Genomic DNA, 68,709 nt, shown 5'->3' with positions numbered 1-68,709 from the left:
AGAGGGGCACGGTAAACTCCATTATATTATTACCTCGAACGGAGAGGCGCGTAGGATATCTCCTGGGGTATAGCTTAGGGTTCACTTCACGCCAAACCACCACGTGAAGGGGAACTCAGCCAACGCCAAGGAGCGGCTGTATTTTTTTCAAACAAAAATATATTTTAAGTGTATACGAAATTTTAACAGCCTTGGCGGACTCGGTTGGATGCCCTGCGCAAGGTATCACCGAGTATGAGTTTTGGCACGAGCCAAAGTTTTAAGAAATTCATAAGCCAAGTTGATTACTCGATTTTTATGAATTGATTTTATTTGGTTGAAATGAGTTGAATGGTAATGAAATTACAGTATGATGATTTATTTTAATTATCTCCATTTACTCGACTTTAGATAGTTTAGATGGTATCTGTTTACTCACTGGGATTTTATAATCTCACCACCCTCATTTCCTCACATTTCAGGCTCAGGGAATTTCGTAGTTAGCTGACTTGAACAAGGACCTTCATTTGGACTCGAATCGGTAAAAGCTGTAGGTTTCCAGCTTCCGATGCATTTTGGATAGATATAGGCCCACGTGTCACTGTAAAAGAAATTTTATGCTTTGGTTATTTGTTTTATAGTATATATGTATATAATTATCTTTTACGCTATAAGAATTATGTATCGATAGTTTTATGAAAATTATTTTACAAGAAAATAGTTTATTTTATTGAATATTTTTATTATATCCAAATGGTCAAATTTTCACTTCAAATGAACGTTTTAGATACTTAATTTTTTTTTAAATCATTAAATATATATTTTCGGCTTACCTACTACATTTTTAGCAAGTTTCGAGGTTTTCGACAAAAATGACAAAAATGCCCCTATGAGCAAAAAAAAAAAATGTTATGTTATGATTTGGAAATGATTTGTAATCCTTCGTATTTTGATTATTTGATAACTATTGCTCACCGGGGAAGTGCGAAAGCTGATACGAGAGCCTTGCGAGGTTTCGATCGACATTCGGGGTGAAGAATGTTTGTCGAGGCTTCGCGGCGGTTGTCACGGGCTCGATGGGGAGTTCCGGGTCGTGACAATTTAGATTGGTATCAGAGCATGGTTTAAAGATCAGATATTTTGATTTTAAAGCTTTGGATTTTAAAGTTTTTGATTTTAAGATTGTTTTAAGAAATCCACACTGACACTGCGTGGCCCCAAGTCCAATTAAGTTAAGATAAGTTAAGTTAGGTTAGATTGAATAGAATGCATGCATCTACATATATAAAACCTACCTACTTTTGGGATACATGAATGATTAAGTAATTACTATTTGATTGCATATAGATTTTGAGGTACACTGGTGACATACACACCATGTCTAGAAGAGGTGGTAGTCCCGATACCTCTCATAGTGATAACGAGGGATCTCTAGATTCTACGGCTAGAAGCAAATGGTACCCTGATACAGGTGATTCGGAAGGTGGTCCATCCCGAATTCCTAATAACATAATTCATCGAAACTTAGCAGAATGGGTTCATAATAAGGAACACTTTAAGAGTAGCCAGAATTTTGAAAGTGAGAGTAGCTCCAATATTCTAAAACTGAAATGGATTTCCTTTTGAAACAATCCAAAGAGTACCATAAAGAACATACGAAGAAGGTAATTGCAAGGGGAGATATTCGTCTTAGGAAGGGGGTGAACGTTGTACGATATTTTCCTCCCGGTTGTGGAAGAAATGCTGCACCGATAAGTGATGAGGAACGTAGGAGAATACAACAAGCCTAGATTGAATAACAAAGGAGAAAATCTCAAGAGGACAAGGATCCATTGATGTGCCCGGATCAGGACAATGAGGAACCTAAAGATGTTTAATACTTTAGTTAAAGTTGTATTGTCATAAATCTAGGCAAGTGTCGTTTAAGGGAAAATGTAGTAGTTACCTGTGTAAAGGAGTTAGGAGTGGCTTTTATTTTGTATGACTCGAACGGAATTTAAAATAGCAGTTTAAATAATTGGATATGTATAGGAATCTTTTAGTATAATAGAGATAAATTGGTAATATAATTATTGAGGAAGGTTATAGAAGGAAGCAATAAGGTTATAAATGACATTCGGAATGGATAATGTGATTACATTAATGATTGTAATTTAAGCATGAAGGGGATTATTCAGTGATGTTATGACACTATGAGGTAATAATTGGGTACAAATATAACCCAATGAAGTTAAATTATGGAATATGGGGAATATAAAATTTTGATTCAGTAAGGATTGTGAGAATAAAGTAAGGAGGAAGCTGAGCTATTTTTGTAGTTAATTATACCGAAAGTCAATAAAATTATTGGAGTATAAGACAAAGAAGATAATTGGATAGGGATGACAATAAATTTGAGAAAAGTTGTAGATAGTAAGCAACTTATGTGTGGAGTGGTATATGTATCATGAATTTATTACACTGTATGGAAAGGATGTTTTGAGGTGAAATTTTATGAATGTTGATAAAAGTCAAAAGATGACATGAGATGAAAGTATTAATCTGGCTTAGTGTGTATGACAAGAAAATAGAAGGTACCTATACTTATGGAACTCATGATACATATCTAATAGGGAAACCACTGGTTGAGAATGATTGATATGGTGACTTTGAATGCAGACAAATAGCTTTGATGAGAAAATTTCTAATAGCTACAGTACTTCAACATTGACTGTTCAACACTGTAATGCTCCGAATACCTCACGCCTATGATGCATGAGTAAAATGGGAGTGACATGATAATGAGCTTACAAATTGAATTTTGGTTATTGGTCATTGTATTTTGTTATCTGGGAGTGTTGAATATTTTGGAGAATGTTTACCCAAATGAATTGAAAAACTTCTTTATTGCCTTGTATATAGGCATATAATTAAAAGAAAAAAAATTGAAAGATTCTTGAAATGACTATACTGAGATGAGATACCAAATAATGAAAGTGTGAAGGAAGAATTACAAGACTGGTATAGGAAATCAGTTTATATAGAATATCATTACGAGAATTTGTAATATCTGTTTTGATACAGTAAAATGACAAGAGTTAGGAACAACATGAGGCTAATTGTGTGACACCCTAGAAACCTATCAAGATGAGTTAGGGATTGAATGAATGAGTACGTATTTATATATCTTTAAGAGTAGGTGTTTTAGGAATACATAAACATCTTTGAGAAGAGATTCTAATCATACATAGCAAGTATGAAACGTAAAATTTTTAAAACTTGCTGAGAAGCCTAACGGCTAATCACAAGTTAAGGAATCACATGCTGTGAGACATAAGGAGACATAACGGCTAAATTAAAAATAATTTAGAGATTTTTTGAACATTATATTTAAAAAAATAAATGTGATTTAGGAAAATTGGAGTAAGAAATGAGGAGACAAGATTTGGATTTTAAATATTGCAAACCTATGAGAAAACTTATTGAATTTGAACTGCCATACTTATAGACAAAGACACTTAAAATAGTTGAATGGAATACCGAAAAGCGAATAGATTTCTTGGTCAAATAACTATGACAAAGACACTTAAAACAGTTGAATGGAAGGCTGGAAAGCGAATAGTTTTCTTGGTCAAATTACTATGTATGGAAGGGAAACGATGGAAAGTACGAGTTGCAAAACAACTTCCCAAGAAAGGAAACTTCACTTGAAATTAAGGTGGCATTTAGCGATCGTCGTGAAGATAATTTTACAGTATTTAGTATTAGATAGAGAAGTGATGGTTGTTGAGAAAATTATATTATAGTGTTTAGTTTCAAAATACTTTATTAAGAATGTAATATAAATTTACAAAATTACCTTTATATATAAAAATATAAAATAGAATAAATTTACATTCTTTTTAATATAAAGTTTTAACTTTTCAATTTATTTCTTAAAATAATGAATAATAGCATGACAAAAATAACGTAAAATATTTAAAATTTATTTTTAATAAATTAATTAAGTTGTAAAGAATTGAATTAGTTAATTTAAATTATTTTATAAATAAATTGTTTAATTAATTAATTTATAAACTTTTAATTAATTTTTTTACTCAACAAACAAAATTAATTTTTTTACACAAAACTTCATTTTTTTTTTCTAAAAAGGAAGGGTATTCAAACAATCAAGGGTTAGTCTTCAACTTAAGGGAAAAACCCAAATCAGAAACTCTAGTTCACAAAAAATGCTTCATCACTGCACTTTTTTTTCTTTTTCCTTTTCTTTTTATTTTTTCTCACCTTCCTCCTTCCAGCCATCTTTTCCAGCAAACATTGGCTTAAAGAAAGCTCAAAGAAGAAGAAGCATAAGAAGAAAGAAAAAGAAGAAGAAGAAAGAAGCTGGGATAATTTAGGAAAAAAAATTTAACTTTCCCTTAACTGAAGGAAAATAACATTCCCTTCATGTGAGCTAAGGGAATGACATTAGCTCATTGTACTTCAATTTTGACAAATCAAACGCTGCAAAGTCATTATAGTTATTTAAATTGTAAAAAATATCTTTCACTTCCCTTAAACCAAATGCCTCCTAAAAGAAAACTAGAGGAAAAATGATGCTATATATTTATTGTTCGACAAAAACAATTGCCAAGTTCAAACCAGCTTAGAAGAACAATTAGCTTAAAAATAAGTATCAAACAATTGTCTAGTTTATAAGCAATTGGCTCGAAAATCCCATATTTGTCAAACCATGTTCTATAAAATAATTACGACGTCATTTACATGCTCAATAGAATGGTTGCATATTTACGAAGTTTAAAAAATCGTTAAAAGATGATATTGCCCCTAATGGTATCATTAAGTCGATTAAGCCTCGAACTAGTTCAAATAGCAATTTTAAGGTGAAATTAAGAGTTTCACAGTCTAGAGATGACTCAAAATGGTAATTTGGAGTTCGAAGATCAATTTGGAGTCAAATCAAAATTTTCACTATCTAAGGGCAAAATGGTCATTTGCCACTTGGGGACAAAATGAGAATTTTTAGAAAAGATTTTTTTGACCCATTTGACTTATTGGAGCATGATTTGAGTATTTGAGTATGATTTGAGTATTGGAGTATGATTTGAGGTTTAGAAGTGAAAACTTTTAATTTCGATATAATTTGGAGTATAGGGGCGAAATGATAATTTTACCACCCCGAGGGCAAATTGATAAATTTTCACCCTCAACACTTGTCAAGACCAAGGGATTTTATTCATCATGGAAATAGATAAACATGAGAAATGTGTGGTGGAGAATTAAAGAATTAAAAGTCAAATATTTAAAATTTAAACCAATAAGAAAATGCCATGTGTCATGCTTTTATTATTTTATTGTTTCTTTATAAAAAGGCATAAAAACCAGCCCATTTCTCCCATAGTTGTCGACCAAAGCAGAAGAGAAGAGAAACCAAGGAAGAACAAATCCTAGGTGGGGAAAATCAAAGAGAAAGTGTTGGAATTCAAGGATTTGATCAAGCAAAGGTAAAATTTCTTTAATTTTGCTAGTGATTTACCTTACCCATGCATTTCTCCATAATTTTCATGGTTGGATTGTATGTTTTGATGGAAAAATCATGGCTGGCCGAATGGGTTTGGTGAGAGAAATGATGTTGGAATTGTTTGATTTTGAGTTATGTTGGTGTTTAGAGTTAGTTAAGCATGTTTAGAAATAAAACAACAAGAAAAGAATCCATTTTCCCCATGAACCTTCAATGGCTGAACCCTATGTGAAGTGTAGAAGTAATGAATTGATTTTGTGATCAAGTGAATTGGTTGAAAAATTGATGAAATGATGATTTATGGTGAGAAAATGGAATGGGAAAATTTTTAGTGATAGTGCACCATAATGGTCGAAATTTTCAAGAAGAATTGTGAGGGTTGTTAGGCTGAATTTTAGATTATTGGAATTGTATTTAGTGAATTGAAATATTAGAAATAAAATGGAGCAATTTGGAGCCAAATCGGACATAATTATCATTTAATCAGGTAATAGGTCGAATTAGATCAGCATCGCATTTAAGCGGTAGTCGGATAAGTTGCATATCATATCATGCATATACACCGAGCCTGAATTAATTTTATAATGGTCAAGCATTGATGTGGTGAATTATGTATTGTACATTGTGGATAGGTGGTGAGTAAATTACACTGGTAAAAGTACAGAGATTGTGCTTGGAGACTGGGATTAGGAGTACATCGACTCCTAGAACTGTGAGTAAACTTATTGTCGTCTTAATTATCTAGAGTAGTTTTATACAATTGTGTGATTTTATGAAAAATGGGTTTAAATGGTAAATTACTATGTTTTAGGAGAAATTGTGATTTTATAAAATGAATTTATAAATTTTCTGAAAAATTGAATATTGGTTTTGAAAATAAAGAAATTGAAGACTGCTTGCCTGTGTTGTAAATTTATGGTTTTAAATTGAATTGCTTATGATAATATATGAGTATGAATGGCTAAACTTGTCACGACCCGGAACTCCCCATCAGGCCCGTGACAACCGCCGCGAGGCCTCGACAGACATTCTTCACCCCGAATGTCGATTGAAACCCCGCAAGGCTTAGCATCAACTTCCGCATCTCCCCGGTGAGCAATAGTTATTAAATCTCGCATTTCAAAAAAATCATAAGTCATTTTTAAATAAAAACAATAAATTATTATTTTCTGGCTCACAGGGGTATTTTCGTAATTTTTTTCGAAAACCTCGAAACTTGCTAAAAATGTAGTAGGTACGTCGAAAATATATATTTAATGATTTAAAAAATTTAAGTATCTAAAACGTTCATTTGAAGTGAAAATTTGACCATTTGAATATAATAAAAATATTCAACAAAATAAACTATTTTCTTGTAAAATAATTTTCATAAAACTATCGGTACATAATTCTTATAGCGTAAAAGATAATTATATTCATATATACTATAAAGCAAATAACCAAAGCATAAAATTTCTTTTATAGTGACATGTGGCCCCACATCTAACCAAAATGCATCGGAAGCTGGAAACCTACAACTTTTACCGATTCGAGTCCAAATGAAAGTCCTTGTCAAAGTCAACTAACTATGGAATTCCCTGAGCCTGAAATGTGAGAAAATAAGGGTGGTGAGATTATAAAATCCCAGTGAGTAAACAGATACCATCTAAACTATCTAAAGTCGAGTAAATTGAGACAATTAAAATAAATCATCATACTGTAATTTCATTACCTTTCAACTCATTTCAACCAAATAAAATCAATCCATAAAAATTGAGAAATCAACTTGGCTTATGAATTTCTTAAAACTTTGGCTCGTGCCAAAACTCATACTCGGTGATACCTTACGCAGGGCATCTAACCGAGTCCGCCAAGGCTGTTAGAATTTTGTACACACTTAAAATATATTTTAGTTTGAGAAAAATACAGTCGTTCCTTGGCGTTGGCTGAGTTCCCCTTCACGTGGTGGTTTGGCGTGAAGTGAACCCTAAGCTATACTCCAGGAGATACCCTACGCGCCTCTCCGTTCGAGGTAATAATATAATGGAGTTTACCGTGCCCCTCTAATAGGCTGGTCCACGGAACCCCCTCTGCAGTAAATAATTAATATATAATCCACCAATCAATAAAATTCATTCTAGCATGACATGGCAATTTATCGCAACCTAGCATCTCAAGGCTGAATACACAGTATAAATAATTCTAACACCAAAATCAGTTTAGCCATTCATGCTCATTTATTATCATAAGCCATTCAATTCAAAACCATAAATTTGCAACACAAACTAGCAGTCTCCAATTACTCTATTTTCAAAACTAATATTCGATTTTCCAGAAAATTTATAAAATCATTTTATAAAATCACAATTTCTCTTAAAACATAGCAATTTACCATTTAAACCCATTTTTCATAAAATCACACAGTTGTATAAAACTACTCTAGATAATTAAGACGATAATAAGTTCACTCACAGTTCTAGGAGTCGATGTACTCCTAATCTCAGTCTCCAAGCACAATCTCTGTACTTTTACCAGTGTACTTTGTTCACCACCTATCCACAATGTACAATACATAATTTACCACATCAATACTTGACCATTATAAAATCAATTCAGGCTCGGTATATATGCATGATATGATATACAACTTATCCGACAACCGCTTAAATGCGGTGTTGACCTAATTCGGCCTATTATCTCCAATTTCACTCCAAATCAATTCTTCTCACTTTTTACACTCCAATTATAACTAAATTACCTCCATGACTGTGAATGAGATTCAATTTATCAGTCTCGATAGCAAATTACGAAAATACCCCTAGTGGGTAAAAATCGTATTTTTGCTCCGAAAATTTCCATTATATTTCTAGGCTCATAATTCATCATTATTCATCATAATTCCTCAAATAAACATCAAGATCATCAGCCAATATTCTCCTAGAAAATTCGGCCAATAATGGTAATGGAGGAAAATAAATTCTTTTCTTCTTGTTTTGTTCCTAAATATGCTAAACTAACTTAAAACACTAACATAACTTAAAATCAAATTAATCTAACAACTTTCTCTCTCCTAACCCATTTTTTCAAAATTGAATTCATCATGAAAACATGTAATTTAATCATGGAAAATAAAGAGAAATGCTTGGGAATAAGAAAACTCAAGCTTAATAGAAAAATCTCACCTTTTTCACTTAATTTCCTTGAAAATTCACACTTTTTCTTTGATTTTCTCTCTCTAGGGTTTTGTTTTTGTTTTCGCTCTCTTCTTGCTGGTTTGGCCGGCCATGGGGTGGAAGATGGGCTGATTTTATGCCTTTTTATAAAGAAATAATAAAATAATAAAGGTATGACACATGGCATCATGTCATTAGCTCGTTTTTAAAATTTTAAAAATTTGAATCCTTTTTATCTCCACCACACAATTAGTCAATGGTCAAAATGAGGATAAAGGAAGACCATGTGCTGGAAAAATGTCCTGGTGGTGGAAAATTACAATTTTGCCCCTGGGGTGGCAAAATTACCATTTTACCCTTTTACTCTAAATTATACCGAAATTAAAATTTTTCACTTCTAAACCTCAAATCTTACTCCAATAAGTCAAATTATACTCCAATAAGTCAAATGGGGCCAAAAAAATCTTTTCTAAAATTCTCATTTTGTCCCCAAGTGGCAAATGACCATTTTGCCCCTAGATAGCAAAAATTCCGATTTGACTCCAAATTGATCCTCGAACTCCCAATCACCAGATTAAACCATTCTGGGACTTTAAAATTCTTAATTTCATCGTAAATTCTCTATTTAATCTAGTTCGAGGCTTAAATCAACTTTATGTACCCCTAGGTACAATACCGACTTTTGTAAATTTTTCGGGACTCTCCTAGCATGCAAACATGCTATCCATCACATGTATGTCATGATAAATATTTTTATAGAGTCGGGCTTGTCATCTTCTCCCCCACTTGGATCAACCATATGATCCTTCTTGATGACTGATTTCGACATCCAGCTAAATATTAATATTTTAATATTATTTTATTCTAAAAATTTTATTATGTCTCCTTGGTACCCAAAATACCTTATTATGTCTCACTTGACTTCCAAATCGCCTTTTATCTCACAAATTCTCCTCTGATAAAATTATTATTATTTTATTATTATTTTCTCACCTGCAGAATATTTTATCCTAAACTACTCCTTTCGTCTTTTATCACTTCTAAATATTTTAATTGACCTCAATTTGCATTCGATCAACTTTATTTATCACCATATCAAAGTATGGAGTATTTCAATCTCCCCCACTTAAATAAAATTCGTCCTCGAATTCTCGTCGATATTGCGTTATCAATCTCCTTCTATGATCCTACTCCTTGTTCCTTCTATAGGGACATTCAATTTATTTACCTCATTCACCTTCAGTTCAATTAAATGCTTTATTTATTGCAATTATCATCCTTTGGAACCGGATCAGTAATACTTTTCACAACCACGATCTCTTATATCTAGACACTAGGCATGCCTTTATTACCATCATTAAATTTGAACCATAACTTCACCTCAGTTATACTGATTTCGATCACATATCATACTTACTTATGTATACCTAATCATCATTTTATTAATTCGCTCCGTACCAAATTTCTCAACCTTGATTCATCCATCTTATACTAGTCCATACCCTTCCTTTAATAGAGTTCCATTAAGAACTTAAACAATTCAAGGTTTACCTTCAAAGTCATTCATAACTTTAATCATTCATTACATGTCCGTTAACACTTTAGCTCACTAACCTTTCTGGACACTATTTCAAAATCTCCCAATTACCGAGAACCATTCTTCACCTTAGTTAGTAAAATTATCAATTTCATATATACATATATATATATATATATATATGCATTTTCAAATGTCAACACCTCTCTTTATATATAGGAATCCATGTGTTCACATGCCTTGGACTACATTCCCCCTTTATTCATCCGTATCCTAATCTCAGTTTCAATATAATAATTCTTATAGTGCATGTCAACCTTTTTATTATACTTGTATATAACTTCATACCATTCATATCATTTCCAACCATATGTTTGAGTTTCCTTATACTATATATCATTTATCACAATGTCATCTCCATTGAATTATAATCTATTATGCGTGTATGCTTTATAATCCTATTGATGCCTCAAAGATTTATCTCAACTTGATTATTGCATCTCATGCAATACCACAATTCCTAAGAGTCATCCTTTTGTCCTTAATCATCTTTCATGCCTCTATATTACCTTGTATCTTTCTTGCATTACGATATTGATTTGTCACTTAAGACTCAAACCCATTTGAATCATGTATGCCTTAAGCATTTTCGAATTCCAATTTCCATAATATATTAGGAAAGTTTTATTATCTGACTTCATTTTCAAGGTCAACTTCTATTATCCTTTGTTCCACTCCTTCATATGAACATAACATCATTCTTCTTTAATCAATTTATAAATTGTACTTGAAATTGTAAAACTTAAAACTAGATTCTCCTCAAGTATTTTTCAATATTAATACTAATATCACTCTCAGCTTACAGCTTCCTTTTTATAATCACATAACTTAGTGCTTGCTTTAACGAGATCCAGAGTAAAACTTCTCTTGAGTATTTCCTTGGGAATATCTATCTTAAACTTATGTCTCACAGCATGTGATCCCTTAACTTGTGATTTAGCCGTTAGGCTTCTCAGCAAGTTTTAAAAATTTTACGTTTCATACTTGCTGTGTATGATTAGAATCTCTTCTCAAAGATGTTTATGTATTCCTAAAACACTTACTCTTAAAGATATATAAATACGTACTCATCCATTCAATCCCTAACTCATCTTCATAGGTTTCTAGGGTGTCACACAATTAGCCTCATGTTGTTACTAACCCTTGTCATTTTACTGAATCAAAACAGATATTACAAATTCTTGTAATGATATTCTATGTAAACTGATTTTCTATACCAGTCTCATAATTCTTCCTTCACACTTTCATTATTTGGTATCTCATCTCAATATAGTCATTTCAAGAATCTTTCAATTTTTTCTTTTAATTATATGCCTATATACAAGGCAATAAAGAAGTTTTTCAATTCATTTGGGTAAACATTCTCCAGAATATTTAAGACTCCCAGATAACAAAACACAATGACCAACAACCAAAATTCAATTTGTAAGCTTATTATCGTGTCACTCCCATCTTACTCATGCATCATAGGCGTGAGGTATTCGGAGCAGTATAATGTTGAACAGTCAATGATGAAGTACTGTAGCTATTAGAAATTTTCCCATCAAAGCTATTTGTTTGCATTCAAAGTCACCACATCAATCATTCTCAACCAGTGGTTTCCCTTCTAGATATATATCATGAGTTCCATAAGTATAGGTACCTTCTATTTTCTTGTCATACACACTAAGCCAGATTAATACTTTCATCTCATGTCATCTTTTGATGTTTATCAACATTCATAAAATTCCACCTCAAAACATCATTTCCATACAGTGTAATAAATTCATGATAAATATACCACTCCACACATAAGTTGCTTACTATCTACAACTTTCCTCAAATTTATCGTCATCCCTATCCAATTATCTTCTTTGTCTTATACTCCAATAATTTTATTGACTTTCGGTATAATTAACTACGAAAACAGCTCAGCTTCCTCCTTACTTTATTCTCACAATCCATACTGAATCAAAATTTTATATTCCTCATATTCCATAATTTAACTTCATTGGGTTATATTTGGCCTAACTATTGCCTCATAGTGTCATAACATCACTGAATAATCCCCTTCATGCTTAAATTACAATCATAAACTTAATCACGTTACCCATTTCGAATGTCATTTATAACCTTATTGCTTCCTTCTATAACTTTCCTCAATAATTATATTACCAATTTATCTCTGTTATACTAAAAGATTCCCATACATATCTAATTATTTAAACTGTTATTTTACATTCCGTTCGAGTCATACAAAATAAAAGCCACTCCTAACTCCTTTACACAGGTAACTACTACATTTTCCCTTAAACGACACTTGCCTAGATTTATGACAATACAACTTCAACTAAAGTATTAAACATCTTTAGGTTCCTCATTGTCTTGATCCAGGCACATTAATGGATCCTCTTCCTCCTGAGATTTTCTCTTTTGTTCTTCAATCCAGGTTTGTTATCTTCTCTTAATTTCCTCGGCACTCACCGGTGCAGCATTTCTTCCACAACCGGGAGGAAAATGTCATACAACGTTCACCCCCCTACGGGGTTTACTTACCATTGTTACTTTCTCCTTATTCTTTTCTGGTTGTTCCCTTACATTTCTCCCACAGCCTTGTGGAAAGTGTCGGACTACTGTCACGCTCTTCCTAGAACGAATACCTCCTTCGGCTATCCTTAATTTCCCCCTTTCTTTAACATGTTCCTTAGATTCTCTCAAAAAGACTCTTATGCTAACATTAATATTATCACTATCTGTACTTTTTGGACTACTCGATCCGGACTGCCATCGGCTCCTAGCAGTAGAATCTAGAGATCCCTCACTATCACTATGAGAGGTATTGAGACTACCACCTCCTCTAGACATGGTGTGTATGTCACCAGTGCACCTCAAAACCTATATGCAATCAAATAGTAATTGTTTAATTATTTATGCATCTCAAAAGTAGGTAGATTTCTATATGAAGATGCATACATTCTATTCAATCTAACCTAACTTAACATATCTTAACTTATCTTAACTTAACTGGACTTGGGGCCACGCAGTGTCAGTGTAGATTCCTTAAAACATTTTTAAAACCAAAAACTTTTAAATCCAAAGCTTTAAAATCAAAATATCTGATCTTTAAACCATGCTCTGATAACAATAAAATTGTCACAACCCGGAACTCCCCATCGGGCCCGTGACAACCGCCGCGAGGCCTCGACGGACATTCTTCACCCCGAATGTCGATTGAAACCCCGCAAGGCTTAACATCAACTTCCACATTTCCCCGGTGAGCAACAGTTATTAAATCTCGCATTTCAAAAAAATCATAAGTCATTTTTAAATAAGAATAATAAAATATTATTTTCTGGCTCACAGGGGTATTTTCGTAATTTTTGTCGAAAACCTCGAAACTTGCTAAAAATGTCGTAGGGACGTCGAAAATATATATTTAATGATTTAAAAAATTTAAGTATCTAAAACGTTCATTTGAAGTGAAAATTTGACCATTTGAATATAATAAAAATATTCAACAAAATAAACTATTTTCTTGTAAAATAATTTTCATAAAACTATCGGTACATAATTCTTATAGCGTAAAAGATAATTATATTCATATATACTATAAAGCAAATAACCAAAGCATAAAATTTCTTTTATAGTGACACGTGGGCCCACATCTAACCAAAATGCATCGGAAGCTGGAAACCTACAACTTTTACCGATTCGAGTCCAAATGAAAGTCCTTGTCAAAGTCAGCTAACTATGGAATTCCCTGAGCTTGAAATGTGAGGAAATGAGGGTGGTGAGATTATAAAATCCCAGTAAGTAAACAGATACCATCTAAACTATCTAAGGTCGAGTAAATTGAGACAATTAAAATAAATCATCATACTGTAATTTCATTACCTTTCAACTCATTTCAACCAAATAAAATCAATCCATAAAAATCGAGAAATCAACTTCGCTTATGAATTTCTTAAAACTTTGGCTCGTGCCAAAACTCATACTCGGTGATACCTTGCGCAGGGCATCTAACCGAGTCCGCCAAGGCTGTTAAAATTTTGTACACACTTAAAATATATTTTAGTTTGAGAAAAATACAGTCGTTCCTTGACGTTGGCTGAGTTCCCCTTCACGTGGTGGTTTGGCGTGAAGTGAACCCTAAGCTATACCCCAGGAGATACCCTACGCGCATTTCCGTTCGAGGTAATAATATAATGGAGTTTACCGTGCCCCTCTAATAGGCTGGTCCACGGAACCCCCTCTGCAGTAAATAATTAATATATAATCCACCAATCAATAAAATTCATTCTAGCATGACATGACAATTTATCGCAACCTAGCCTCTCAAGGCTGAATACACAGTATAAATAATTCTAACACCAAAATCAGTTTAGCCATTCATGCTCATTTATTATCATAAGCCATTCAATTCAAAACCATAAATTTGCAACACAAACTAGCAGTCTCCAATTACTCTATTTTCAAAACTAATATTCGATTTTCCAGAAAATTTATAAAATCATTTTATAAAATCACAATTTCTCTTAAAACATAGCAATTTACCATTTAAACCCATTTTTCATAAAATCACACAGTTGTATAAAACTACTCTAGATAATTAAGACGATAATAAGTTCACTCACAGTTCTAGGAGTCGATGTACTCCTAATCTCAGTCTCCAAGCACAATCTCTGTACTTTTACCAGTGTACTTTGTTCACCACCTATCCACAATGTACAATACATAATTTACCACATCAATACTTGACCATTATAAAATCAATTCAGGCTCGGTATATATGCATGATATGATATACAACTTATCCGACAACCGCTTAAATGCGGTGTTGACCTAATTCGGCTTATTATCTCCAATTTAACTCCAAATCAATTCTTCTCACTTTTTACACTCCAATTATAACTAAATTACCTCCATGACTGTGAATGAGATTCAATTTATCAGTCTCGGTAGCAAATTACGAAAATACCCCTAGTAGGTAAAAATCGTATTTTTGCTCCGAAAATTTCCATTATATTTCTAGGCTCATAATTCATCATTATTCATCATAATTCCTCAAATAAACATCAAGATCATCAGCCAATATTCCCCTAGAAAATTTGGCCAATAATGGTAATGGAGGAAAATAAATTCTTTTCTTGTTGTTTTGTTCCTAAATATGCTAAACTAACTTAAAACACTAACATAACTTAAAATCAAATTAATCTAACAACTTTCTCTCTCCTTACCCATTTTTTCAGAATTAAATTCATCATGAAAACATGTAATTTAATCATGAAAAATAAAGAGAAATGCTTGGGAATAAGAAAACTCAAGCTTAATAGAAAAATCTCACCTTTTTCACTTAATTTCCTTGAAAATTCACACTTTTTCTTTGATTTTCTCTCTCTAGGGTTTTGTTTTTGTTTTCGCTCTCTTCTTGCTGGTTTGGCCGGCCATGGGGTGGAAGATGGGCTGATTTTATGCCTTTTTATAAAGAAATAATAAAATAATAAAGGTATGACACATGGCATCATGTCATTGGCTCGTTTTTAAAATTTTAAAAATTTTAATCCTTTTTATCTCCACCACACAATTAGTCAATGGTCAAAATGAGGATAAAGGAAGACCATGTGTTGGAAAAATGTCCTGGTGGTGGAAAATTACAATTTGGCCCATGGGGTGGCAAAATTACCATTTTACCCTTTTACTCCAAATTATACCGAAATTAAAATTTTTCACTTCTAAACCTCAAATCTTACTCCAATAAGTCAAATTATACTCCAATAAGTCAAATGGGGCCAAAAAAATCTTTTCTAAAATTCTCACTTTGTCCCCAAGTGGCAAATGACCATTTTGCCCCTAGATAGCAAAAATTCCGATTTGACTCCAAATTGATCCTCGAACTCCCAATCACCAGATTAAACCATTCTGGGACTTTAAAATTCTTAATTTCATCGTAAATTCTCTATTTAATCTAGTTCAAGGCTTAAATCAACTTTATTGTAACCCTAGGTACAATATCGACTTTTGTAAATTTTTCGGGACTCTCCTAGCATGCAAACATGCTATCCATCACATGTATGTCATGATAAATATTTTTATAGAGTCGGGCTTGTCATCTTCTCCCCCACTTGGATCAACCATATGATCCTTCTTGATGACTGATTTCGACATCCGACTAAATATTAATATTTTAATATTATTTCATTAATAAAATATTATTTTATTCTAAAAATTTTATTATGTCTCCTTGGTACCCAAAATACCTTATTATGCCTCACTTGACTTCCAAATCGCCTTTTATCTCACAAATTCTCCTCTGATAAAATTATTATTATTTTATTGTTATTTTCTCACCTGCAGAATAATTTATCCTAAACTACTCCTTTCGTCTTTTATCACTTCTAAATATTTTAATTGACCTCAATTTGCATTCGATCAACTTTATTTATCACCATATCAAAGTATGGGGTATTTCAAAACTGATTTTTGGTGTTAGAATTATTTGTATTGTGTATTCAGCTTTGAGAGGCTAGGTTGCGATAAATTACCATGTCATGTAGAAAAAGATTTTATAAATCAGGTGGTAGATAAAATAATCCATAGTCACTGCAGTGGTGGGGGTTTCCGTGGACTGCCTATGAGAGGGGCACGGTAACCCAATTATATATTTACCTCCGGGGGGAAATGTTTAATGAAGTATCTCCTGAAGTAAAGATTTGAGTGCACTTCACGTGGACCACTGCGTGAGAGTGAGACTCAGCCAACGCCAAGTCATGGCTAAAATTTCGGATGTAAAGACATTTAACAGCCTTGGCGGACTCGGTTGGGATAACCCTCGATCAAGGTATCCCTAATAACTGAGTATAAGAATGAATTTTGGCACGAGTCATGCTTTTCAGGAAATCATAAGCCTATTTGTTTATTTGGTTGAAATGAGTTGAAAGGTAATGAAATTATAGTATGATGACTTAGTTTAATTCGTCTCCATTTACTCGCCTTTAGATAGTTTAGATGGTGTCTGTTTACTCATTGGGATTTTATAATCTCACCACCCTCATTTGCTCACATTTCAAGCTTGGGAAATTTCATAGTTAGCTGACTTTGACAAGGACTTTCATTTGGACTTGATCGGCAAAAGCTGTAGGTTTTCAATTTTCGATACATTTGGTTAGATGTGGGCCCACGTGTCGCTGTAAAAGTAATTTTATGCTTTGGTTATTTGCTTTGTAGTATATATGAATATAATTAACTTTTACGCTATAAGAATTATTTACCAATAGCTTTATAAAAATTATTTTACAAAAAAATAGTTTATTTAATTAAATATTTTTATTATCTTCAAATGGTCAAATTTTCACTTTAAATGAACGTTTTAGATACATAATTGTTTTTAAATCACTAAGTATATATTTTCTGCTTACCTACTACATTTTTAGCAAGTTTTGAGATTTAAAAAAAAAATGACGAAAATGCTCATGTGAGCCAAAAAACAATATGTTATGTTCTGATTTGGAAATGACTTATAATCCTTCGAATTACGATATTTGATAACTATTGCTCACCAAGGAAGTGCGAAAGCTGATACGAGAGCTTTACGAGGTTTCGATCGACATTCGGGGTGAAAAATGTCTGTCGAGGTTTCGTGGCGGTTGTCACGGGCTCGATGAAAGTTCCGGGTCGTGACAATATATGTCCATCTTACAATCAAAATTAATAGAAACATAGGTCAGATTTGAATACAAAAGGTCAAAATTAACAAAAATAATAAACATGTGAAAATGTTGATGCCACAGATGATATGTTAAGATGACATGATAATTAACTCGTAAATGTACAATACATCGATGTAACACGTAAATTGCAATATAAATGAGGTGGCATAAATAGATACTGACATATAGTAATATATGTAAAGCCCGACCTTATAAAATACTATTCATGACATACATGTGATGATAGCCTGATTGCATGCTAGGAGAGTCCCGAAAAATTTACAAAAGTCGGTATTGTACCTAGAGGTACAACAAAGTTTATTTAATCCTCGAACTAGATCAAATAGGAATTTTAAAGTGAGATTAAGAGTTTCACAGTTCATGGATGACTTAAAATGGTAATTTGGAGTTTGAGGATCAATTTGGAGTCAAATCGAAATTTTCACTAACTAGGGGCAAAATGGTCATTTGCCACCTGGGGACAAAATGGGAATTTTAGAAAAGATTTTTTTGACCCCATTTGACTTATTAGAGTATAATTTGACTTATTGAAGTATGATTTGAGGTTTAAAAGTGAAAAATTTTAATTTCGGTATAATTTGGAGTATAGGGGTAAAATGGTAATTTTGCCACCTCAGGGGCAAAATTTGAAATTTTCCACCACCAGGATATTTTTTCCAGCACATGGTCTTCCTTGTCTTCATCTTTGACCCTTGACTAAACATGTGGTGGAGATAAAATGTTTAAATTTTTAAAATTTTAAAAACAGGCCAATGACATGATGCCATGTGTCATGCCTTTATTAATTTATTATTTTCCTTTTTAAAAGGCACAAAATCAGCCCATCTTTCACCCCATGGCAGGCCAAACCAGCAAGAAGAGAGAGAAAACAAAAACAAAACCCTAGAGAGAGAAAATCAAAGAAAAAGTGTGAATTTTCAAGGAAATTAAGTGAAAAAGGTGAGTTTTTTCTATTAAGCTTGAGTTTTCTTATTCCCAAGCATTTCTCTTTATTTTCCATGATTAAATTACATGTTTTCATGATGAATTAAATTCTGGAAAAATGTGTTAGGAGAGAGAAAGTTGTTGGATTTATTTGATTTTAATTTATGTTAGTGTTTTTAGTTAGTTTAGCATATTTAGAAACAAAACAACAAGAAAAGAATTTATTTTCTCCCCCAACCATTAATGGCTGAATTTACCATGTAGTGAGTGAGGATGAGTTTGATTTTATTCTAGGAGAATTGGTTAAGGAATGATGAATTATGAGCCTAGAAAAATAATGGGAATTTTCGGAGCAAAAATACGAATTTTTACCCACTAGGGGTATTTTCGTAATTTATTGTTGGGACTGATAATTTGCACCACACTGAGGGACATTAAGTTAATTTGGGTGCAATTGAGGTATAGAAACTGAAAAGAATTAAATTGGAGTTTAAACGGACCCGTTAGGAATTTAATCGAGTGATAAGACGAATTAGGCCAATACCGAGTTTAGATAGTTACCAGTGCATTTTGCATTCCATATCATGCATTGGTAATCTAAATTAGTTTAATTTTGATTTAGTACCAACTTGGTGAAACTCTCGATTTTGTATTGTGTCAAGGTGGTGAGTCCTCCGATAAAGGTAAGGAAATTGCATCCGAGGACCAGTAGACAGAGTGCTTCGAAAGTCTGCATTCTAGACATAGTGAGTAAACTTACTGTCATTTTAATTATCTAGGGTGGTTTTTAAATGCTTTCATGAATTCTATGGAAAAAGGAATTTAAAAAGATAAATTTTCATGTTTTATGAATAAATGAGTTTCAATGAAATTAAATTATAAATTGTTTTGAAATTAATAGTGATTTTGAAAAATAGAGTACACGGAGACTGTTAATTGTGGCAATTTGATTGTTTAAATTAACTGGCTTATGATAAATCTAGCATGATTGGCTAGTTGGCAATTGTATTGAAATGCGAATTGTTTGGTTACCTTGAAAAACTACGAATTACAAAATTGCCATATCATGTTATTGAGTTTTATTATATGGTGGATTATATATTAATTAATCACTGCAGTAGGGGGTTTCTGTGGACCAGCCTTTTAGAGGGGCACGGTAAACCCCATTATATTCTTACCTCGAACGGAGAGGCGCGTAGGGTATCTCCTGGGGTAAAGTTTAGGGTTCACTTCACGCTAAACCACCACGTGAGGGGGAACTCAGCCAACGCCAAGGAACGGCTATGTTTTCAAAACAAAAACACGATTTATGTGAAATGTGAATTTTAATAGCCTTGGCGGTCTCGGTAGGATGCCTCGGCCAAGGTGTCCCTGAGAATGGATTTATGGCACAAGCCTAGATTTTTATGAGATTCATAAGCCTCTTTACGTGTTTTGAACAAAATGTGTTATAATGCTATAACCCAGTTTATGATGATTTACTTTATTGTCTCCATGTACTCAACTCTAGATGTTTATGATGATGTTTGTTTACTCATTGGGATTTTATAATCTCACCACCCTCCTTTCCACCCATTTCAGGTTCAGTATAGACTGTAGATAGCTGATCTCATCGAGGACTACAGTGGGATCTGCATTTTCCAAACCGTAGGTTCACAGTCCTCTTTACTTTTGTTTATTCGGGGGCACTCTTGTTATTGTAAATTAAATTAAATATTTTGGCTTACTGTATTTAAGTATGTATAAATTTATTTAGCTTTTACGCTATAAAAATTATTCACGTATAACTCTATAAATATTGTTTTATAAGAAAATAGAATATTTTACTTAATATTTCTTTTATTTTCTTATTATATTCAAATAACCATAATTTCGTTTTAAATGAAGATTTTAGACTTTTAAACTCATTTTGAATATGAATTGTGTGTTTTGTACTTGTATATTATGTTTTAGCCAGTTTTAAAATTTTTGAGAAAAATGACCAAAATACCCTTGTGAGACGAAAAATTAATATTCTATTTGTTTAAAGTTGGAAACAGCTTAAAATATTTTAGAACACGATATTTGACAATAGTTGCTCACAAGGGAACAGAGAAACTGATAGTAAAGCCTTGCGGGGTTTCGGGTTGACATTTCGGGCAATAAGTGTCTACCGGGACACCGCGGCGGTTGTCACGGGCTCGAGGGGAGTACCGGGTCGTGACAATATAACTAAAGAAAGAATAAAATAAAATTGTTATTATGTAATTTGGTTTATGAAATTGAATAGAATAGAATTGTTATTATGTAGTTTGGTTCATGAAATGGAATTGAATAAGAATTGTTATTATGATTTATTTTAATATTTAGTTGGTGAGAATAACTTTGAAATAATCAAAAAATAAATGATAAAATGACAAAATTACCTTTGATTATAATAAAATTTATTTTCATCTAAAATAAAAATAAATTTTATTTTCATTAAAAGTTAATAATTTATTATTAAATTATTAATATTTTAATTTATTATTAAATTATTGAATAATTTATTTTTAAATTAGTTATATAATTTTTAATTTTAATTATTTGAATCATTTTTCTCTATTTGTATTTTCCATGTCTTAATCTTTTAATTTGATTTTCATTAAACATCAATAATTTATTTGTTACGACTCGGAACCTCCCTCGGGCCCATGACAACCGTCGCGACGTCCCAATTTACACTCATTACTCGGAATGCCAATCGGAACCCCGCAAGGCTTACGTATCAGTTTCTTGCCTTTCCTGTAAGTAATCGTTGTTAATCATTCCGTTTTAAACAATTACCAGTTGTTTTCGGCTCAAGTAAATCAAAAGATAAAATTATTTTAAAATGATTTATAGACAAATATTACTATTCAAAATATTGATTAAAATATAACATTTTTATATAAAACAATATTTATAGAAACACGTGTAAGTAAAATAAATTCATACATACAATAATTTACAAAGTTATAATGTACAATAATAATTACAATGACAAGTGGCCCATAAATACACAAAGTGTTGGTGATAGTAACCTACTGTCTGTGAGATAGAGGGGTCAATTAGAATCCTCGACAAAATCGAGTATCTACAAACTACCACAGACCTGAAATATTTAGAAATGAGGTGGGTGAGATTTTGCAATCCCAATGAGTAAACAAATATTATTATAAATATCTAAAGGCAAGTAAAATGGACGCTAGTTTAAACAACAAATCACAAACCATTGCATAAGGTTTTCAATTTATTTTTTAAACCATAAAATATTTGTAATTTACCAAACAGTTGTTAAGGCTTATGACTTTTATTAAAAAACAGGGCTCAAGCCAAAAACTAATCCTCGGAGATACCTTGGCCGAGGCATATAACCGAGTCCGCCAAGGTTGTAAAGATATTTACATGTTAAACACATGTTAGTTTTGAAAACAAGCTGTTCCTTGGCGTTGGCTGAGTTACACATTCACGTGGGGGTTCGACGTGAAATGGGCTCTAACACTACCCCGGGAGTTACTCTCCTCGCCTCTACAACCGAAGTAACTATATAACCGAGTTTACCGTACCCCTCTAATAAGCAGTCCACGAAAACCCGTCACTGCAGTGACTAAACCCACCAACTTTAATAAAATTTCGACAGTATAACGTGACTTTTATTTATTTACCAAGCCTGCATAGTAAAAGACAGCTTACATAAATTCTCAATGCAATTATAAAATATAGCCACATATACTCATATATCATAAGCCACACATAGGAAAATATATTTTTCAAGACAATTGGCAGCCTCCCATTTACCCAATTTCATAATCAAAAGTTTCTTATTTCAAATAATCAACACAATATATTTATTTATCACATTTATTTCTAAAACATCAAAAGTCCCATTTTAATCTCATTTTCGTTTCATAAAATACATAAAGAGCATTTAAAAATAAACTCTAGATAATTTACAATAATAATAGGTTTACTCACCATTTGTACAAATTAAATGCTTTCTAAGTGCCCCGATCACTGTTCGTCGGGTACGACTTCCTTGCCTTTACCGGAAGGCTCTCCTCCTTGACACATTGTAAAAATTACACAATTCACCACATTGATGCTAAATCACTATATAATTGACTTAAATCCTATACTAATGTATGGTATGAAATGCAATAGCCTAAAACGGCTTAAACGCGATATTAACCTATTTTTGACACTTTACTCGATAAATTGCTAACACGCTCCATTTTATCTCTAAATTATCCCATTTTCTCTACAACATTTCTAACCATTAAATATCAACCAATAACCTTCTAAAATCATCAAAATCAGCTCACTTTCCTCTTTGAAAAATTCAGCTAAAAATGAGACATTAACTCGGTTAATTTTCCACTTTGTTTTTCTATCACATTTAACCATTTTTCATCATTTTTTCTTCATTTCTCTTAGAATAAAAATCAGTTCATCATCATTGTACATCATTGAATATTCGGCCAAGAGTGGGTATTGTGAGAATTTCATGCTTTCTTGCCCAATTTGATTTCTATACACATTTAACTAACTAAAACTACCAATTTAACTAAGAATAAAAACCAAAAAAATTCAAAATCTTTCCCCTTGAAATTTGGCCAACCCTTGGTATCACTTTTTGATCTCTCTCCTCAAGCATGCTAAATGGAAACAAAGGCATAGGAAAGGTAGAAGTCAAGCTAAAGTCGAAAAATCTTACCGTTAAACGCATAAACAGATGAAAAACGTGAATTTCCCTTTGAATTTTCTAGTTTTCCTTTGGTTTTTCTCTTTTCTTCCTTTCCTCTCTATTTTCTCTCCTATTTTCTCCTTATGGCCAACCATCACCTGATGTGGGGTTTAAATGAGCTGATTTTCCTTTAAAATAATATTAAATCATTAAAAAGTGCCATGTGTCACTTTCCCATTGACCCGTTTTTAAAATTTCATCCTTTAAACTTCAATTTTTCACCACTTAAAATACCATAGTTATTCATACCAAAAATAAATAAATTCTATGATTTTGACAAGTTTTGGGTGGTGAAAATTACGGTTTTACCCCAGGGTGATAAAATTACCGTTTTGCCCATATGTTTCGAAAATTGCCGGAATTGAAAATTTTCACTTCCTATCATTAAATTATACTCCAAATAGTTAATCTTTGTCAAAAATTTCACTCCATGATCAAATTATTATCTTAGGTGGTAAAATGACGATTTTACCCCTAAACATCAAAATTTTCAAATTTTTTTCAAATAAATCCTCGAACTCCGAACAATCATTTTTAGTCATCCTGGCTATAAAATATTAAATTTAATCATTCGATTCCTATTTGAACTAGTTCGAGGTTAAATCAATTCAAGTGTAACGTTAGGTATAATATCGGGTTTCGTCCATTCTTAGAGACTTTTCTAGCGTAATAACATACTACTCAGTGCATGTATGTCGTGACATGTGTTTATAGGGTCAGGTTTTACATTATTATTAAATTATTAAATAATATAGATTAAATTAGTTATATAATTTTTATTTTAATTATTTAAATATTTTTCTCTATTTTTATTTTTTATTTTTTAATCTTTTAATTTTTATTTGTATTAATCATCAATAAGGGAGAAAAAGAAAAAGGAGGAAAATATAGTGCTAGTATGCTAGAGTTCCAATTAGTTCTATCAAATAGGGACATTTTCGTCCAATGATATTTTTCCCCGATTCCATCAATCTTAGGTGAGAGCTAATGATGGGGGGAGGGAGGGGAACGGTTAAGGCTTTTGTCAGGGAAAAGCGCTATTCCCAACAGGAAGATGAAAGGAATAAAGGGGGAATGACTTAGTTATTCCCCATACCAAACCTAGTATAAATGATGAGATGGAGATGATGCAGTAAGCTAACACGGCCAATGGCATGGTAATAGAGGCGAAAACAAGGGCAGCTAGCCCGTGGAGCATGGAGGGCGTGTGGCATGGCATTTGGGGCTTTGACGATCAATGGTTAACAGATTGACAAGAGATAAAGTGGATAGTATTAAAAATTTGGTGGCTGAAAAGTGTCGCAGGTCCAACAGAGCTCAAAACGGTGTTAGGGCGAGTATGGTGGTTTCAGAAAGCGGGAATACATCGATTGCTCTTCCGGAAACTCTTCAAGGTGAACTTGTTTTATATATATATATATATATACACTGCTTTCAAAATGTTTTAAGTTAGATGCGTAAAGGTATCGTTTGATACTTTATAATGTAATGTGATTATAGATAATGTGATTGTAGAAAATATGATTGCAAGCAATATGATTACAGGAAAGATAATTGCAGTGTTTGGTATATAAGTAATGTAATGATTAAAATGTAGAGAAGATAATATTACAGTGTTTGTTTTACAAGTACTTTACAAGGTATGTAATGTTAATTTTCAAAACTATCCTTATATATTAAAATATGAGTTTAACGTGTATTTTTTTATTGTTAATTTTTATATGATATCATTTTTTAAATATATTTTTAATTAAATATATTTTATTTTTCATTTTTCATTTCTTATTATAAGTATATATTTTATTTTTATTTTTAATATAATTTCTTATATTGTATATTTTATTTTAAATTTTTTCTTTAGAAGATAATATTTTATTTTTATTTCTTAATACGTTTTATATGTATACATTAATGTGATAGCTTCCTCTCTTGTAATCAATAGCAAATTGATAACAAAATACCCAACGAATTGTGAGTAATTTTTTAAAAAAATGATGGATAAAAATATCTTTAAAGATATTGCAGAATACAATGTAATATGATTGTATTGATTTTGAATTGTAATCATATTACATCCATTAGCTGCAATGTGATCGCATTACAATCTTATATTATAGTGATTTGTTACAAAATAAATATTGTAATGTAATTTAATTAAACACATTACAAAAAATTTGACTTTGCATTCCTTATTTCAAACGCACCCTTAGTTCTTCAGCCTTTGTCTGTTCCACCAATTTGTTGTAGCAGGTCCTCGTCAACGTCCAAGGAAATTAAGCTATGCCGTGTAAGTGTAAAGAAACTAGATTGAAATTAAAGGCTGTTGTTCCTCTCCTAGTCGTAATCTCGTAATCACCACTCCAACTTCTCGTATAACGCCTTTGAAGTGGCAGAGGTTTCGGCACTTAAAATGGCATTGACTTTGATTGATATTATTGGTATGCTACTTTGATCAAGCCATCAAAGTTGACTAACAGGGAAGTACTGTAAATATTAGTAACGAAATTGTAGCGTATATTCAAACACCTGTGCCTAGACTCTACTGTTTTCCTTAATGGCGAGCAGAGCAAAAAATCTTGTTCTCTTTAGTCTTTCATGTTTCCTCCCCTGGCTATGTACAACTACTTATTCTCAGACAGCCACAATAGGGCAAGGCCAGCAGCTGAAACATTATCAGCAGTTGGTTTCAAATTCTGGGATGTTCAAGTTAGGATTCAAGTCTGTCCACCACAATAATTCTTACCTAGGAATATGGTACTATGGAGACGATGACAATCTACTTTGGGTTGCAAATCGAGACACTCCAATTTCTGGCACTTCTGGGATTCTTGAAATAGATGATCATGGAAACTTAATAATTGTAAATGAACCGGCTGACCCTTTCGTATTGTACTCTGTGGAAGAACCAAGTAACACTAATGCTACTCTAGAGGATTCTGGCAATTTTGTGCTTCATGAACTGAGTTCGGATGGATCTATAAAACAGGTTCTGTGGCAAAGCTTTGATCATCCTACAGACACGCTACTTCCAGGGATGAAATTGGGGATTAACTCCAAGACTGGTCTCAACTGGTCTCTGACATCATGGAGAAGTGATATGTCACCTGCATCAGGGTCTTTTACCCTTGGCTTGGATCCTAGAGATACAAGTCAGCTGGTCATATGGTGGCGAGGGGAAACCTACTGGAAAAGCGGGTCTTTCCTACAAGGGTCGTCTCTCGTTGCCTTAGTCAATGGTTCATACAATTTTGGTTTCATTTCAAATGAGAATGAAACATACTTCAATTATACTGTGAAGAAAGCTGTTACCATTTTCCCAAGGTTAAAACTGAATCCGGAGGGTGAACTTGTGAGTTCCAGGGCAGATTCTGTGGCTTTAGAAGTTTCATGTACTAAAAACCTGAGCGTAGGGTGCTTGAAGCAGAACATACCCGCGTGCAGAAGCTTGGGAAATAAAGTCTTCCAGCATCATACTGGTTTCATGTCCAACACTGGATTTAAATTTAGCCAGAGTGATAACCTGTCTCGTATTGATTGTCAGGCCGAATGCTTGCATGATTGTTCTTGTGTTGCTTATGCTTCGAAAAATGATGATGGGACTGGCTGCGAGATTTGGAGCACTGGAATTAGTTTTACAGAATCTATAACTAGAGATGACAGGTCAGATGTCAGACGCGATATATTCATTCTTGAACCAAGAGGTACGTTTTAATTGACTTCAATATAACGGTTGAACGTTTATTTAAGAAATGTATATTTGATGCTCTACATTTTCATTTCAATATTATAACAAGGGATTCGTGAATATTGACTAGAACTGATGATTAATCTCTTTCATTGCTCTCAATTTCAATATAGCAAGGGATTCAGGTCATTTCAGTGCTTCTGAATTCTAGTAATCCGCGTATTACTTGGCTGAATTTTCCACTCTCTCTCTTCTTCTTCCCTTCTTTGAGCTTTGTTATCTCAGATGTGTCAACAATCTGAACTTTCTTCTTCGTTTCTTCCATGGGTTGCTAAGACATTTGTGGTAATTTAGGATCTTTAACATCGGATGCTACACACAGAAAACTTATGTCGTTTTAGACATTTGATCTCAAACATTAATTTATAGTGAAAATTTGGAGCAAATGTCTTAATATTCAGCTGGATTCTTGCTTAAGGGATCTTGAATCTAATGGTCACAGAGTAAGCTTCTTTCATGACTATTGTCTTATTTCTAGGGAGCATGAAGTTCGTTTATTTCAGGATATAGCATTCATGAGTTGATAGTATGACATCATGAATTAATGTTTTGTCATTCCCAGAGAATAAGTGGTGGATATGGCTAATCATAGTGCTTGGAGGACTTATGGTTGTACCCCCATTATGCTCAATATGTTACGTCATATGGAAATGGAGCAAAAGAAGAGGTAGTTATCCTAATAAAGAAACTAAACTGATGATCTCTTTTCTTTAAATTGGTTCTTTTTGTGCCTGAGTTATCAACGATCACTTGTGAGAACATCTCCCAAGGTCTAAATCATTGTAACTTACATAGGGGATGGAAAGATGAACCAGAGGATGCTGTTAAATGAAATAGGAGGTGGTGCAATGCCTTCTACCTCAAATGAGAATGGTCTAAGTCGCAAAAAAGATGGGCATGATAATCAGTTGGATGTATTCAGCTTTGAAAGCATTGCTGCTTCTACAAACTATTTTTCAGTAGGAAACAAGCTAGGAGAGGGCGGATTTGGTCCAGTTTATAAGGTAGTAATAATATCCTGAAACCAAATTTACGATTCATCAGCAATTACTAATGAGATATAATTTCAGGGAAAACTTCTTGATGGGCGAGAAATAGCAGTAAAGAGACTTTCAAGTCATTCAGGGCAAGGACTGCTGGAGTTCAAGAATGAAGCCATACTCATTGCAAAACTACAGCACACCAATCTCGTGAGGCTGTTAGGATTTTGCATTCAAGGGGAAGAAAAGATATTGATTTATGAGTACATGCCTAACAAAAGCTTAGATTTCTTTATATTTGGTAGGGCATCCTTACCAACATCATAGTTGCATATTTGGGAAACCTTTGAGTTTATCATCTGCCATTACATCATAATTATTATCCACTGAAGTTTTCTGTATGACACAGATTCTGATAGAAAATACAGATTAAATTGGAAGAAACGTTTCAACATAATCGAAGGGATTACTCAGGGACTACTTTATCTCCATAAATATTCAAGACTCAAAGTGATTCACAGAGACTTAAAGGCTGGCAATATTTTACTTGATGATGAGATGAATCCAAAAATATCTGACTTTGGCATGGCTAGAATATTTGGACTAAATGAATCCGAAGCAAATACTAAAAGAGTTGTTGGAACTTAGTAAGTATAGTGAATTACAAGCAGAAACTAGTTTGCTAGTTGTTCTTGCAAGTAATGGAAAGTATCCTTGATTGTTTCTCCAGTGGCTACATGTCTCCAGAATATGCCTTTCGTGGCATTGTTTCAATCAAAACTGATGTGTTTAGCTTCGGAGTCCTACTACTAGAGATTGTGAGTGGCAAGAAGAATAATTGCTGCTATCACTCAGATCGTCCACTGAACCTTATCGGTTATGTATGTACTTCTTTTCTTTCTTTTTTGTTTTTTAATTTGAAAAATGAGTTATTGTTGAAGCTACAGTTTCGGCTTTAGGATTTGCATAAGCAACATGGATTACCTTATATATACATATTTGTCTACCATGATTTCCATCAGGCATGGCAGCTTTGGAATGAAGGGCGAGGTTTAGTGCTTATAGATCCAATATTGGATGAATCCTGCAATAGAAATGAAGCACTGAGATGCATTCATGTTGGTCTCTTGTGTGTACAAGACCGTGCAATAGATAGGCCCACCATGCCGGATGTTGTTTCCATGCTTTCAAATGAAACTGTACAACTACCAGCACCAAAGCAACCGGCATTTTTCATTTACGCAGCTGAGGAAGAGCCAGATATAGCTGATGTCAAGTCAAACAAGTGTTCCATAAATTATGTGTCAGTCTCAGTGATGGAAGCAAGATGAATGCGGTAGTATTGATGGATACAATTATGCCTGCCTAGGAAAAAGCATGAAGTGAAAATACGGTACATATATACTCGCACATGTTATTGATTGTCTATCTAGATACTAGATCGTTGCTCAACTAATGATACTGCTCTGGAAGTACATGTCTGAGATAATGTTTTTTGGCCAAACAGCTTTCAATTGATAATCAGAAAGTTTGAATAAGATTATCAAGTCTTGCCTAGGCTGCTAATCTAAAAAGTTGCTGCTGATGTGAGCCTTAGACTCAGCTCTCTCTCTCTCTCTCCAATAACATGCACCGGGCACAAGCCCCTTAACGGGTTTGTTTTTTTTTTACATGAAGTGGTTTATAGAGTCAGAGATTCTGGTTTATTGATCTCTATTTCTTTTGTTATTGTGTTGAGTTGTTGTGACTTTGTGAACAACTTGTTTCCTTGTAGCAAAATTCCTATGATTTCTTGGAAACTGTAAATAAATTGTACCTGATTTAATTCAGTTCAACAATAGCTCAACAAAGTTAATCGATTTGTTTATTGAGATTATCAATTATTTTTGATTTGATATATATTTAAAAATTTAACGCGTAGAATATGAAAATTAAATAATCTGAATAATTTAATATGTTTTTAAGTATTATGTCTTTTTTATGTAGATCGAAGGAAGCTTGGGATAACGTAAGAAGGGATCATGTGAAAAAAACAAAGGACATACTTATAGCGTGGAAACCACCAAATCACAGCTATGTTAAGCTTAATGTGGTCAGAAGTGTTAAACGTCAACTGGGCATGGCAGCTTCGGGGGAGTTAGTAATGGATGAGGCTGCTCAACGGATACCAAGCTTCACTTATAAGATTGGTATCTCCGTCGCCTTAGTGGCATAAATATGGGCCTTATTCTGGGGACTTAAGTTATGTTGGGACGTGGGTTTCAAGAAAGTACAGGTGGAGTCGAATTCTTTATTGGCAATTCAAAAATTATCAAATCAATCTCAAATTTAGGTGAAATTTAGTTCTTATAATGCAATGTGATTACAGATAATATGATTGTAAGGAAAATAATATTACAATATTTGATATACAAGTAAAATAACGATTAAAATGTAAGGAAGATAACATTGTATCATTTAGTTTGCAAGTATTTTGCTGAAAATATAATGTTAATTTTCAAAATTATTTTTATTTATTAAAATGTAAGTTTAATATACTTGTATTTTTTATTATTAATTTTTATATAATATCACCTCTTAAATATATTTTTAATGTCATATTTATTTTTATTTTTTATTATAATCTTTTATTTTTTTAATATAACTTTTTATATTATATATTTTATTTTAATTTTTTTACCTATATTATATAAAATTTAATTTTTTATATTTTATTTTATTTTATTTTATTTTTAATTTTTATATTATATTTTATTTTAATATTTTTTATTTTAATTATAACTTTACAAAATATTTTTAATAAGAAAATAAAATTGAAGGGTAAAAGTGTCTTTAAGAATATTGCAAAGTGCAATGTAATGTGATTGCATTGGTTTTGGACTGCAATCACATTACATCTCTTGACTGTAATGTGATTGTATTGTAATTTTACATTACAATAGTCTGTTACAAAACAAACACTGTAATGTAATTTAATTGGACACATTACAGAGAATGTGCTCTCATTTTTCTCATACCAAACACTACTTTAGATCCAAATGCCAACATACTTGACAACATCAAGCTTCTACAATAACTATGGGACTACATCATTTTTCATGTATATATTGAAGTGAATCAGTGTATTAATTAGATAGTTATTTATTACGAAAATATACTTTTGGGATTATAATTCTTCATCATATAATATTAATTCAATTTAATTTTCAAATTCTTTGAATGTTGCTTAGTTTAGAATGATATAGTTGATTTTATATTTATCTCCCTCATATAAAAAAAAGTAAACCTATACTACTATATATTAAAATGAGACAACACAGAGCACGCGGGATGACAAGATTAAAAACATTATTAAATATGTTAACCCCCTTGTAAAAATTGTGACTCCAAAAACCATGGGTTCCATATATTGGGAACTTAACCAATGGAGGAAGATGAACATGACCTTCTGTGAGTTTAGCAAGGACGTACATTTTGTTAAAGGTGAGTGCAATTGGACTGGATCAATGATCAATTGAACGAATGTGATTTAGATAAAATAGTTTAGTCCAGTTAATTCATTGAATTTATAGATCCAAAAATTTTGATCTAAATGATTTATTTAGTCTATTTTCAATTTTAAAATTTTTAGATCGAAACGATTAAAAGACCAAACTATGTTATCTATATATATATTATATCTTAAATTGATACAATATAAATATTTCGTTATTAATTTTTATTTCATATTTTATAATTATGAATAAAGTTTATAAATTTTAAAATTATAATTTACAAAAAAATGATAAAATTTGATTTTTTTGATCCAAAATTGAACTCCCAAACTAATTCTATATTTGATTAATTTAGTACTCCGTTATATTTGATTAATTCTGATTGCTATTTTAAAAATATTTAATCTATTTGATCTTTCAGTATAACAGATTGAATTGTCTAAATTGCTTGATGGACTCACCCTTACGCATCGCTACCCATGCTTTCTCTCATGAATTAACATCTAAAAAGAGAAAAAAAAATGAACAAAGATTAAAAACAAAATGGTTATTCACTCGCATTGCCACTCCAATGAAAGGGTAAATAAAATCATAGACATACTCCCATTACTTGTTGTACTAAGAAGAAAAATAAAAGCAAATCCTAGTCAAAAATCAAGATTTGCGGAGAATTAAAACCATGTGTGTTAGCCCCCTGTTTAAGGGGGTTTCCATCACTCGTGAATTTGGCTGTTAATACAAGCACCTAGTGAATTGTCTATGTGTAGAAAATCGATAAAGTACACTAGCAACAGACATATACATTAACATCGAAGCCGCTGCCGTTTGTTGTGACTTACAGAGAGTTTATTGGGGTTGACGACTACGCCTTCTAGTAAATCCATTAGCGTGGGTTTCTCAGTCGTTGTTGTATCTGCAATTTTAACACCTTTGCTTTTGCAGCAGTTGACTCTTAGAGAAGGGTAGGTATGAACATCAGCTGAAGATTGGCAGCTAGGAAATATTCTTTGAAATCAGTTGCTTATCAACTAACTACCCCTCTCTCTCTCTCTCTCTTTCCTGGATTCACTCCCTTTCCTGCAAGATTTCTCTTCAATCAACTCATCTTCCTCATTGTTGTGTTTCTTAAACCTTCGTTCGATCCCTGCTCTTTTTAAAAAGGGTACAAACTGTACGACCAAATTTCGATCGTTCATCATCGATAATCATGGTATGCAGTATGCCTCACATTGCATTTCTGTACCTAATTAGTTGAGTGTGGATTTCTTAAAATGCGTTTTTGCTGATATTTTTGCAGTCTCTCATGCCACTGATGGTACGCCCACTAGCAAGGCTACTAACAGCGCTGGTGGCTCACCCAGCAGCCTCTGTCACAACGCTGCTTTATTACAGCGATCTTCTACCGCGAAACCTCGACCTAGAAAGATTGGTTCGACGCGATTTGCTGGACCGAGAAAACTACTTGTTCCATTTTCTCATCAACCTCTTGAGATGTTTTTGGTAGTAGCATATAGCCAGCCCTGATTTTCATTTCCTTAGTCATTGAGGTGGGTAGTTATAGTAACAGTTTTTGACCCCCCATTTTTGTTTTCCAGACCGAGCTTGGATCATTTTGTGGGATGGTATCAATTGATGGACCGGTGAGTTTTATGTAGTACATGTTATTTGAAGAGAGCTCCCAGATTAAGGACTAGAAATTAGTGTAACTGTGTAATAAAGATTTTGATTGTAGTGAAGATTGCAGATGGTGTTAGCTATTGAGTATATGATGCACTTAAAGCTCTGCTAATCAAATTGCAATAGAAGACCTTTTATTCTTCTTCTTTTCCGTGGTCCCTTGTGTCCATTGAGGTTTATGCACATATTTTGGGAATGAATCAGAGAGTTCTTAGGTGAACTGTGCCAAGACATGTGGGGTTGTCCTGGAGACCTGGACCATGGAGGCTGCTAGAGAAACGTTTAATGTGTTCTCACTTACTGTTAAAGGTTTCATTAATCAAAATTCCACTTATTTTGAGCTGCTGGGCCTGGGCTAAAGACCGCTCATACCCATCCGTTATGGACTGACACTTCCTTTTTGTCTACCAACACCCAAATAAAATTTTCCCTAAACCCCAGATGTAATAAGTAACTAAGTGGGTCCAGAATTTTCACAACCATGAGCCCTATGCAAGCCCTCTAGTGGGAAGGACTACCAATGCTCAGCCCCTCACTTGGAGCCTTGAAACCTTGAAAGCTTGAAGCTCAATACGTTTTCTTGGTTGGGGGGGTGGGGGTTGGGGAGTTAGGAATTAGGGTCATGGGCTCATGGTTGAAGAGGTGCACATTTTCTATTGCTTGATCTAAACACTCTTCTTTATATCATGGGTGAAAACTCATCGATCTACGCTCGACCCACATTAATGGGAGAACCTTCTCTCAGCATGTTATTAAGTGTTAGACCCTTATCCCCCTGTCAGCTATGAATGAACTGAGTAGGTCAAGAAATGTTGATACCATTCTTATCTTGAAATTAAAATGCTTTTGTGAGAACTGAAAGGCCAAAAGCATTTCAACTTTGCAACAGAACCAATAATATCATTGTCTTTCCTTCTCTTGAAATTTATAGTAATCACCATCGTCCAGAAATACAATCAATTTGTAGCCACCGCAATTTGCAGTGTAAGAACCGTGTTTGGAGTCAGTCAGTAGCCATGTTGATTTGGTAGCACAAGCTATGAGTCAAAGACTCTGTTGGATTCACGTGGAATAATTTCCTGTTCTTCCGGAATAAGTTTTCCTGGAATTTGCAAATATTCTATTGCAGACTTTTACCTGATTTCCCGGTAACGTACCCTTTTAGCTAATATGATTAACAAACTTCTTTCTCACGCGATCGGAAAAAGTTTGATAACCACTTCAACAGAATCATAACCAATTCATTTTGCTCATGCTTTTTCCCCCCTGCGTCCATAGCCAACTTATCGCTAGCTAGCTGTCTGTCCCCCCTATAGACCATGTGCTGGTGCTGGTGCTGGCGTGCTGCCCTGCTTCATGCATCGACTTCTCTCTAAAGTGTGGTAAAGCTTTACTCCATTTATGTACCTGAAGACAGCATTGCTCATTCGACTTGACTCTCTTTAAAACAAGTCCATTGTCACAAGGCTGTCTGCTCTATCTATAATCTATTACCAAGCAGAAGTTTCTTTATTTGGTATTGTTCTGGCAATCTTCATAAAAATCCAATCAGTTGGTATATGATGATGTTGATGTAAAAGGTTTACACTCACTCTAGTCAATAATTAGTCTGTCTCCATCCATACACAATGGTTGATCATGCCTCGTGAACATAAAGGTATGAACTTGAGTTCATTCTATACTTAATAAAAGAAATTGTGCATACTATTAAATTGGTTGATCTATATTCTACTAGAAGAGTAGAAACAATTTAATTGTCTCATATGATATTGTATACAAATGATGGTGAAGAATTGGAGATGCAACCTGTGAGTGTGAGCAACGAATTAATCAAAGGCTATAAAAGAGGAATAGCACGTGATTTGTGGGTCCAAAGCAAAGTCCTAGTGAATAAACAAATTGTCTTAAAACGACTTTCAACGAACAGACACGTAACTGAAATCCCATGTTCGAATGTGTGTTGGTTGGACCTTTCCTTCCTTCTGTCATTATTTTCCCTGTTGGTTTTAGCTTAGGAGAGAATCAGATATTGTGAATTTTGTAAAAGTATTATATAACTAAGTCCTAGGTTGTAGGGTTTGGTCATTATGGGTGCAGACTCCTCACTTAAACAAATGATCTTAACTAGAGTCATGGCTACCATATGCAAGCCTGGAGTTTAGGCTTTTGGTTTCTGAAATTCGGGATTTTCAGCACCACCCATTGACTGTAAAAATTTTTGTGTTTGGAAGATGAATAGCAAGATGCCGTGCCTGAAATGAGCACTCATGAATATAAAAGGACCGTCCCAACTTTTGTTGTTGTCACCATGATTTTTCCTTCTTACTTTTCTTGCACTAAACCAATATTGTTTTATCCATCCTTGTAGAAATGATCCACTTAATCTTTATTAAAGTGAAACAAACTTTTCAAAAATGAAGAACCTAAAAGGGGGGATGCAAGAGGTTGCCCAAGAAGTACCCTTGAACTAGCTAAAATCTTGCTAAAAAGTTGAAGCACTTTTCCATTTTCTGTTCGGCTTTTTAATTTTCAACTTAAACAACTGGCATACCAATTTATTTATGTAATATGCGAGTATTTTAATGCTTGGAATGTAAGTAAGGTGGATCCTTCCTTCCTTCCATATCATTCATTCACAGCTGTGTTCCAGAGACATGGACAGCCACTTTTTCAACCCGGTCATGCTTCCGAGTTTGGACCTGGGACTTGGAATTCTCCTTGAATATGCAATGACATGTTGACATCTGGATATGGCTGCTTGCTTGCATGGCCAGCTTTTTGACCTTTATTCCCGCCTCAAGTAGACGCAAACTCATTCACAATTCATCACTACACTATTTTTGCTTCTTTAATGATTTGTTCAATGCCTCAAGAGAAATTCCCAGCGAACCCTTGGCAGAATATGAATCTTTTAAATTTCTTTCTTCTTTTTATGAGGGGGAAATTTCAGACTTTACCCATTAGATTCTTGTTAGGACTTCTGAGACCAGATGTTATGCACTCATGCATATTAAATAAAACACTACTAATAATAATAATATGTTGTTTCAAGTGAAATTGATTGTAAAATGTTATTTGTTTCGGATTACTTTTATTTTTATTGCTATTGGCATGATATAATTGGTTCATTTGTTTTAATTGTTCTTTGTATAACATAACATCTTTAAGAAATGATATCTTAGTAAGTATATATAGATATATATAAATGACTAATTGAAGTTGCTAAAGGAAACAACCTTTCACAATTCTAAAAATAAAAATTAAGCTCTTCTTTAAGGATTAATCCCTCAATAATTTGGGACTATAAATATGTAAATATATGCTGCTTGCGCCGATATCTAGCTGTTTTAATTTGTATGGATATATTTGTCAGCTGTTAGAATGATAAGCGTCCATGCAGGCCCCCGTTAAGCAAGGCCAGCTATTGACCGGACTTGTCCTCTCTCATCACTAGTATTTATGAGATGAAGATAAGACCAATTTTATTTGTTGAATGGATAGCTTTCTATTTTGTTGTATACTAATACTCGGTGGTAGAAGCACTTGTCTTCCTCCCACCCTGTGTTACCTCTTCTGGGCAGTAATTCGACCAATTACAGCCAGTCATTAAAAAATTAAAAAGGAAAAAAAAAAATACCCCGCGCAAATATTATTTCAAGCGGGAGAATAAGAGAGTCCAAAGTGGCAACGAGTTCTCCCCTGTCTATAGCCAGTGCTTCTCCTTCTTTTTCTGCTTTTGTCCCTTTGCTTTTTCAGCTACATATGTGGTTGATTGATTCTCCCTCCTATTTAAAGATTCTTAAACTGAATCTTTTCCTTCTCTTCCTTGAAACCTCTCAAATCCCTTTCGTTTTAGCTTCTTTTCTTTGCTATTAATAGACACCCATTTTAGCTCTCTCCTTGTTCTCTTCTGGGTCTTTCTTTCTTTAACTGAAAACTAAAAATCATTGCTTTTTCCCTCAGAAAAACCGCTTCTTTTCTTTGCTTCTTTGGGTTTTTGACGTGCAGATTCCGGGTGTAACTTGAAAAAGAAACTTCACTTATCTGTTATAATAATTCTGAGCACAAATCTTCCTCTTCTTTCCACAACACATTTCCATTCTTCCAAAAAAAAAAAAAAACACCAGCTTTTCGATTTTGTTTCTCAAGATGTTTGACTTGTTGATGAAGCCAAAGTTCTATGCAAAATGGTTAGACATACAAAACCCAAAATTGTTTCTTTTTTTTGGCTTTCATTTTTGGTGCTCTGGGTCTATTTTTGTTCATTATATTTGTTGTTTGATTAAAATTTTCATTTCATTTTTTTTTGGGTTCAGCAAATCGGACATAAGGATGATTAAGATGAGACTTGAGACTATACAGAAGAAGAGAAATACGGTGGAGAAGTATTTGAAGAATGATATCGCTGAGCTCCTCAGGAGCGGTCTTGATTACAATGCTTATGGCAGGGTAATAACTTTTATCTTAATTTGGCTTTTAGCTGAATGATTTCTGCGTTAACTTTTTCTAACAAAGCCTGAAACTTTAGTTTGATAATTTTTATTCATGATGTTGTGGCCTATATTGCCAAGAATAATTACTATTAGTCTTTCTTTTCTTAATACCCTGCTTCACATGCAACAAAAAGTACTATTTCATATCAAATTTTGATATATGTTTTTAATTTGATGATCTGATCGTTTGAGTTTCGACAATAAACTGTTTATCCATGAAGCACAGCACCCAGATTTTTTGTTTGCTTGCTTGTTTTATTTGTGTTGGCATTTTATGGAGTATATCATTTCGGTAGCCAAACGGTGATGATAATTTTTCAATTTTTTTAGTCATGTTAGTTTTTTTTTTTTTTTCCAATTCGTTGTTTGTCTTTAAGCGTCCATTTGTTTATTTATGGAATCCTTCCGTTGTTTGCTTCTTTAGAGATTCATGGCATCCTGACACGTTTCGAACTTCATTAATTCCAGCGCCTTGTTTCTTGCTTCATAATCCTTGATATTTACTTTTACATTTTTAGATATTTTTACACAAAAAAAGTAAAAAAGAAAAGAGGTGGGGGTCCTGGGGGAGTTTGGGTGAATGGGAACTCATTATGAGACCAGGTGTTGGCATTGCCACTGTTGATTCACATGGTCCTACCATGCCATGCATGGGACTAGGTGTTGGCATCCTCATCTTTCATGTGCTATGTTGCCTTCAATTCTCACCCTACTTGTTTTGGCCAAGTATTTTCTAGTTAGAAGTTTTAATAAACTGTAATAATTTTAGCACCGGAAGATTACAACTGTTCTGTTTCTTTCTCCTGTTCATAATTAGCGCATGAGGCTTTGAGGACAAGGCAGTATCTTAAATCCAGGACGTGAGCTGCTAGATCATCTGTAGCTGTGCTGGCATGAGGAATCATGTGCATTCACCTTTTTCTTCTGTTGCAATGAATGCCTACATTGCTAATGTTTGGTTTAGGAGTAGGACCTGCAGCATCAGGCGGTCCAAGGACCAAAAATTATCAATTTGAACCAAACGTGTGTGATTAATATGCAGAGTGTGCACACATCCGTACACATATAACTAATATAAGCTTTAGTTACTTGGCTAACAGATCTAGTGCAACTATGTTTGAATTTATGCATGGCATATATGTATTTGTAGAAAAAATAGCCTATAGAGCGTCTGAGTTATTTTACATCTGTTAAACCTTTTAAATCTCTTGTGGATGGTAATGCAGGCTGAAGGTCTTCTGATTGAGCAAAACAGAACAGCCTGTTACAATCTCATAGAGCAGTTTTCAGAGTGCATCTCAAAGCATGTGTCCGTCATGCAAAAGAGTAGGTATGTTGAGACTCTTGAAATTATGGTACTTTATTTCTACTTACAAAATTGATACCTTATTTCTATGTCTCTAAGCACCAGGATACAAAGATGTTTGCATTTTACCCAGAATTTCCCTGTTGCTTTTAATTGATTCTGATTTTTATTTGATAGTAATGTGAGGCATCATTTTGAGTATACATTCTTGTGTTCGACTCTTTCTTGTTTTCTAGTCATTTATTTTAGTAAGACATCTACTTCTCTTCCTGTACAGTGAGTGTCCTGAGGAATGCAAAGAAGCTATACCATCTCTAATATATGCTGCAGCCAGATTTGCAGATTTGCCAGAACTACGCGACCTCAGAACTATGTTTACTGAGAGATATGGGAATTCCCTAGAATCGTTTTTAAATCAAGAGGTAATAAATGGATAGCTTGAGGTCCTATAAGAGTTGTCATCTTGTATTCGTAGGAATATTGTGCTGTTAAGTACTAACCTAGATAATTGCTTATATACAGTTTGTGTGGAAACTAAAGGCAGAGCCTCCCACAAAGGAGATGAAGCTTCAATTGATGCATGACGTGGCGCAAGAGTTTTCTATTGAATGGGACTCCAAGGCTTTGGAACAGAAACTGTTTAAGCCACCTCCACCACAGCAGGTAAGCCTCCCTGTCTAGAACCTTCTAAATTGCTGCAACTTATTGAAACAGGAGTAGAGAACAACTTTGATAAGTTGATGTTTCAAAATATAATTTACCTTTTAAAATATTTGCTTTCTCATATGGGCTACCTTAGTGCTCTGATGCATCGTGGAAGCTATTTGGCCCTTCACCGGAAGGGAGAATAATTGGGATGTTCTAGAGACTAAGAAGGGCCAAATGTACAAAAAGGATTTTGCATGTCTCTAAGAATTACGAATTGAAGTACAGAGTGTCCTTCTCATTACACTTAGTAGTTGTGACTTTTTGTGCAGAATGAGGCCTGGCACAAGTCTTTAGATGATGCTGATGATGATGGACACAAGTTGTACAGGAGCAAGAATGATACGTTCCAGAAAAGCAACAATCATGATGATGAGAATGGATTGGGTAACATGCTGGAGAACACTAGGCCGAAAAGAAAGGAAACAGACCTCACTTCTCATGGGAGAAAGGACGACACTGATGATAAGTACAAGCTGCATAGCAGCAGTGAAGATGAATTGAGTGATAAAGTTTTCCCAAACACTAGTTCTACTTCAGTTGAAAGTGTTTCTGAGGATAACATCGAAAACAGGAAGCCCTTTTACTACAGATTTATGCCTCCTCCGTATGTCAGGCCGTCCCTGGGCAAAGAAAAAAGCAGCACTGAGGAGCCCACGACACCAAGTGATAATACTGATAACGAGAAAAACAGGAAATGGGATGATTCAGTTGGTGAGAGTAAGCCAAAGCCAAGATCAGTTAGGAGGAGACCTTTAAAAACACCACCAGGCCGTGAAGTCTTAAGCAGTGATGAAAATGATGGGGCTGCAAAAAATTTCAGTTCAAGTGCAGTGAATCGCGAAGAAGCAAGAAAGGGTTTGGCATCCATACAAATGGAAGAAAGTGATGAGAGGGACAACGAGGAGAAGATGATGGATGGGCTTTTGATGCACTACAGTACGAAAAAGTCGCCTTACGAATCGGCAAGCAAATGGAAAGCAAATCTAAGACTTGCTCCTGGAAGACAAACAGCTGAAGACAGCAGCAAAGGCTCAAGGTTCCGAAGCACTAAATCTGATCCTAATTCCCCTCCTGGCAGAGCTGCAACTTTTCCAAAAGAGGCCACAAGTCCAACTGAAACCACAGGAAGGCATGCACGAGCCTCCTCGTTGCAGCCAGACATGTTTGCTGGACATGTGCATCCCAAGCTACCAGAGTATGATGACTTGGCAGCTCGGCTTGCAGCTCTAAGAGGGGGATAAAGGAAGATATATGGCATCAGGAGAGGAGAGTAGAGATAATTCTATTCATTTTAATTCTTTCTAGTATTTTAGTTTCTGGGTTCATGCATTTACTATAGCTTCTCATTGTATGGTTTCTTTTGTAATCATTTGATTGTATAAAAAGCATTGCACGCTCTACAGAAAGAGCAATAAATGAAAAAGCTTGTAAAAATAGGTTTGGATGTAGATGATGTTACTTGTCTCTTAAATTCAGATTTGGGCTACTTTTCGAACAATGGTTTCGAGTTTGATTTGGTAGAATGTTAAAAGTTATTATCCTAATGAATTATTTGATCTAATTAAATATAATAAAAAATAAAAAATTATTTAAACATTTTAAAATATTCAAAAATGTTTTAAATATTTATATATTTGATTTAATTAAATATAAAAAAGAATAAAAATTTATTTAAAAATTTTTAAATATTCAAAAAAGTTTTAATATATATATATATATATATATAGATATATTTTTTGGGACCAAACTAAAAGTTAATTCAAAAGCGCCATCTACCATCGGTTTTTTCTCCATTTAAATCAACACGCAGAGCTTATCATCGTTTAGGTTTGCCTCTGTTCTCCTTCGCCGTTTCATTTCCAAATTAAAGTCGGAGTAACATCTTCATTCTTCAGCTCCTCCACCTCCGCCTTCGGCGTTGCCGCACCTGTCGTCATCATCGGGAAATAAACAGAGCTTGTCTCTAGGCAAATGAAGGGCGGAGATTCAAAGAAGGACAAGGAGGAACAGCAACAAGTGATGAGCGAGGTCCATCTGGGATGTCCACCTGGCATCTCCGGGCCTCACATTTCCCGCTTCATCATTTCTCTTCCAGCCGGTATTCCGGAAGTTGAATCCAGTAGATTCCATGAACTGTTCAAAGAGGAGGAAGCTTGTACGGACCAAGATATTAGCTTTGATGAAGATGGCGATCTTGTTTTACCAAGACGACGCCGTAAGTACCGATTAACTTCAATAACCTCGGAGAAGCTTTTATTTATCTTTTATTTTGTTTGTTTTTTATTACGTGTGTTTAACTTACAGGGAATTCGCGGCGTTGTTTTACTATGAAAATCCAGCATAATATCACTTCATCCATTCCCAGTGTTGGTTTGCAGGTGATCATTTGATTCTTATGAATTATGGTGTTTCAAATTCCATTTTATAAGCCATTTAGTTAGGTAACAAGTAAAGGCTTAATTTAGAATCCGTTTTCGCCTTTTAGGTATGGAGAGCTGAACTAGTTTTGTCAGATTTTGTGTTGCATAAGATGTGCACTACAACGGATTTCGATGGCATTGTTTCCTTAGAGCTTGGTGCTGGAACAGGTATTTTGATCACCACCTAATATATGCTCTAATCAAGAAAAAATTATACAATAGTGTTAGGTATGCACGGAGAATCTCGTTAAGGTACTATGCCTGTTATCAAAGTTGAGTTTTTACTAGAGGGCATAAACCTTTCAAATTTGCTGACTCCACATTTGGGGAATGTACAATACTTATATAGTTGTTGAAATTGCTGAGCATTAAAAAGTTTTACATTATGATCTAGATTTGTTAATCTGTCCAGCCGAGAAATTCTCAACTCGAATGTGCTTGCTAATTTTGTGATCATATATTAACTCTCTCATGATTGTATTAGTGCACATGATATTAGTCATTTGCTTAGATTTGTTAATAAATACGATTAATTGAATAAGAAAATTTTCAAATTCGTTACCTGTACATGGTTTTCTTACACTTATCTTTTGGAAAAATGTAGTCGGTGTGTATTGGGGCATGTTGATTATCTTGCTTGAACAATCTACAAAGTCCAACTCTGAAACATTATTGCATCTGGTTTGACAGGAATTCTTCACATTGTCTTTACCAGGTCTGGCAGGCATGTTGCTCGCGCATGCTGCTAAGACTGTGTTCTTAACAGGTAAGGCCTGCTATTATTTATCTATTGAATGCTTCTTTGACTTACTTTAATTACCTGTTGCAGCAGTTTGCTTCAATTACCTAGGTCCTTTTTGTTGACAGACCATGGTGATAAAATCCTGGAAAACTGTGTTAAGAATGTTCAACTTAATTCTGGAGTGTTCAATTGTCAAGCCGCAGTTCATGTGCGTGAACTTGATTGGGTGCAGCCCTGGCCTCCTAAAGTTGGCTTAGACCTTGTATCTCAAGAAAGGTGATAAATTTGGTTTCATTGTGAGACTGGTTTTATAACCTGAGAAGTATTTGTATTATTTCCATTTATGATTGTGATGTACTTATTTCATAGAGGAGGTAAGAATTCAACCCTTTAAACTTTAAGTGGTGAAATCCAGGTATTCCTGGAGCTTGTCAGAACTTGAAGAAGTCCAGAAAGCTTCTCTGCTTGTAGCTGCTGATGTTATTTACAGTGATGATCTGACAGATGCATTATTTGGCATTTTAGAGGGATTAATGTCACAAGGCTCAGAAAAGGTATGTTAACATGGTAGAATATGCACTTACCAGCGCATGGTATAGCTAATAATACCTTAGCAGATTAGTGCTAATGATTGTTCATAGTTGAAAATCTTCTCTGTTATATTTGTTCATGCCACATGATTGAGGTTTTGGATCAACTTCAATGTTAATATTCTTGCAAAGCTGATGATTAAACTTGAGAAAATTCAAAGGAAGATCTTGAACTTGAGAAAGTTTTCTCATTTGGCTAAGAGTTATCTATATTGATGTAGTGTTATCCTTCTGATTGAAGTCAGGATGGATGCATATCTAGGTGGATTTTAATTGCTTGTGCATCATGAGGCCACTGGCTGAATCCTTGTTACATGTACATGTTAATATATGATAAATTTGCTACCCAGTTCTAATGATTGCGGAATACATTCTATACATGTCTCATTTTTTAAATATATGTTAGTCCTCACTCCTTATTCTTTTCTGCTTAGATATTGTTCTTTGAAGTCTCCCATCTATCATTAGGGCAATCCTCAACTGCATTCCTCCGATTTTCAGGTGTTATACTTGGCACTGGAAAAGCGCTACAACTTCAGTCTTGAAGATCTTGATGTTGTAGCAAATGGTTATTCACATTTCAGAAGTTACTTGAGGGAGGATGACGGTAGACATCTTACCATGCAAAAATTTATACAATGCCACGAGTTCTGTCTTTTGGGTTTTATCTCATCATGTGTCTTTGCAATGGATGATGCAGAATGTGAAGGCCTTGAACACAGATCCTTGCCTTGTTTTATGGGTAGACGTATTAATGTTGCAGAAATTCCACAATATGTGGGGGAATATGACAGAGGAAAAGATGCAGAGCTTTGGCAGATTAGATACAATAAAGGACAGCTATAACCGTGAGTCTTCTAAATTTTTTTATACAAAACTTCGGCTTATGAAAGTTCTTATGTTTGATAAACAAGGCTCTGCTTGATCTCATTTTATGGAAATGTCATAATGTAGCCCAGAGTGCCTTTTGCAAATGATTTGTCCTCCAGGTTCTCAGTTCTTTATTTGGTTTCTATCAGTTCTTTGATATGACGCTTGGTTTGATATACTTTCTTAAGGGGTCTGGAGTGAGATTAAGAACGGAAGGAGCATTGCAGGCCTTGAAGTTAAGCTGTGTTTGGTTGTATAAAAATAGGTTTCTTTGTAATCAAGTAGAAGGAAGATCTTTGGCTTTTTGCATTTTCTCTCTTAAAAATGTAACTTGAATTCCATTGCCTTTTGGTGGCAAAATAGGACTAGAAAATAGAAATGATAGTTTAGGAACAGAACTGACAAAGTGGAAACCGAGGGAACATGTCCCATTGCTGCTAGGCAGGAAAGTTAATAGGCTCTAAAACAAAGGCAAGGTGATTAAAAATGTTTTGTTTTTTTTTGGTCTTGTTCCCCTGATCGAACATGTGGATCATTGTCATGTTATGTAGAGGATCAGGCTGTTTGCAGCAGGCCCAATTCCATGCTCCCGACTCTAGGAAATGCAGTCCATGAATTTTGGGCAAGCCTGAGTAATTTTATTTAGTATTATGAAAGATGGGCTCTTGGTTTTTTGTAATAAATACTATTAAAGTCCATCTACACATACTTCCTTATGGTAGCCTAGCATTTTTTTAAACTAAATATGTTTGGCTTTGTTTGTTCTTCTAATTTTTTGAATTAAAAAAATCTTATGTTGCAATTCAAAGATTTATAATTTTTAGATATTCTCAGTGCAACTAAATAATTAAAAAAATTCATCATTTTACAAATTCCATAATACATACCATAACCATAACAAACACTTATTACGGAAGAAAGGAAACAATAGGAAAAAGGGTAAAACTGGTTTTTTTTTTTAATGAAAAAGAATAAAAGATAACGAAGTCTACTCTTAGATCCATTTTGTTTTTTTCTTGGTTAAAATACTATAAACCCTTAAACTACCTTAAATGTTGTCTTTTGTCTTTTTATTGTTGTCAAATAAGCAAACCCAAATAAATATCTATATTGACAAAAAATGTCACTTGACACATCAATTGTAAATGCTCTTAAAAAAAAAAAAAAGCCAATTGTAAATGATGTTACTCTTTTAGACGAAGTTGAATAACTAAAATGATCATGTCTTAACTGAGAAATTCCATCAACCTTGGCATGTGCATAAGATACAATAGGCTTATACGATGGTGAAAGTTAGCTAGCACATATGGCATATTTTCGCCAACATGAAAATCTATTTAAATATAAGTCATAAGATAAAGGGTTTATATGAATAAAATAAAAAACTTAGTTAAAAAAAGTTTAGAGATTTATATATTAATTCTTTCTTTGGTTATTATCAGAGGTATTATTTGATCCATTGTCAAAAACCTAGAAAAGTCAGAAAGGGCCCAGAAAAACCTCAAAATTGAACAGGCCATTGATGATAAGAGGAAGAGAGGAGAGGAGAGGAGAGGAGAGGCGAGGAGAGGGAGGCGTTGTGTACAAAACAAGAGAAGAATCAGAACAAGTGGTAGGTCCCAGGTCCCAGGTCCCAAGACCCAACGAAAAGAAAGAAAGCCACTTTCTTTTTCTGAAACGAACAAAACAAAAACAGGCTGGAAAAGTGGAAAAACAATAGTAGTAGAAAGAAACAAAGACTCCCCATTTTTCTTTTCTTTTCTATTCTCTTCTCTCTTGTGATTCTGAGTCGCAAATTGCAAAACCAAAACTGTGTCCCTGTCTGTGTCTTGGCTTTGTGCAAGCATATTATGGGCGTAAAGCAAACACTATCCAAGCAACCATCGTGGAACGTTGCGGACACAAGTGTCGTTAACTAAAGTAACGATTCTCTTACACGATCTCTGTCTGTCACTGTTGCTTTCTTACTCAATCCCACTGCAACGGCCTTTGCTTTTATCAAATCATAATTATTATTAGTAATGGTTTTGGCCAACAAATACAAAGTTTAAGGTGAAATTAAATGCGTATATATGTTTTTTATTTAATGTGCTATTCTCTAAAATTTTAAAATAAAATTGCGTATTGATTATAAAATCCTTTTTTTATATGGTATGCATGTCGTATTTAATTGAATTAACTAATCCTAATATCAACCACTTAAAATTTCAACGTAAATTCACGAATAAAACACGAGATATCAAACAAGTACTTGTAAAGAAATGAATCAATAAGAACCACCGCCCCCCGCCCCCCCCTTACCCGACCCGACCCTTATTTTCTGATCTCATAATTATTTGATAGTTGATACCCTTATGATCTTTTAACCTTATTATTATTCACCATTAATTAATTATTCTTTTAATTTATTCCATTTGTTGATCCAAAATACTGAAAACCCTGCCCGATGCCCCACCTACATTTCTAGTTACTGTCTCCACAGCCAATCCCCACACTGTTGTCCCCAGAGCAAAGAGACGACACCGTTTCATCCGCTCCCAGACAAAACCACTTTCTTCTCCCTCAATCCGCCACGCCAGTAAACCCAGCAAAAGCTCTCTCTTCCAACCAAACCACCAAAATAATTCAATTACTCCATTTTTTTAATTTCCAAATTTTGCTAAATTTTTATTTTGGAAATTCTGGGGGAGAGATGGGTTGTTCGCAATCCAAGATCGAGAACGAAGAAGCGGTTACCCGCTGCAAAGAGCGGAAGCAATTCATGAAAGAAGCTGTTGCTGCGCGAAACGCCTTCGCCGCCGCCCACTCCGCCTATGCCATGTCCTTGAAAAACACCGGCGCCGCCTTAAGCGACTACGCCCACGGCGAGGTCCAGAATCCCAACCTCTCTTCTCACTCTGGGCCGTCGGTGGTGGGGCCTCCGCCGCCACAACTGCCTTTGGTCGACACACTCCTTCGGCCGCCTCCGCCTCCCGGGAACCTCTCCGGTGATCCGGGGGTTCCGATTCAACGGTCGGCTAGTATGCCTATACAGATGCCGTTGAAAGGGAAGCAAAGGGAAACGTCGACAGGCACGATTTTGGAAGATGAAGAGGAGGATGATGACGTGGAAGGTAATGATAGGTTGGTGAAGCGAAGATCGGGTTATAGGGGAAGTGGGAGTGGTGGTAGGAGTAGGAGGGAAGTGGTGGAAGAAGCGGAGGAGGTGGAAGAAAGGGTGACGTCGACGACGGTGCAGGCGCGTGCAATGCAATCGCAGCCCTCCCAGGATTCGACTTACTATTACTTCTTTCCCACGGAAGATAGTGTTCCTGGACCGAGTTTAGGGGAGGTGGAAGAAACGAGGGTGGAGGATAGGGAGGTGGAACGGAAGGTTTTTGAGGAAATCCCGAAGGCAATGGAGGCGGAGGAGAAGAGGAGGGATGAGGAGGTGGTCGTGGACAGGGGACAGAAGACAGCAATGGAGGCGGAGAAGCCGGTAGCGGCTATGGCTGGGGTAGGGAAGGGAACTAAGAAGGTTGGGAAAGTCGGGGTTGGTAGTTCAGGGGAGAAGAGGTTGGTGAAAGGTAGTTTTAATTTGTTGCAGGTATTTGCAGAGCTTGATGATCATTTCCTGAAGGCGTCAGAAAGTGCTCATGAGGTTTCGAAGATGTTGGAGGCTACTAGGTTGCATTATCACTCTAATTTTGCTGATAATCGAGGTAATGGGTTTCACTTTTGTATTATGAAATTGAGCATCAGTACGGAATTTTTAAGATTTGGATTTGGATTGTTGGATCTTTCTTACATAAATTAGTAGAATCCTAGTGACTTTTCAGTATGTTTTGAACCGCATAACGTTGGGTATCAGCATAAAATTTCTGAGATTGGATTTGAATGTTGCTTGGATTTGCAAAGAAGATGAGTCTATTATGGTGATAAGTAAATTTGGGTTTTCATAATCTTGAAAATTTTAAGTTATTAGAGTGAGAAGATTTGGATTCAGGATGGTGATGGATCTTGCATGAAGCATAGACCTAGAGGGTTCAGGGTCAGATTTATTCACTGCAAATCAGTAGTTTAAACTTTAATCTTTATTGAAAACTTCAATCAATTTTGGTTAAGTGAAACACAATTTGGGTTGGTAGAAGTTTTTGCTTCACTTTGTAGAGCTCTTGTTTTCATTAAGGGTCCATTTTGAACGCATGAAAATGTTTTCTGGAAAAGTTTTTCAGCATTTTTTCATGTTTGGAAGACAGAAAATGTAAAGTTTGTTGTAAAATATTTTCAGGTCAATGAGATTAAACCCGTTGACCGAAGGAAATTGTCTTCCGCTCTTGCAGGGCGTAATGGCAATTTCCTGAAACTCACCCTCCCCTCCCCTTCCTTGGCTTTCCTTACCTTGACTTCCTCACCCCATCTTAACCCAGTTGACCCCATTACTCAACTCTGGCAACCCATGAACGGCAGCCAACAGTAGTAACTTGAGCTACCTCTGTAGCCTTTATTCCATCCCCAAACTCCAAGATCTTTTACTCCTTTCTGTTTCCTTATTCAAATCAATTCAAGCTCAACTCAAATCTCTATTTTCCCCTTTGAGTGCCAGCCTCTTTTAATGCAAGCTATAACAAATATCAGCCACCATTTCCTCTACCAAAGTAGTAGCCAGCATGTTTAACCACTGCTGAAGGGCCATATCACAATAGCAGCAACGTTGCCAACGAGTTTATGCCATACCCAACTATCTTATTGTGTTGCTCCATCTCTGCTTTACCCAACCAGAACATGTTCCAACTAAATAAGTATGGGTTTTTTTGCACAACCTGTTATGTTCAGATTTGTTTGGTGTTGAGTTAATTTGTTTGGGGATTCCTTGACTTCATTTATATAAATTTATATGATTAATTTGATGCTCTAATTAGCTTGAGTTGGGTTTTGGATTAGTTTGATGTTCCAATTAATTGTCATTAACTTTGCTTGAATGGAAAAATCATTGATTTTATACCTAATAGATGATTTATGGGTTTTGTTTAATTTTAAAAATTCATGAAAATTTCTTATGATAATGAAAAATGTTATGATGACTTCTTTGAGGTCAAGATTATAAATGAATAATCCATTTTGAAGATAGGTTTTAAAACTTAAACATGATTTTAGTATTATTGATGTTGGGTTTAGTTAGTAATGATTTAAACAACAGAATATTTTTGGTAATTTAAGCAAATGACAGAAAATATTTTCATTTGTATATCCAAACAACAGAAAACATTAGATTTTCCAATAAAATGTTTTACACACAAAAAATTTTCCCTCAGCAAGTTATTTTTCAGTTACTAAATAGACCCTAAATGGCTGACATTTTCCAGTTGTGTTATTGTAACTGTTTGTAAAGATATAAATAAACATTTAACTATTAACTGGAGATCAGCTATGGAGGATCTTATAGATGAAGAATTAACAGTTTGACCTTTGTGCTCTTTTTTCTTCCTTCTTTTGACCTGTTCATTTTGAATACATAATGGAACAATTTGATCATTTTATTCATATGATGTAGCTTAAACAAGTGTTATATTATCTTAATTTATGCTTTGCAGGACATATTGATCACTCTGCAAGAGTGATGCGTGTTATTACTTGGAATCGCTCATTTAGAGGATTAAAATCAGACAATGTGGATAATGTGAAGGATGATTTTGATTCGGAGGAGAATGAGACTCATGCCACTGTGTTGGATAAATTGCTTGCATGGGAAAAAAAGCTTTATGATGAAGTGAAGGTATATTAAAGAGTTTCTTTCTCTTCATTCTTCTGCCATTTGTTCTGTTATTCATTTTTGATTTTCTATTGATTGACCACTATTTTGTGGCATATTTTAATAGTATAAGACATCTGTTTTAAAATGCTCAATGATATGATACCTTCTTCGTGACAAATTAAACTGGCATAATCATTGAATTCTTTTATAATGCTAATGTTATTCCTTATTGCATGATTGAACCTTCAAGATTGAAGGGCCTGTATTTGTAGTTACCTTGTCCTGAATAGTTGTTGAATACAAGGTGAGAGAGAGACCTTTTAGTTTTGCATAGGTTCTTGCTGGTACTTGCCCTTTGAACAATATTTTAGACTTTTTATCACATCAGCTTGTGATTGCTCTGCTGCAAGTTCCTTTTTTATGGATCATTTGTACACATGCATGCTTGCATAGACTGGGACCATCAGTAATCTATAACTACACATGAAGCAACAAACTTGTGAGTCATTTTAGGTTTGGTGTATTTGATGTAGAGCTAATTTGTTCCTTGTATGTTGAACCACCCATCATGTTTAATCTGAAAAATAATTCCAAGTGCAAACCTTCTTGTAGTAGATAAATAGTGGGATGTAAATGTATTCTTCCTGTTCTGAGCACAGCATAAATAGAAAAAAGAAGACCACTTGTCATCTTAGTTCAGTAGCTTATAGACAAACTCATTGTCCAATTTGGCTAGTAGGTCATAGCATCCCAAGGAAATCTCACCTTTACCTGTCAATCAAGTCCTAAGCTGTGATTATTCTAGAGAACATGATCTATGTTGACATGCTATATTTTGAATAATTAAATTGTGTTGTAGGCATTGTATACTAGAACACTAGCAAGAGGGTAAGAGACTATGAGGTATCATATCCAAGATGTCTATAAAGAGGTCATATGGAGGGCAAGGCCTTTCTAATTTTATTTTGTTCTGCTAGAAATACCATGTAGCAGCCCTGAATATGGGAAAGAAAATGTTTTTCTGGTGCTTATTTATGTTCAAGATAGTGTTACTAATCAAATAGATACTAAATTGCTGCTCTATTTAATTCCTGATGTTCTTTAATGCAATGTCTGTTTTGCTTTTATGAATACACATATCTTATTCTGTCAATTAGCAATAGGCTTAGCTCCTTGTTTTGGCATGTGCTAGTGTCAGATACTGAGTTGGATTGTTTAAAAAGTAATGTTGTCGTTGACGGATAGCAGCACGTTTGTTCACCTTTCTAAAGGACTGCAGTTTACGTGCTTTTGTTTGATTTAGTTACAACTAAGCACTTCTTTGATCTTCTTTGGGTTTGATTGTTGATGGATAGGCAGGTGAACTTATGAAGTTTGAGTACCAAAGGAAGGTTGCCACTCTAAACAAACTAAAGAAACGAGGTAACCCTGAAGCACTTGAAAAGGCAAAAGCAGCAGTAAGTCATCTACATACTAGATATATTGTCGACATGCAATCCATGGATTCAACAGTTTCAGAGATAAATCGTTTACGAGATGATCAGCTATATCCGAAACTTGTTCAACTTGTTGATGGGTAAGTTGCAGCTTATTTTTAAACTTTATACTAGACTTCCTGGGAAAAAGGCCCATGACTTGATCCAAGAAAAGATCTGAATGGCTCAGCAGTCCATTTTTTTCCTAGGCCATTTCTTTTTTTGTATATATGGGGTAGTAACATTTAATCATACATATGTATAACCTACACAATCTTTTGCACTTTTGTCCTCTTTTTTTTTTTTTTTCGTAGGAACTTAAATCTTAAATCTTGTGATCAATTTAGTGTGTTTGTTTAGTATTGTGTAAAGATTAAATGTGTCTAAGATGCTTTAACAGATGATGAAGCCATTGAATTTTGTTTTTTTGTTCGAAGCTTGGATGATATGTGCTGTGATGCATGTCAATTGCAGGATGGCGACAATGTGGGAAACCATGAAAGTTCAACATGATAGCCAATTTAGGATTGTGACAGTCCTGAAAGATCTGGACCTCTCTCAATCCCCGAAGGAAACGAGTGAGCACCACCATGAGCGCACCATCCAGCTGTTAGCAATTGTGCAGGATTGGCACATGCAGTTTTGCAAGCTTGTAGACCACCAGAAAGGGTACATAATAGCCCTGAACAATTGGTTAAGGCTAAATCTTGTTCCCATTGAAAGTAGTCTGAAGGAGAAGGTTTCTTCCCCTCCGAGGGTTGAAACTCCCCCTATTCTAGGGCTCCTCACTGCTTGGCAAAACCAGCTTGAGAAACTTCCAGATGAGATTGCGAGAAGTGCCATTAATAACTTTGCTCATGTGTTAGATACTATTATGCAGCATCAATTAGATGAAATGAAGCTGAAGGAAAAATGCGAGGAATCTGAAAAGGAGCTTCAGAGGAAAGAACGACAATTTAAAGACTGGTACCATAAGTATATGCAGCGAAGAACACCAGAGGAGTTGGATCCAGAGAGGACAGAAGCCAACCCTAACAATGAGGCTGTTACTGAAAGACAGGTTATGGTGGAAGCAGTGAAGAAGAGGTGGGAAGAAGAAAAAGAGGCCTATCAGAGGTTATGCATTCAGGTGAGGGAGAAGTCTATGGTGAGTCTAAAAACTCGCCTGCCGGAGCTCTTCAACGCAATGACAGGGATTGCGAAGGCTTGTTCAAAACTGTATGGAGAGTTAAGGTCCATATCACACTCAAAGAATCCAAGTTATAGCCCATAGAAGTGGTTGGATGTTTATGTATTTTCCTTTTGTGTATAATGTAATTTTATGTGCTTTATATAGATAAACACGTCCAACAGAAAGGTATAGGTAAAAGTCTAAAAGGTGTATATAGTCATTACTTTGGTATGATTTTTAATACAATAGATGTCATAAGTTCACCCTTATCATAAGTGTTACGTTGTGATGAATTGGATAAGGTCACATTTCTCTGTCGTTTCAAAACCTTATTCTTTTCCTAGTTAGGTGGAGAATGAAACGGATTCTTCATTGATCAACAATAGGGCAACTTGGCGCCATGCTAATCCATCAGTATTGCTTCGAAAAGGAAATTTTTTATAATAGATTAGCTCCCAGATAGAAGGTGGAGCAGCCTCTTTTGAAATTTAAATAATCATCCTGTCCTCTGCATGCAATCATGAATTGTTTCCTATTGTCCATCCAGATATTGCGTCTCTGAACCTTTTCTGCCCCAACTGTGGCCTCATCTTGCTTCTCTTCTGTGAGCTTGTCTTCTAGCTCCCTCCTGGTGAGCTTCTGTTCATTTTCCTTCATGCTTCTCATTTGTGTTTGATCTCTTACTCCCCGGTCCCAACCCCTGTTTCCTACATGCACCCATTGCACCTCTGCAGTCTCTCTCACATAAAGCCACATCCTCAGGGAAGAAGAGAAATTAAAAATTAAAGAATTGCTCTTCTCCATCAGTTGTTTGGCAGGTGGTTGAATTAATTGGAGACAGCAGTGTCACAAAAGGATTGCGGTTTCAATGTCTGTCGTGGTGGAAATGGTAGGTGCCCGGACCTGTGCACTAGGGCTTGCCTGATGATGGTTGTCTCCTACCTTCATATGATTGTGTTATTGTTTTACTCCTATGTGAAATTTTATCACCTATATTTGTACTTAACAGCCACCGGTGGAGTGATCACTGATCAATCACCCCTTTTCCCCCCTAAAATCAACAACATTAAGCAGGTGAAATTGCATGTCATTCCGTGAGGTAAAAAAGAAACTGGCTATGATAGTATTAGCCCTTGTGGTTATTCTTGAAATTTGTAGCCAACAGCATGCATAGAAAGAACTTCATAAGAATCACAAATTTCGAAGCAGTATACCTTGTTCCAGTATTTAGTCAATTACAGTAATTTTTGATAGCCTTTGAGCAATCTATTTACAATTATTGTAGTAATTTACAGAAAAACTCAGAATCAGCTATCCAGCATTTGAAATAAGAAGTAGCTTACAACTCTGGGAGGAGTGGTCTGGCTCAAAAGTACTCCACAGGGTTGAGATCAATAGGTTATACCAGGACTCTTGAGATGATGGCATGACTTTCAACCTAAGCAACAAAATAGCTTCCCTCTTCTCACCTGTCTTTCATTGTTTAGATTTATCCCTGATGGCTTTGGAGGGCAAGCTCTTGCCAACCTCTTTGCTGCACATAGAAAAAGTGCAAATTATCAAAGTTTGCAAGATGTCTGGAGCATAAGGGAAGCATGCTTGCTCATGCTTAGGCTAGCGTTTCCATGTAGGTACAGGAGAATGCCTAACTGACTGAGCACACTATAAATCAACAAGGGAACCAGATGGCTAGCGGTTAAAAGTTCTTCAGTTATTACATCAGACAACATCCATCAATTATTTATTTATGCTGTTTACACAATTTGTAGTTGATACAAGATGAAGCTGGTCTCATGCATTGGCACCAATGCAATGGCTTTGTTTCCATCTAATCTGAATAAGGTGAAAGACAAATACCTATTTCGTAGAACAGCTCATTGACATTCTGTGCACTCTTTGCAGATGTTTCTATGAAAAACATTCCATTTTCTTGAGCAAAGTGTTCTCCATCCTGCAAATTAATAAAAGTGAAGGAAAAATGAACTGAAGTGTGTCCTTAGTAAATTCAGATAAAGAATACTAAGATTACAAAGGTGATGACTATTATCAAAACAAAGTTATTTTTGATTCTGGGTTCATATAGATAGCATAAATATGGACAGAGGTCATCTTTGTGGAGCACTATGATGGGAATTTGTTTAGAAAGAATCTCCAGTCACTGAGGTAGTGTATTTAGCCTGGTATGAAAATTGCTAGTTGGATGAGCATCTAAGCATTAAGAACAGTTGTATATATATGTGTGTGTGTGTGTGTGCTACTCCCAAAATAGAAAGGAAAGCGTGTTGAAAATACCTCATTTTCAACCTCTCTCTTTGAGTCCAAGTCTGACTTGTTTGCCACCAGTGCCATCACTAAATTTGGATTTCCTTAGAGATCGTAAGATCACGTTAGGATAATTAGTGTTGGATTTATAGCTAAACAATCTCCATAACCAAAAACCATTGTAGGCTTGAGTAATATCTATGGAGGTCACGCAGTAGATATAGCATAGATTGAAATCATTATCATAGAGTAAATATATAGACTCAGAAATTTGGAGTCTGTCAGAGTAGATACAATCTGTGTCTTTTAAACTAAAAGATACTTAATCAGCATCAAGCTGTTCAGTTTATGATGGAAAGCAGACAATCATGACGATGCAAACTACATTGTTCTATTTTGCATATGACATATACAAGTAGAAACCAAATGTAGTTATTAAGGCACTAAAATTAAATCTTACAGCTAAGTCATGTCATACTTGTGCAGCAGAAATAGCAACAGAATCTCAGACTTCCATACCAGTCCCTCGAGAATAAAATATATTTCAGGAGGGAAAGAAATCTAGTAGCTTCCTTTTTCTTTTTAAAGAGGACCTGGAGGAAATGCATTTAACAGCTAGAACTGAATATAAAGGTATCATCAGTTTATACAATCACATAATTCAGTAAGAATATACAGTTTTGCCAATTAAAAAAATCATTTCTTTCAAATTTGAAGTTCTCACCTTGTCTTTGCAGTTCTTGAACCCATTTCTTAGCTCGTACAAAGGTATCCTGAAAAGGGAAAACAAAAACCCAGAGATATGTCACTCAAATATATATTTCAGAAGTCAACAAGATGGCTTTGCAATAATATTCCATTCTATTGAAATGGCCATGTGCCAATCACTTTCCCAGCAGCCCCGGGCTACCTAAACAGGCCATATACTTGATTTTACATTACACAACAACATATTGCATTGCTGCAGCAACAAGCTTATTCAAGAACTTTGCAAAGAAACGATGCATTCCATTAGAGAGAGAAAGAGATGAACATTGAGGGTTCTGAAAACAAATATCTTACCAAGTGCGAGAAATCTGGCAGAAAAAAATGGTGGAAGGAAAGGGCAGGCGGGGGAGGAGAGTGGCTTGAGCATGTTGAATTCGTTTACAATAAGCGAATAATTTCTCATCACATTCTACCTCTTCTAGTTAAGATGGTTGATATGTTTCATTTTTGCTACCTTTCCTTGTTGTCAATATGAAAAATAAGAAGAAACCTAGGACTCACAGTCTCATCAAGTTGCCACGATTGATTCAATCAAATTCCCATCAGTTGCAACAGATAGTTTTTAATGACTTATGCAGGAAACACTTTTAATTAGCGATGTGGTTGAGAAGAACTTCAATTTGATTTACAGCGGCATTCCTGATATAATCAATATCATTACTTAATCTAACCATGCTATTTTAACAAAATGCATGGAATTGCATAAAAATCAATAAGCAATTACCGTGCTTGAGATGTCATATACAACAACAGCCGCCGCTGCACCTCGATAATACATAGGAGCTAAACTATGGTATCGTTCTTGTCCGGCTGTATCCCAAATGTCAAACTTTACGGTGGCTTCAGTTACTGATAATATCTGAGTGAAAAAGGCTGCTCCGATTGTTGGCTCCTAAATGTAAACAAAATTTAAGTCCCTTAACTACAATGATACATATTGAGGAGACAAAATATATAGCATAAAGAAGAGAAGAACAAGGACCTGGTGATCAAAAAACTGGCCTTTGACAAATCTTAGTACCAAGCTGGTTTTGCCGGTTCCCATGTCCCCTAGAAGCACCTGCAAGGCAAATCCGTGAAATTTATCTCCTCACTGAGATTCTCCCTGGATATGCAATTCGTTGCAAAGATCATTAATCCAATGAGGTTTTCCATTTATGTCCATTTTAATCTTTATGGGTTCAGTGAATGGGTGAATGCACTTCAATGGCCTGGTTCTAAAATTGTAACTTTCAATCTCCATGAAGCATCCCAATTTGCTGCAAAATATTTTGGGAACAAATCTACAAAGTCATGCTTGGTATAGACCATCTTCAGAGGCAATACTACAAAATGCAGCACACTTTGATAAGGCCTAAGATCATAACCTACTCCAGTCTCCAGTCCAATCTGTCTTAACATTTACAAGCTTACAGTATCATCTAATATCATTCTTTTCTTAATCAATCACTAAAATTCGCATACGCAGCTTATTTGTGCGACTTTCAGGGACTAAAAGCAAGGAAAAAAAACAAAGAAACACCACACCCCGGCCAAGGAGATCAAGAAGACATGCATCTGATCAGCAAGAAAAGAAAAACCAAAAGCAGGTTGACCCCATTATGAAATATAAGAAACAAATAAAAAGAGAAGGGTAAGACATACCCACCAGCTTGGCTTGTATGATCTTGTTACCAGGTCTTGCCATTGTACACTTCAGATCAATTGCAAAAGTTGATAGATATCAACTTTCCTGGAAAACACATAGAAAGGGAAGGAAAGTTTTAGTCTAAACAGTTGAAAAAACAAAAGGAAGCAAAACCATGTATTTTTTTGGCAAGAAACATTGGATGAGAATGGTAGGTTAGAGAGTTTGTATTTGTTTGTGTTAATAGTTTGATCAGCAACTTTGACTGGTAGTTAAATCCAATTTCCATTCTTTGTTGCACTGCCGGCTTCAAGAAGTCTCCACTGGATCAAGAGTTTCTAGGATATATAGTGGGACCCATTAAACTTTTCTATTGTTACATGTTTGATCTATATCAACATGTCACGCCTATGTCTATATATTCAACCTTCACCAAATAATACTAATAATAATAATAATAATTTTGCTCATGTAACTCTTGAAAATATATTAGATATATTATACTTAGGCACTGGTGATTTCCGAGTTTCTCCATAACACATTGGATAGTGGTTCAATTTCGATTTTAAAAAAGTTAAGATCAAAATTATTAAATTATCTTCTGTTCAAAAAATGAATTTAAATTTAAAGATATATGTTCATACTTTTTTTAATTAAATTAATGGTGCAATCTATATTGAGAATGAATCTAACTCACAAAATGTTAATTATGTAAAAGAAAAAACAACTAAGTGTGAACTTTGTTATTGAAGTTACACAACTTGATTTGGGAGTGAAAATAACCTTAAATTGAAAGCATATAATATAGGACGGAAGCCTTGGTTTTTGACCCTATGGATGTCATTGTTAAGAAAACGAATTGATGGTTTTTTAGCTTTCAAAGACACACATTAGGCATGTTAACGGGCAAAATACTTGTTATTTTTAAAGTATTTTAACTCGAATATATTATTTAATAGGTATATACCTGCGATTCATAAATACTCAATTAACATTTTAAATTACTATTTGAAATGGTATCAGATTATGTTAGACACTACCAGTTAAATATATGATCAAATTAATTTTGATATATTATTAATAAAAATTGAATTAATAAATTATAATTAGTTTATAAAAAATAAATTTTAAAGTATTATATTAATTATAAAAAATTTATAAACAAAATATTATATAAAATTAAAATTTAATATTAAAAATGATCACAGGTAATTTGATTTCGAATAGTGGGCAGTTTAACATGTTTGTGATGGAGTGAAGTCGTGATGGATAGTAATCCCAACTTAATTATAAAATATTGTAATCTTACGTAATCCATAAAATACGGGATTATGTTCCGATTACTCACACGCGTGCATATGACACGTAGATGAATGCACTTAGAAAAGTGGATGGGGATCTGATCTGTGGGAGACGCCCCCAGACCAGAGTGCGGTAGGTGAGGGAGCCTCAGTTTGGTCTTTACTTGGGAACCACCCCACTCAGGGACCTTGACTACAGATACTCTTTTTAAGAATCTGGACTGGACCTTTACGATCCAGATCGATCATTTCAAAACCGAGCTCAGAAACCTTCTTCTCTTCATATGACAGACAAGGACTCTGCCCTGAGTCTTGCAGACAATCGTGCACTCGCCTTTGATGATACTAGGCGCCTACTCCGAGCAAAGCATTATCAAGTTGCGCCAGGCTGGGCCCAACACAAAAGAAAGCAATTAATTCCATTAACCTTTAAACAGACAAGTTAGGCCTAAGCATGTTCATAGCTAAGAAGATAATACGCTATGACACTAGAACCTGCTGGAAAGTAGCTAAAAGTCCTAGAGTCTTCTGCTTTATCCTTTATTCGTCAGCGATGCCTTCATAACGAAGGAAGGGAGGATTCTTTGATTTTGAAGGCTAATTATTTCGACAACGTTGCGTGCATGAAAAGAACCACCCAAAACAGGAATAAATTGAAAAAGAGGTTCGTAATTCCCATTGCACCTCCACCAGAAGAAAACAAAAACCACCAGTTCCTACCGTTACAAGCAAGAACATAGTGTTTTTTTTCTCTTCCTTTTATAAAACAGTTTGGAGTGGATTCTGGGTTACTTAGCTTTTGGTCTGCAATAACCAGTCAGAAGAAAAACAGTAGCAATGGCCAAATCAATTGTTTGTGCAGTGCTGGAGAAGTTGGGTTCCTTGATATCCGAAGAGATAAAACAGAACGTTGGGCTGGCCCTGGGTCTTGAAGAAGGAATCCAAAAAATGACCTCCAATTTTGAGGACATCAAATCAGTTCTTCAAGATGCGGAAACTAAACAGGTACGAAGTATGGACCCTCTATTTTGTCAAATATGGGGCCCTTATGAGTACTTTTCCTATCCTCCGTCAATTTACCATCTCCGCACTAGAGGCAGAAACCAATAAAAGAAAAAGCTTTGATTTTGAAATCTAATTTAATCATCTCCCTCCGATGTCAGATGACCTTTTTAGAAGGTTCCCTAGATTTGTTTTTTTTTTTTTTTTAAAAAAGAATTATTGAATTTGAAATCTTGGGCATGGATAAATCTAGGGTTTCAAAAAACAATAATGTTAGATTTGAGGACAAGTCCAAAACCGATTTGAAATCTTAAAAATTAGGAGCTTTTAGATAACTTCCTAACTAATTCCCAAAGAAAGTAAAGTAATCCTTGGAGGACAAAATCCTTATGATGATCACATATGATAAGATGCCTTCTCATTAGAATGTTTAAGTCCCAACATAGTCCGATTATTCCATTTCAGACTAAAATTATTGGAATGTACAAAATTGCACATCTATCCTTGTTACTATATATCTTATCTTTAGCTTCAACAGGTGAAGGATGCCAACGTGAGACATTGGTTAAAGAAACTCAAAGATGTAGCCTATGATGTTGATGATGTGTTGGATGAGTGGAATACTGCAAAACTCAAATCACAAATAGAGAAACAAGTAAAAGACGTCGACAATGCCCCCTTGCTAAAGAAGATACGCAATTCTATCTCTTCTTTTACCTCTCAAAGTACTATATTCTATAATATTGCTTGGAAGATAAGAGACTTGAATGAACGACTTGATTGTATAGCGACTGACAAAGATAGGTATAATTTTGGGTTAGAGACGGCTGTTGAAGAACCCAAAAGGCAAATAACTGCCTCTTTCTTAGATGAAGAAGAGGTTTATGGTAGGTCTCAAGAGACAACAATTCTAGTGAACATGTTGGTTGGAGAGAAAAGTAATGGAGGAGAGTCGAGCCTCCATGTCATTTCTATAGTAGGGATGGGTGGAATTGGAAAAACCACTCTTGCTCAACTGGTTTATAATCACAATGAAGTTGAATGTCATTTTGACAAGAGAATATGGATATGCGTCTCAGATCCCTTTGATGAGATAAGGATTGCCAAAGAGATCCTCGAAGCATTTAAAGGTGAAACTCCAAATATGGTTGGAAAGGATAACATTTTGCGCCAAATTCGTAGTTATGTTTTGGAGAAGAAAATACTTCTTGTGTTGGATGATGTGTGGATTGAAGATGCAACAAAATGGGAACAATTGAAAAATTCCCTCAAGTATTGCTCCCTGGGGAGTAGAATTTTGATAACCACTCGGAAGAATAAAGTTGCAATAATTATGGGAACAACAACCGAAAACTTATATCCATTACATACCTTGTCTCAAGAGGAATGTTGGTCATTACTTAGCCATAGAGCATTCTATGGGAGGACAAGAGAGGAGTGTGAAAATTTAGAAGATATCAGCAAGAAAATTGCAGTAAAGTGTCAGGGCTTGCCACTTGCTGCAAAGATTCTAGGTGGTCTGTTGCGGTTCAAAAGATCTAGAGAGCAATGGCAAAGTGTCTTGGACTGCGAAATGTTGAACCTTGAAGAGGCTGAACGAGATCTTTTCCCTCCCTTATTTTTGAGCTATTATGAGTTACCTATGGCTCTTAAACAGTGCATTTCATATTGTGCTGTTTTTCCAAAAGGAAAGATCTTAAACAAAGATGAATTGATCAAGTTGTGGATGGCGCAAGGTTACCTGAAAGGAGCACAGTGCAAAGAGATGGAGACTGTTGGGGAGGAATATTTTGATGAGCTAATGATGCGTTCTTTTTTGCAAGATTTTAAAAGGGTGGTTGAACTTGATAGTGGGATTATGGAATGCAAAATGCATGCTATAGTACATGATTTTGTTCAACTTTTAACGAAAACCGAATGTTTGATACTAGTAAATGATGATTTTGAAGAGTTAAGAGTAGATGCTTTTTGTGAAGACGCTCGTCATGTGACCTTGATCCGTAAAGAAGCTATCCCAACTGACCCTAATATTAACCATTTCAAAAAGTTGCGTAGCCTCTTTATTGACTCTAGCAATCATGATACTTCATCACTGAGCACATCTTTGCCCAAGTTGTTTGATCAATTGGATTGCCTAAGGACATTAAATTTGAGCAACAGTATGTTTGGAAATTCAATTAAAGAACTTCCTGATCAAATAGGAAAATTGGTTCATTTGAGATACCTTGACTTGAAACATAATAGAAAATTGAAAAAATTACCTGAATCAGTGTGTGAGTTATGTAATTTACAAACCTTAAACCTCACATGGTGTAAGAGTCTTAAAGAATTGCCATGTGGAATTGGAAAACTAATCAACTTGAGGCATCTTGAGAATGAGAAGACTGACTTGAGCTTGATGGCAATGCCAAAAGGGATTGGGAGACTAACATGCCTGCAGACACTAAGGGTGTTCGTGGCAATGGATGGTGGCATTAATGGCAAAGCATCTACCCTTGGAGATCTTAGAAACTTAATGCATCTTCAAGGACATCTTAAGATAAGCGGATTGGGAGATGTGTGGGATGTGACTGAAGCTAAGAGAGCAGAGCTTCAAAACAAGAAAGGCCTCCGTGGTTTGATACTGGATTTTACTAATTCCAAGGGGTTAATGTCAAAAAGGTTGCCGAGAAGAGATGATGAATTACTTCTTGAAGCTTTGCAACCACCTCTTTCCCTGGAAAAATTAGAGATTTGGGGCTACAGTAGCACCACCAGTTTCCCCAACTGGATGATGGGCTTGACCAAGCTGAGGCATGTTTCACTGGGTTTTTGCTGTCATTTGAACTTTTTGCCTCCTTTGGGAAAATTGCCATCCCTTGAATCACTCTATATAGGGGAAATGAGAAGAGTGGAAAAAGTGGGAGTTGAATTTTTAGGAGTAGGAGAAGGGACATTAGCATTATCTCCATCTTCAGAATCTTCTTCATCATCTATTATTGCCTTTCCTAGTTTAAAACATCTCGAATTTCGTAATATGGAAGAGTGGGATTGTTGGATCTCATTTACTAGCACAGGAGCAGATCATATTTGTATTATGCCTCGCCTTTGTTCTCTAACAATTGATTCCTGCCCCAAGTTAAGGGCACTGCCATGGTACATTTTGCAGAATACAAGCCTAGAGCAATTGGATATAAGCCAGAGTCCTTTTCTTTCAGAACGTTGCAGAAAGGAGACAGGGGAGGATTGGCTCCATATCTCTCACATCCCTAGCATTATAATTGATGGTCTGTGCATGCAAGTAAACTGCTCTTCTTTTGAAGAGTTTGGAGTATTGCAATTGCAACCACTACACAGGTATTCTTATATTTTATTTATTAGCATCTGTCCAATTTACAGCACATTGGCAAATCATTTGTCTAAATATTTCCCTATTTCGGAAAACATTACTCCCAAAATCGACATGTGATAAGGATCTACATTTTTCTGTAATAATAGGCTTACACACTCCTTTGCAGCACATTTAATTTTTCCTCCATTAAATATTTTTTTCTCATGGTTGTATCTTAGAGGTGAAGAAGATTTTCAGCTAATATAAAATTAGTTTTTCACACAGCTTTCTAGCAAAAATGTGTCAAACAGTGGTACATCGATGACATTTATATCTTTGGCTTAACTAATTCTCTCCTGCTATTTGCTTGCTTTTCAGCTCTTTGTTAAGTTCGAACGATTTCCTCAAAGTGTTTGAACAAAATTGATGTTTGAACAGAGGTATGAACTATAATTATCTTTATTTCCTTTGTTATCACACATTCATAAAATTGTTAAAGTATGTAATCTTTGTTTAGCCTTTTCTTTTTCTTCTCAGCAAGCAACTTGTTGTTGGTTTCTAGCTAGAACATCTAATGATTAAAGGCGATATATGTAGCAGGTATCTTTTGTTTCAAGGCGCCTATATAAAATTATTGGAATACCTGCAATGTCATACATTAACCATTGGTGTTTAAGCTAGCATTTGAAGTTCATTTGACATCTTGGTTTATACGTACGATTTCAAGGCACTAGAAGAGAGATTTCCCCAAGCATAGAACTTTCCGGGGATGCATGGAACATAGACGAGGTAATCATTTTTTTTTTAAAATGTTAATTAGTAGTTTCGAGTTTAGGCAGAGGAGTTGTAATAAAATGATGCTTTTTAACAATTTGCCATTGATGTTATGAACATAGGAATTGGCTTTTAAGGCAAGTAAGATGGGATGACGTTGCCGAAGAAGTAAGGGTACTACAGCATATTGTGCTACTTTGTTTTTCAAGATTTTGCTTGATACTAGTAGATTGAGAAGTCACTTAGACGAATACTATGGACAGGAGTTATCATACACCAATCCTCCATTTTGGAATTGGTTTTTCCTTAATCTCATCCAATGGCAACTCTTTTATTGTATATAGTTCCTTTAATTAGTATGAAGGGGCAGAGTTATGTGTTTCAATTCTTTCTTGGAATAGATATTGGAGGCACAAGGGAAGAGTGGGCATTCCAACGTTAGGTCAAATTTGAATTTTGTAATTAACTCTGCATACATTACATTCTCAAGAAAACGTTTTCATACCAAACATTATAATGTAATATTTTTTTTTAGATTTTAATCAACACTTTTTCATGTTTATCGAAGATTATAATGTCATTTTTTTAGCAATCATATATTACTAGTAATTACATTTTTAGTAGAATATCAAATATCAATTTAGGATAAATTAAGTGTCTTGTCGTTGATCTATTAAATATTTGCAATTGTAGTACAACATTTAAATTGGAAAATTAGAAAAAGGAAAAATCTTTGTACGGATTTTCTACTTGTGGAGCCCTGTTGTATCTCATCGCAAGTTTAAACCAAGTTTGGGCTAAATGATAGAAGAAGCTAAGTTACAGCTTGCGTTGGTATTAAACTTTGTGTACCTATGTACAGTTGCTCTTTCAGAAAAGCAGCAACAAGGAAAAGAAAGTTCTACCAACAGAGCTTGACAAAGACATTGACTGATGAAGCTACATTAAAGCTTTTATATATTTAAAATGAAATAGTTCCTTGCTTAAATATTCAGCCACCAAAAGCATCCAATTACCTTGCTGCAATACATAACTAATCATTCACATGGTTTCTAATTACTATTTCCTATCTCATGACAGAAGCCAAATATCTTCTTTTGACGCAAAAGAGAGAGACAAAGATTTCACGATTGCTACAGTCAAAAGCAAACTCAATAAAGAGTAAGCAAACAAAAAACCCACCTTCCTCTAAACATACACACTCTTCCTTTACACACACACTCCTCCTAAGTCCTAAGTCCTGACATTTCTCTCACACGCCGATGGTTTTCTCAAAACTTGAACAACCACATCACCACCGGAAGAACCATCGTCCCCATCCCACTACTTCACTGCTTTACCATCCCAACCTGCCAATCAAAACTACGTAGTTTTGCCCTACTACCGCCCGGCACTCTGTTGGTGCGGTTGTCGGATACTACGCATGGCTTTCTTGGTGTTGTTAGCTGCTTCGGTGTACATTTTCTGGCCGTCTCAACCTGAAGTAAAGATTGTAAGGATGCATGTAAAGCGCATGCAAATGCATACCGTACCTATCATAGCGCTAGATATATCTTTGTTGGTTACTTTGAAAGTGAGGAATTCGGATGTGTATTCCATGGACTTTACCAGCTTGGACATGGCCGTTGGGTACAGAGGGAAGATGCTGGGGCACGTGAAGTCGGAACATGATCACCTGAGGGCGTGGGGTTCGTCTTACTTGCAGGCAGAGCTGGAGCTTAATGGGGTTGAGGTGTTGTCCGACGTCGTGTACATGTTGGAGGACTTGGCTAGGGGAACTGTCCCGTTTGATACTATTACGGAGGTTGCAGGCTGGCTTGGTCTGTCCTTGTTTAAGTTCCCTTTGAAGGTAAAAAGCCAAAACTTTTCTTCTTTTAATTGTTATATTTGCTTTCTTACTTAGACCTTCTGATTTGTCAAGACCTGTTTTTGTATATGTTAAGATTTATCTTCTTAGGGTTTGTTCTGCTATTTTATATAATTTTATTTTTTCTTTATTATAGGTTTAAAGACTGACTATATTAAGGTTGAAGCTTGATGTGGGTTCGTGTAATTAATGTTGATAGCGTCTCTTGGAAGTACTAAAACGTGTTGGTGCTGGTTCCTTTGCTTGTAATCTTTAGCTAAATTAAGCTTTAAGGTTTGTTTTTGTCACGTTGATTGCCATACTGAATTTGTTTTCCGGCAAACATTTTCAATTGAGGCTAGCCATCAAAGCTGATTTGTGCCAACTAACCATTGCCTAAACTCTAAGCAAAATTTGTTGCTTAGTGGTTTTCATCTTCAATTCTTCATTCTTGAACTTTGATGATTAGTCTTTCGAATCAAGGCTATGTGACTAATTAGTCCACATTTCTCAAAATGTTTGTTTCTTCAAGGAAATTAGTTAACCCTATCCTGTGGGATTAATCTACTAGCAAGCACGTTGCAACTGACTGTGCTTGCAGAGTGAGTTTATTTATTTTCTGTATATAAGTGATTGAGGGAATTTAGTCTCACAGCTCCTTTTTCAGAAGAAACTTACTGATATGGAAGTCATTGGTTAAAGAGCTCATGTAATAACCTCTGTTAAATGAGCATCTAGAGCTGTACTGTTAACATTCCATTTTGACCGCAAGATGTATGGTCCTACGTTTTGGGAGTTGAAACAAACATAAAGAAGATTCATGATTTCTTGTTTTTGTGTTGAAATGCTGACATGCTATGTTATCTCAGATGTTCTATGCAGACTGCTTCGGCCTTTTAATGATGTTGAGTACATTTTGAATGTGCATTGTTGGGTTCAATCAGTTACTTTTTTGTGTTGCTTCTCATGACAAGTTTGCAATTGAGCACCCTCACTTCAATACTCAAACCTCTGCGCAGAGAAATACAATGAAATGGAAGCATTAGTGTCATATTCTAAGGTTTGTTGCTTTTGCATTCTCTTTTCATTACAACACCTTATTTTTCAAACTGAATTGTCTTCTGTTTCATGATTTTGGATTTCTTTATTGTAATTATTCTGCGGACAAGAGTCTCATGCGAGATTGTGGTAAACAGAACCAATCAGATTATCATCCACCAAAATTGTTACCCGCTGCTAAGGATGCATCAACAAGTTAAGTTGCTTTTCTTCTAAGTCATAACCAAACTTTTCCTCTTTATATCACAGAAAACATAATACATCTTTAGAGCTTATGCACTAAATCCCTGACATCCATTAAAATAAGTCATGACTGCAGTCCTCAAACTGAAACATCTGCCATTTTTAGACTGCAAATGACACACTTTTCAATTGTTTCTTGGAATTCAATACTTGAAAGGTAGCTGCTAGCCAGCTAGGAGCCACTACGCACTACCATTGCAATTACAGGGCAATTTTTGGTCAGATAACTGGTCGAGCATGCCTTGTTTAAGATGCTCTGCAAGCAGTTTATGTCTGGAAAAGAGTATTCTATTGATTTTGCTAAATTGTTTTAATATCTTTAGAAATGAAGTTGAAAGCACTGGATATGACCTCGAGTGCGGTTGATTGCATGAAGTGCAGCAAAGCTGAAAGATTCACCGGTATCCCAGACCTGCGTTTGTAAACATTGAAAAGGGTTTGGGGATTGTAAAGTTTGATACGTGCGCAGCATATCATGATATAGTAATCTAGCACATCTTGTTTCGATCATACTGGACGCATTGATTAATCTGTATAAAGTGGATCTTCCTATCAGCTTATGACTAGTTAAGAGTATAATATATTCCCATTTATGCAAAAAGTTATAGATTTCTTGTGTGAAACTACAAGGAAAATCTTCTTGGTGTACAAATTCAATTAAACCATATATTTAATATTCCTTTTCAAACTATATTTCGATAGAAACCTATTAGCCATTACAGCTCTTGTAAATTAAAATTTTGGAACATCCCTCTCGTGATTTAATATTTTTTAGTCTCATAAGAGACTCAAATTAATAACTAATTGTATATATTCCAACCTTTTTCCTACATGATCACCGTATTTATATTAAACTTTAAGACTTTCCTTTTGTGCACACCCATGCTGTCCACCTTTCTAGCTAGTTATACGGTCCACCGCTTTAACCCATTGGACTCACGTTTTTATCTCACAAAACATCTTACAAGTTAAAATGGTGTGAACTCTTATATGCTTAGTATCACTTTAGTACATAGTTGATGTGGGATTCATGACTCCCCTCTAAGATCATGAAATCAACTTTTCATTGATATGGGACTTATAACTCTACAATGTGGGATTCATAATATCCACGCTATGACTATATCGTCGAGATAATGCCCCCAACGAGTAGAGCCACAAAGTCTCACATAAAAAAAAAAACTCTCAATGGAGAGTAAAAGAGGATTTTATGGTTCTAAAGAGGGGAGCCATGACTCCCACATTGACTTTGTACTAGAGTGATATTGAACATATGTTCACACCACCTTTAACTTGTAAAGTGCCTTTTGTGGGACAAAATTGTAAGGCTAGTTGGCCAAAATAAACAATATTTCACAGGATTGTTGGGACCGTGACACACAATCTACTGGCAAAGCAAATGGCCAAACCAACCAAAGGATCCAAAAAACTTGTAAGGCACATATGTCCTGTTCCTTTTCATGTACTAAAAAGAATTTTAAGATTTTAACTTTGATCTATGGACAAGAAA

The 68,709-nt window shown here is 34.8% G+C and overlaps 6 protein-coding genes, 2 long non-coding RNA genes, 1 other non-coding gene and 1 pseudogene across 23 annotated transcripts in view; 8 read left to right on the top strand and 2 right to left on the bottom strand.

The window, feature by feature from the left end:
• The window catches only part of LOC148762176 (uncharacterized), a 1,815-nt gene extending 1,244 nt beyond the window's left edge, over nucleotides 1-571 (top strand). The window contains exon 3 of the long non-coding RNA XR_016027235.1: nucleotides 462-571. This is a non-coding gene — a long non-coding RNA (uncharacterized LOC148762176). The remainder of the gene's footprint in view (nucleotides 1-461) is intronic.
• Nucleotides 572-4,111: 3,540 nt separating this feature from the next.
• LOC148762175 (small nucleolar RNA Z157/R69/R10) lies at nucleotides 4,112-4,208 on the bottom strand. The gene has a single exon (XR_016027313.1). It is a non-coding gene; the product is annotated as a small nucleolar RNA Z157/R69/R10 (small nucleolar RNA).
• A 21,861-nt stretch (nucleotides 4,209-26,069) lies between these two features.
• On the top strand, nucleotides 26,070-30,721 carry CES101 (lectin protein kinase family protein). Of its 3 annotated transcripts, none has more exons than XR_001928295.2 (8): nucleotides 26,070-27,303; nucleotides 27,910-28,014; nucleotides 28,143-28,351; nucleotides 28,418-28,628; nucleotides 28,737-28,974; nucleotides 29,058-29,208; nucleotides 29,350-29,720; nucleotides 30,314-30,721. XR_001928295.2 is itself a non-coding variant. In XM_018122578.2 (7 exons), exons 1-7 carry the CDS (start codon nucleotides 26,157-26,159, stop codon nucleotides 29,656-29,658), a joined length of 2,370 nt encoding a protein of 789 aa, XP_017978067.2. In that variant the 5' UTR covers nucleotides 26,071-26,156; the 3' UTR covers nucleotides 29,659-30,215. The 3 variants fall into 3 exon arrangements, 1 of the variants encoding a protein (XP_017978067.2); XR_001928296.2 differs by lacking the exon at nucleotides 30,314-30,721 and adding an exon at nucleotides 29,835-30,215; XM_018122578.2 differs by lacking the exon at nucleotides 30,314-30,721 and having other exon boundaries at nucleotides 26,071-27,303; nucleotides 29,350-30,215.
• Nucleotides 30,722-32,527: 1,806 nt separating this feature from the next.
• On the top strand, nucleotides 32,528-33,644 carry LOC18595920 (uncharacterized). Of its 2 annotated transcripts, XR_016027218.1 has the most exons (3): nucleotides 32,793-33,031; nucleotides 33,119-33,321; nucleotides 33,417-33,644. It is a non-coding gene; the product is annotated as an uncharacterized LOC18595920 (long non-coding RNA). The 2 variants fall into 2 exon arrangements; XR_001928337.2 differs by having other exon boundaries at nucleotides 32,528-33,031; nucleotides 33,119-33,644.
• A 3,409-nt stretch (nucleotides 33,645-37,053) lies between these two features.
• LOC18595919 (Regulator of Vps4 activity in the MVB pathway protein) lies at nucleotides 37,054-41,503 on the top strand. Its single transcript, XM_007024089.3, has 6 exons — nucleotides 37,054-37,688; nucleotides 37,815-37,947; nucleotides 39,218-39,321; nucleotides 39,575-39,719; nucleotides 39,820-39,960; nucleotides 40,275-41,503. The coding sequence occupies exons 1-6, from the start codon at nucleotides 37,648-37,650 to the stop codon at nucleotides 41,244-41,246; spliced, it is 1,536 nt and encodes a 511-aa protein (XP_007024151.3). The 5' UTR covers nucleotides 37,054-37,647; the 3' UTR covers nucleotides 41,247-41,503.
• Nucleotides 41,504-41,752: 249 nt separating this feature from the next.
• On the top strand, nucleotides 41,753-45,348 carry LOC18595918 (Putative methyltransferase family protein). 4 transcript variants are annotated; one of them, XM_018123763.2, is made up of 9 exons: nucleotides 41,753-41,832; nucleotides 41,901-42,220; nucleotides 42,310-42,383; nucleotides 42,491-42,593; nucleotides 43,141-43,191; nucleotides 43,293-43,443; nucleotides 43,583-43,721; nucleotides 44,259-44,364; nucleotides 44,458-45,348. In XM_018123763.2, exons 2-9 carry the CDS (start codon nucleotides 41,977-41,979, stop codon nucleotides 44,601-44,603), a joined length of 1,014 nt encoding a protein of 337 aa, XP_017979252.2. In that variant the 5' UTR covers nucleotides 41,753-41,832; nucleotides 41,901-41,976; the 3' UTR covers nucleotides 44,604-45,348. The 4 variants fall into 4 exon arrangements, with proteins under 4 accessions (XP_017979252.2, XP_017979254.2, XP_017979253.2 ...); XM_018123765.2 differs by having other exon boundaries at nucleotides 41,759-42,220; nucleotides 44,458-44,605; nucleotides 44,816-45,348; XM_018123764.2 differs by having other exon boundaries at nucleotides 41,759-42,220; nucleotides 44,458-44,605; nucleotides 44,712-45,348.
• Nucleotides 45,349-47,063: 1,715 nt separating this feature from the next.
• Nucleotides 47,064-53,334, top strand: LOC18595917 (protein ALTERED PHOSPHATE STARVATION RESPONSE 1-like). Its single transcript, XM_018123378.2, has 4 exons — nucleotides 47,064-48,328; nucleotides 50,201-50,382; nucleotides 51,717-51,937; nucleotides 52,311-53,334. Exons 1-4 carry the CDS (start codon nucleotides 47,320-47,322, stop codon nucleotides 53,107-53,109), a joined length of 2,211 nt encoding a protein of 736 aa, XP_017978867.2. The 5' UTR covers nucleotides 47,064-47,319; the 3' UTR covers nucleotides 53,110-53,334.
• An 840-nt stretch (nucleotides 53,335-54,174) lies between these two features.
• Nucleotides 54,175-57,927, bottom strand: LOC18595916 (ras-related protein RHN1-like). 4 transcript variants are annotated; one of them, XR_016027008.1, is made up of 7 exons: nucleotides 57,686-57,927; nucleotides 57,020-57,097; nucleotides 56,762-56,929; nucleotides 55,994-56,042; nucleotides 55,300-55,373; nucleotides 54,865-54,990; nucleotides 54,175-54,541 (listed from the first exon to the last, which is right to left on the bottom strand). XR_016027008.1 is itself a non-coding variant. In XM_088807137.1 (7 exons), exons 1-7 carry the CDS (start codon nucleotides 57,722-57,724, stop codon nucleotides 54,441-54,443), a joined length of 588 nt encoding a protein of 195 aa, XP_088663263.1. In that variant the 5' UTR covers nucleotides 57,725-57,919; the 3' UTR covers nucleotides 54,175-54,440. The 4 variants fall into 4 exon arrangements, 3 of the variants coding, with proteins under 3 accessions (XP_088663263.1, XP_088663264.1, XP_017978868.1); XM_088807137.1 differs by having other exon boundaries at nucleotides 54,865-54,958; nucleotides 55,300-55,358; nucleotides 57,686-57,919; XM_088807138.1 differs by having other exon boundaries at nucleotides 54,865-54,958; nucleotides 57,682-57,914.
• A 1,079-nt stretch (nucleotides 57,928-59,006) lies between these two features.
• LOC18595915 (putative disease resistance protein RGA4) lies at nucleotides 59,007-64,618 on the top strand. 5 transcript variants are annotated; one of them, XM_007024079.3, is made up of 6 exons: nucleotides 59,007-59,970; nucleotides 60,506-63,303; nucleotides 63,656-63,717; nucleotides 63,815-63,877; nucleotides 64,005-64,066; nucleotides 64,174-64,618. In XM_007024079.3, exons 1-3 carry the CDS (start codon nucleotides 59,803-59,805, stop codon nucleotides 63,702-63,704), a joined length of 3,015 nt encoding a protein of 1,004 aa, XP_007024141.3. In that variant the 5' UTR covers nucleotides 59,007-59,802; the 3' UTR covers nucleotides 63,705-63,717; nucleotides 63,815-63,877; nucleotides 64,005-64,066; nucleotides 64,174-64,618. The 5 variants fall into 5 exon arrangements, with proteins under 5 accessions (XP_007024141.3, XP_088663186.1, XP_007024143.3 ...); XM_088807060.1 differs by lacking the exon at nucleotides 63,815-63,877; XM_007024081.3 differs by lacking the exon at nucleotides 63,815-63,877 and having other exon boundaries at nucleotides 63,878-64,066.
• Nucleotides 64,619-65,060: 442 nt separating this feature from the next.
• On the top strand, nucleotides 65,061-66,267 carry LOC18595914 (uncharacterized; annotated as a pseudogene). The gene is made up of 2 exons (XR_016026934.1): nucleotides 65,061-65,900; nucleotides 66,055-66,267. The product of XR_016026934.1 is annotated as an uncharacterized LOC18595914 (transcript).
• Nucleotides 66,268-68,709: the final 2,442 nt, after the last annotated feature.

Source organism: Theobroma cacao, chromosome 6 (assembly GCF_053813885.1).
Source record: "Theobroma cacao isolate CCN51 chromosome 6, ASM5381388v1, whole genome shotgun sequence".
In the NCBI taxonomy this organism is placed as follows: Eukaryota; Viridiplantae; Streptophyta; class Magnoliopsida; order Malvales; family Malvaceae; genus Theobroma; species Theobroma cacao.
This window is presented reverse-complemented; position numbering and strand designations above follow the sequence as displayed.

Coding starts and splice junctions, on each gene's coding strand:
- LOC18595919 (XM_007024089.3), top strand. CDS start 37,648: ATGTTTGACTTGTTGATGAAGCCAAAGTTCTATGCAAAATG. Junction 37,948..39,217: donor ATTACAATGCTTATGGCAGG/GTAATAACTTTT, acceptor ATGGTAATGCAG/GCTGAAGGTCTTCTGATTGA. Junction 39,720..39,819: donor AATCGTTTTTAAATCAAGAG/GTAATAAATGGA, acceptor GCTTATATACAG/TTTGTGTGGAAACTAAAGGC.
- LOC18595916 (XM_018123379.2), bottom strand. CDS start 57,724: ATGGCAAGACCTGGTAACAAGATCATACAAGCCAAGCTG. Junction 57,098..57,685: donor AGATCATACAAGCCAAGCTG/GTGGGTATGTCT, acceptor TTTGCCTTGCAG/GTGCTTCTAGGGGACATGGG. Junction 55,374..55,993: donor TCAAGAACTGCAAAGACAAG/GTGAGAACTTCA, acceptor ACGATCTCTAAG/GAAATCCAAATTTAGTGATG.
- LOC18595917 (XM_018123378.2), top strand. CDS start 47,320: ATGGGTTGTTCGCAATCCAAGATCGAGAACGAAGAAGCGGTTACCCGC. Junction 48,329..50,200: donor TAATTTTGCTGATAATCGAG/GTAATGGGTTTC, acceptor TATGCTTTGCAG/GACATATTGATCACTCTGCA. Junction 50,383..51,716: donor AGCTTTATGATGAAGTGAAG/GTATATTAAAGA, acceptor GTTGATGGATAG/GCAGGTGAACTTATGAAGTT.
- CES101 (XM_018122578.2), top strand. CDS start 26,157: ATGGCGAGCAGAGCAAAAAATCTTGTTCTCTTTAGTCTTTCATGTTTC. Junction 28,352..28,417: donor GATTTGGTCCAGTTTATAAG/GTAGTAATAATA, acceptor ATATAATTTCAG/GGAAAACTTCTTGATGGGCG. Junction 28,629..28,736: donor CTTAGATTTCTTTATATTTG/GTAGGGCATCCT, acceptor TGTATGACACAG/ATTCTGATAGAAAATACAGA.
- LOC18595915 (XM_088807060.1), top strand. CDS start 59,803: ATGGCCAAATCAATTGTTTGTGCAGTGCTGGAGAAGTTGGGTTCCTTG. Junction 59,971..60,505: donor AAGATGCGGAAACTAAACAG/GTACGAAGTATG, acceptor TAGCTTCAACAG/GTGAAGGATGCCAACGTGAG. Junction 63,304..63,655: donor CAATTGCAACCACTACACAG/GTATTCTTATAT, acceptor CTTGCTTTTCAG/CTCTTTGTTAAGTTCGAACG.
- LOC18595918 (XM_018123763.2), top strand. CDS start 41,977: ATGAAGGGCGGAGATTCAAAGAAGGACAAGGAGGAACAGCAACAAGTG. Junction 42,594..43,140: donor AGAGCTTGGTGCTGGAACAG/GTATTTTGATCA, acceptor TGTCTTTACCAG/GTCTGGCAGGCATGTTGCTC. Junction 43,444..43,582: donor GACCTTGTATCTCAAGAAAG/GTGATAAATTTG, acceptor GGTGAAATCCAG/GTATTCCTGGAGCTTGTCAG.